Source organism: Ovis canadensis, chromosome 7, assembly GCF_042477335.2.
Source record: "Ovis canadensis isolate MfBH-ARS-UI-01 breed Bighorn chromosome 7, ARS-UI_OviCan_v2, whole genome shotgun sequence".
Lineage (NCBI taxonomy): Eukaryota > Metazoa > Chordata > Mammalia > Artiodactyla > Bovidae > Ovis > Ovis canadensis.
In genome coordinates, this window is record NC_091251.1 from 4,360,837 (window position 1) to 4,431,740 (window position 70,904).

Below are 70,904 nucleotides of genomic sequence, written 5' to 3' on the forward strand. Positions count from 1 at the left end.
GAGAGGAATCCCGAGAGGACCCGAGGAACTCGCATGGGGACTGGCCTTTCCTGAGGCCACCAGAGCCAGTCTCTGAGGTCCCCGTTGTAAGTCGAGAACACCTGCCGCAACTCGAGAAAATCCAGGAGGTTTTGCTCTCCAGGCGAGATGAGGCCCATTTCCGCTGAGGCTTCTCGAGGCTAATCACTTCTAACCACTGGAACTTCCAAAGGGTCCTTCACACCCTTGCTGCAACTCAAGAAGTTCCCTGACATACCCGTTTCCACTCGAGAGGAAGCACGTGGCGTCCCGCACACATCCAGGGGAGCCCCGTTTCCGCCTCCTACCTCGAGATGAGGGATCTTTTCCCTGTTTCGAAAGGAAAGAATTCCCGGCATTCCCGTCGCATCTCAAGAGGAGGCGCTCTCCACAGGAAAGGCGAGAGGAACTCCAGGGTCGTGCCACCATTCCAAGAGTCCCCCAGATGTGTCAGTCCATTCCAGAGGAACATGTTTTCCCTGCACTGCCTTGACGTTCAAGCCGAGGATCGACTCCCCCCACGTGTGCACGTGAGACAGCCCTGTGGGAAAGCCTCGTGGGAAAGCCTCGTGGGAAAGACTCGAGGGAAAACAATAGATCCTTTGATGCACGCGGCGGACTGCGTGACACTGCTGCTACCGCTCTGAAGGATAGCGCAAGTGCATGCCCGCATTCCAGACGAGGACTGACTCCCCTGGGGAGACTCCAGAAGTACCCCAAGATCCATGTCAGCACAGGAGAGGAATCCTCAGGTTCTGGCCCTACTCCACACAAGGTCTTAGGCCCCGACATCGACGGCAGAGGAATCCCGAGAGGCCCCCGAGGAACTCGCATGGGGAATGGCCTTTCCTGAGGCCACCAGAGCGGGTCCCTGAGGTCCCCATCGTAAGTCGAGAGCACCTGCTGCAACTCGAGAAAATCCAGGAGGTTTTGCCCTCCAGGCGAGATGAGGCCCATTTCCGCTGAGGCTTCTCGAGGCGAAACACTTCTAACCACTGGAACTTCCAAAGGGTCCTTCACACCTTTGCTGCAACTCAAGAAGTTCCCCGACATACCCGTCTCCACTCGAGAGGAAGCACGTGGTGTCCCGCACACATCCAGGGGAGCCCCGTTTCCGCCTCCTAGCTCGAGATGAGGGATCCTTTCCCTGTTTTGTAGGGAAAGAATTCCCGGCGTTCCCGTCGCATCTCAAGAGGAGGCGCTCGCAACAGGAAAGGCGAGAGGAACTCCAGGGTCATGCCACCATTCCAAGAGTCCCCCAGATGTGTCAGTCCATTCCAGAGGAACCTGTTTTCCCGGCACTGCCTTGACGTTCAAGCCGAGGATCGACTCCCACCACGTGTGCACGTGGGACAGCCCTGTGGGAAAGCCTCGTGGGAAAGCCTCGTGGGAAAGACTCGAGGGAAAACCATAGATCCTTTGATGAACGCGGCGGACTGCTTGACACTGCTGCTACCGCTCTGGAGGATAGCGCAAGTGCATGACCGCATTCGAGACGTGGACTGACTCCCCTGGGGAGACTCCAGAAGTACCCCAAGATCCATGTCAGCACTGGAGAGGAATCCTCAGTTTCTGGCCCTACTCCACACAAGGTCTTAGGCCCCGGCATCGACGGGAGAGGAATCCCGAGAGGCCCCCGAGGAACTCGCATGGGGAATGGCTTTTCCTGAGGCCACCAGAGCGGGTCCCTGAGGTCCCCATTGTAAGTCGAGAGCACCTGCTGCAACTCGAGAAAATCCAGGAGGTTTTGCCCTCCAGGCGAGATGAGGCCCATTTCCGCTGAGGCTTCTCGAGGCTAATCACATCTAACCACTGAAACTTCCAAAGGGTCCTTCACACCCTTGCTGCAACTCAAGCAGTTCCGCGACATATCCATCTCGACTCGAGAGGAAGCAAGTGGGTCCCGCACACATCCAGGGGAGCCCCGTTTCCGCCTCCTAGCTCGAGATGAGGGATCCTTTCCCTGTTTCGTAGGGAAAGAATTCCCGGCGTTCCCGTCGCATCTCAAGAGGAGGCGCTCTCCACAGGAAAGGCGAGAGGAACTCCAGGGTCGTGCCACCATTCCAAGAGTCCCCCGATGTGTCAGTCCATTCCAGAGGAACCTCTTTTCCCTGCACTGCCTTGACGTTCAAGCCGAGGATCGACTCCCACCACGTGTGCACGTTGGACAGCCCTGTGGGAAAGCCTCGTGGGAAAGCCTCGTGGGAAAGACTCGAGGCAAAACCATAGATCCTTTGATCCACGCGGCGGACTGCGTGACACTGCTGCTACCGCTCTGGAGGAAAGCGCAAGTGCATGCAAGCATTCGAGACGAGGACTGACTCCCCTGGGGAGACTCCAGAAGTACCCCAAGATCCATGTCAGCACTGGAGAGGAATCCTCAGGTTCCGGCCCCGACTCCACACAAGGTCTTAGGCCCCGGCATCGACGGGAGAGGAATCCCGAGAGGCCCCCGAGGAACTCGCATGGGGACTGGCCTTTCCTGAGGCCACCAGAGCGGGTCCCTGAGGTCCCCGTCATAAGTCGAGAGCACCTGCCGCAACTCGAGAAAATCCAGGAGGTTTTGCCCTCCAGGCGAGATGAGGCCCATTTCCGCTGAGGCTTCTCGAGGCCAATCACATCTAACCACTGGAACTTCCAAAGGGTCCTTCACACCCTTGCTGCAACTCAAGAAGTTCCCCGACATACCCGTCTCCACTCGAGAGGAAGCACGTGGTGTCCCGCACACATCCAGGGGAGCCCCGTTTCCGCCTCCTAGCTCGAGATGAGGGATCCTTTCCCTGTTTCGTAGGGAAAGAATTCCGGCGTTCCCGTCGCATCTCAAGAGGAGGCGCTCTCCACAGGAAAGGCGAGAGGAACTCCAGGGTCGTGACACCATACCAAGAGTCCCCCAGATGTGTCAGTCCATTCCAGAGGAACCTGTTTTCCCTGCACTGCCTTGACGTTCAAGCCGAGGATTGACTCCCACCACGTGTGCACGTGGGACAGCCCTGTGGGAAAGCCTCGTGGGAAAGACTCGAGGGAAAACCATAGATCCTTTGATCCACGCGGCGGACTGCGTGACAATGCTGCTACCGCTCTGGAGGAAAGCACAATGCATGCCCGCATTCGAGACGAGGACTGACTCCCCTGGGGAGACTCCAGAAGTACCCCAAGATCCATGTCAGCACTGGAGAGGAATCCTCAGGTTCCGGCCCCGACTCCACACAAGGTCTTAGGCCCCGGCATCGACGGGAGAGGAATCCCGAGAGGCCCCCGAGGAACTCGCATGGGGACTGGCCTTTCCTGAGGCCACCAGAGCGGGTCCCTGAGGTCCCCGTCGTAAGTCGAGAGCACCTGCCGCAACTCGAGAAAATCCAGGAGGTTTTGCCCTCCAGGCGAGATGAGGCCCATTTCCGCTGAGGCTTCTCGAGGCTAATCACGTTTAACCACTGGAACTTCCAAAGGGTCCTTCACACCCTTGCTGCAACTCAAGAAGTTCCCCGACATACCCGTCTCCACTCGAGAGGAAGCACGTGGGTCCTGCACACATCCAGGGGAGCCCCGTTTCCGCCTCCTAGCTCGAGATGAGGGATCCTTTCCCTGTTTCGTAGGGAAAGAATTCCCGGCGTTCCCGTCGCATCTCAAGAGGAGGCGCTCTCCACAGGAAAGGCGAGAGGAACTCCAGGGTCGTGCCACCATTCCAAGAGTCCCCCAGATGTGTCAGTCCATTCCAGAGGAACCTGTTTTCCCTGCACTGCCTTGACGTTCAAGCCGAGGATCGACTCCCACCACGTGTGCACGTGGGACAGCCCTTTGGGAAAGCCTCGTGGGAAAGCCTCGTGCGAAAGACTCGAGGGAAAACCATAGATCCTTTGATCCACGCGGCGGACTGCGTGACACTGCTGCTACCGCTCTGGAGGAAAGCGCAAGTGCATGCCCGCATTCGAGACGAGGACTGACTCCCCTGGGGAGACTCCAGAAGTACCCCCAAGATCCATGTCAGCACTGGAGAGGAATCCTCAGGTTCCGGCCCTGACTCCACACACGGTCTTAGGCCCCGGCATCGACGGGAGAGGAATGCCGAGAGGCCCCCGTGGACCTCGCATGGGGACTGGCCTTTCCTGAGGCCACCAGAGCGGGTCCCTGAGGTCCCCGTCGTAAGTCGAGAGCACCTGCCGCAACTCCAGAAAATCCAGGAGGTTTTGCCCTCCAGGCGAGATGAGGCCCATTTCCGCTGAGGCTTCTCGAGGCGAATCACGTCTAACCACTGGAACTTCCAAAGGGTCCTTCACACCCTTGCTGCAAATCAAGAAGTTCCCCGACATACCCGTCTCCACTCGAGAGGAAGCACGTGGTGTCCCGCACACATCCAGGGGAGCACCGTTTCCGCCTCCTAGCTCGAGATGAGGGATCCTTTCCCTGTTTCGTAGGGAAAGAATTCCCGGCGTTCCCGTCGCATCTCAAGAGGAGGCGCTCTCCACAGGAAAGGCGAGAGGAACTCCAGGGTCGTGCCACCATTCCAATAGTCCCCCAGATGTGTCAGTCCATTCCAGAGGAACCTGTTTTCCCTGCACTGCCTTGACGTTCAAGCCGAGGATCCATTCCCACCACGTGTGCACGTGGGACAGACCTGTGGGAAAGCCTCGTGGGAAAGCCTCGTGGGAAAGACTCGAGGGAAAACCATAGATCCTTTGATCCACGCGGCGGACTGCGTGACAATGCTGCTACCGCTCTGGAGGAAAGCGCAAGTGCATGCCCGCATTCGAGACGAGGACTGACTCCCCTGGGGAGACTCCAGAAGTACCCCAAGATCCATGTCAGCACTGGAGAGGAATCCTCAGGTTCCGGCCCCGACTCCACACAAGGTCTTAGGCCCCGGCATCGACGGGAGAGGAATCCCGAGAGGCCCCCGAGGAACTCGCATGGGGACTGGCCTTTCCTGAGGCCACCAGAGCGGGTCCCTGAGGTCCCCGTCGTAAGTCGAGAGCACCTGCCGCAACTCGAGAAAATCCAGGAGGTTTTGCCCTCCAGGCGAGATGAGGCCCATTTCCGCTGAGGCTTCTCGAGGCTAATCACGTCTAACCACTGGAACTTCCAAAGGGTCCTTCACACCCTTGCTGCAACTCAAGAAGTTCCCCAACATACCCGTCTCCACTCGAGAGGAAGCACGTGGGTCCTGCACACATCCAGGGGAGCCCCGTTTCCGCCTCCTAGCTCGAGATGAGGGATCCTTTCCCTGTTTCGTAGGGAAAGAATTCCCGGCGTTCCCGTCGCATCTCAAGAGGAGGCGCTCTCCACAGGAAAGGCGAGAGGAACTCCAGGGTCGTGCCACCATTCCAAGAGTCCCCCAGATGTGTCAGTCCATTCCAGAGGAACCTGTTTTCCCTGCACTGCCTTGACGTTCAAGCCGAGGATCGACTCCCACCACGTGTGCACGTGGGACAGCCCTTTGGGAAAGCCTCGTGGGAAAGCCTCGTGCGAAAGACTCGAGGGAAAACCATAGATCCTTTGATCCACGCGGCGGACTGCGTGACACTGCTGCTACCGCTCTGGAGGAAAGCGCAAGTGCATGCCCGCATTCGAGACGAGGACTGACTCCCCTGGGGAGACTCCAGAAGTACCCCCAAGATCCATGTCAGCACTGGAGAGGAATCCTCAGGTTCCGGCCCTGACTCCACACACGGTCTTAGGCCCCGGCATCGACGGGAGAGGAATGCCGAGAGGCCCCCGTGGACCTCGCATGGGGACTGGCCTTTCCTGAGGCCACCAGAGCGGGTCCCTGAGGTCCCCGTCGTAAGTCGAGAGCACCTGCCGCAACTCGAGAAAATCCAGGAGGTTTTGCCCTCCAGGCGAGATGAGGCCCATTTCCGCTGAGGCTTCTCGAGGCGAATCACGTCTAACCACTGGAACTTCCAAAGTGTCCTTCACACCCTTGCTGCAACTCAAGAAGTTCCCCGACATACCCGTCTCCACTCGAGAGGAAGCACGTGGTGTCCCGCACACATTCAGGGGAGCCCCGTTTCCGCCTCCTAGCTCGAGATGAGGGATCCTTTCCCTGTTTCGTAGGGAAAGAATTCCCGGCGTTCCCGTCGCATCTCAAGAGGAGGCGCTCTCCACAGGAAAGGCGAGAGGAACTCCAGGGTCGTGCCACCATTCCAATAGTCCCCCAGATGTGTCAGTCCATTCCAGAGGAACCTGTTTTCCCTGCACTGCCTTGACGTTCAAGCCGAGGATCCACTCCCACCACGTGTGCACGTGGGACAGACCTGTGGGAAAGCCTCGTGGGAAAGCCTCGTGGGAAAGACTCGAGGGAAAACCATAGATCCTTTGATCCACGCGGCGGACTGCGTGACAATGCTGCTACCGCTCTGGAGGAAAGCGCAAGTGCATGCCCGCATTCGAGACGAGGACTGACTCCCCTGGGGAGACTCCAGAAGTACCCCAAGATCCATGTCAGCACTGGAGAGGAATCCTCAGGTTCCGGCCCCGACTCCACACAAGGTCTTAGGCCCCGGCATCGACGGGAGAGGAATCCCGAGAGGCCCCCGAGGAACTCGCATGGGGACTGGCCTTTCCTGAGGCCACCAGAGCGGGTCCCTGAGGTCCCCGTCATAAGTCGAGAGCACCTGCCGCAACTCGAGAAAATCCAGGAGGTTTTGCCCTCCAGGCGAGATGAGGCCCATTTCCGCTGAGGCTTCTCGAGGCTAATCACGTCTAACCACAGGAACTACCAAAGGGTCCTTCACACCCTTGCTGCAACTCAAGAAGTTCCCCGACATACCCGTCTCCACTCGAGAGGAAGCACGTGGGTCCCGCACACATCCAGGGGAGCCCCGTTTCCGCCTCCTAGCTCGAGATGAGGGATCCTTTCCCTGTTTCATAGGGAAAGAATTCCCGGCGTTCCCGTCGCATCTCAAGAGGAGGCGCTCTCCACAGGAAAGGCGAGAGGAACTCCAGGGTCGTGCCACCATTCCAAGAGTCCCCCAGATGTGTCAGTTCATTCCAGAGGAACCTGTTTTCCCTGCACTGCCTTGACGTTCAAGCCGAGGATCGACTCCCACCACGTGTGCACGTAGGACAGCCCTGTGGGAAAGCCTCGTGGGAAAGCCTCGTGGGAAAGACTCGAGGGAAAACCATAGATCCTTTGATCCACGCGGCGGACTGCGTGACACTGCTGCTACCGCTCTGGAGGAAAGCGCAAGTGCATGCCCGCATTCGAGACGAGGACTGACTCCCCTGGGGAGACTCCAGAAGTACCCCAAGATCCATGTCAGCACTGGAGAGGAATCCTCAGGTTCCGGCCCCGACTCCACACAAGGTCTTAGGCCCCGTCATCGACGGGAGAGGAATCCCGAGAGGCCCCCGAGGAACTCGCATGGGGACTGGCCTTTCCTGAGGCCACCAGAGCGGTTCCCTGAGGTCCCCGTCGTAAGTCGAGAGCACCTGCCGCAACTCGAGAAAATCCAGGAGGTTTTGCCCTCCAGGCGAGATGAGGCCCATTTCCGCTGAGGCTTCTCGAGGCCAATCACATCTAACCACTGGAACTTCCAAACGGTCATTCACACCCTTGCTGCAACTCAAGAAGTTCCCCGACATACCCGTCTCCACTCGAGAGGAAGCACGTGGTATCCCGCACACATCCTGGGGAGCCCCGTTTCCGCCTCCTAGCTCGAGATGAGGGATCCTTTCCCTGTTTCGTAGGGAAAGAATTCCCGGCGTTCCCGTCGCATCTCAAGAGGAGGCGCTCTCCACAGGAAAGGCGAGAGGAACTCCAGGGTCGTGCCACCATTCCAAGAGTCCCCCAGATGTGTCAGTCCATTCCAGAAGAACCTGTTTTCCCTGCACTGCCTTGACGTTCAAGCCGAGGATCCACTCCCACCACGTGTGCACGTGGGACAGCCCTGTGGGAAAGCCTCTTGGGAAAGCCTCGTGGGAAAGACTCGAGGGAAAAACATAGATCCTTTGATCCACGCGGCGGACTGCGTGACACTGCTGCTACCGCTCTGGAGGAAAGCGCAAGTGCATGCCCGCATTCGAGACGAGGACTGACTCCCCTGGGGAGACTCCAGAAGTACCCCAAGATCCATGTCAGCACTGGAGAGGAATCCTCAGGTTCCAGCCCCGACTCCACACAAGGTCTTAGGCCGCGGCATCGCCGGGAGAGGAATCCCGAGAGGCCCCCGAGGAACTCGCATGGGGACTGGCCTTTCCTGAGGCCACCAGAGCGGGTCCCTGAGGTCCCCGTCGTAAGTCGAGAGCACCTGCCGCAACTCGAGAAAATCCAGGAGGTTTTGCCCTCCAGGCGAGATGAGGCCCATTTTCGCTGAGGCTTCTGGAGGCTAATCACGTTTAACCACTGGAACTTCCAAAGGGTCCTTCACACCCTTGCTGCAACTCAAGAAGTTCCCCGACATACCCGTCTCCACTCGAGAGGAAGCACGTGGGTCCTGCACACATCCAGGGGAGACCCGTTTCCGCCTCCTAGCTCGAGATGAGGGATCCATTCCCTGTTTCGTAGGGAAAGAATTCCCGGCGTTCCCGTCGCATCTCAAGAGGAGGCGCTCTCCACAGGAAAGGCGAGAGGAACTCCAGGGTCGTGCCACCATTCGAAGAGTCCCCCAGATGTGTCAGTCCATTCCAGAGGAACCTGTTTTCCCTGCACTGCCTTGACGTTCAAGCCGAGGATCGACTCCCACCACGTGTGCACGTGGGACAGCCCTGTGGGAAAGCCTCGTGGGAAAGCCTCGTGGGAAAGACTCGAGGGAAAACCATAGATCCTTTGATCCACGCGGCGGACTGCGTGACACTGCTGCTACCGCTCTGGAGGAAAGCGCAAGTGCATGCCCGCATTCGAGACGAGGACTGACTCCCCTGGGGAGACTCCAGAAGTACCCCCAAGATCCATGTCAGCACTGGAGAGGAATCCTCAGGTTCCGGCCCCGACTCCACACACGGTCTTAGGCCCCGGCATCGACGGGAGAGGAATTCCGAGAGGCCCCCGTGGACCTCGCATGGGGACTGGCCTTTCCTGTGGCCACCAGAGCGGGTCCCTGAGGTCCCCGTCGTAAGTCGAGAGCACCTGCCGCAACTCGAGAAAATCCAGGAGGTTTTGCCCTCCAGGCTAGATGAGGCCCATTTCCGCTGAGGCTTCTCGAGGCCAATCACATCTAACCACTGGAACTTCCAAAGGGTCCTTCACACCCTTGCTGCAACTCAAGAAGTTCCCCGACATACCCGTCTCCACTCGAGAGGAAGCATGTGGTGTCCCGCCCACATCCAGGGGAGCCCCGTTTCCGCCTCCTAGGTCGAGATGAGGGATCCTTTCCCTGTTTCGTAGGGAAAGAATTCCCGGCGTTCCCGTCGCATCTCAAGAGGAGGCGCTCTCCACAGGAAAGGCGAGAGGAACTCGAGGGTCGTGACACCATTCCAAGAGTCCCCCAGATGTGTCAGTCCATTCCAGAGGAACCTGTTTTCCCTGCACTGCCTTGACGTTCAAGCCGAGGATCGACTCCCACCACGTGTGCACGTGGGACAGCCCTGTGGGAAAGCCTCGTGGGAAAGCCTCGTGGGAAAGACTCGAGGGAAAACCATAGATCCTTTGATCCACGCGGCGGACTGCGTGACACTGCTGCTACCGCTCTGGAGGAAAGTGCAAGTGCATGTACGCATTCGAGACGAGAACTGACTCCCCTGGGGAGACTCCAGAAGTACCCCAAGATCCATGTCAGCACTGGAGAGGAATCCTCAGGTTCCTGCCCCGACTCCACACAAGGTCTTAGGCCCCGGCATCGACGGGAGAGGAATCCCGAGAGGCCCCCGAGGAACTCGCATGGGGACTGGCCTTTCCTGAGGCCACCAGAGCGGGTCCCTGAGGTCCCCGTCGTAAGTCGAGAGCACCTGCCGCAACTCGAGAAAATCCAGGAGGTTTTGCCCTCCAGGCGAGATGAGGCCCATTTCCGCTGAGGCTTCTCGAGGCCAATCACATCTAACCACTGGAACTTCCAAAGGGTCCTTCACACCCTTGCTGCAACTCAAGAAGTTCCCCGACATACCCGTCTCCACTCGAGAGGAAGCACGTGGGGTCCCGCACACATCCAGGGGAGCCCCGTTTCCGCCTCCTAGCTCGAGATGAGGGATCCTTTCCCTGTTTCGTAGGGAAAGAATTCCCGGCGTTCCCGTCGAATCTCAAGAGGAGGCGCTCTCCACAGGAAAGGCGAGAGGAACTCCAGGGTCGTGACACCATTCCAAGAGTCCCCCAGATGTGTCAGACCATTCCAGAGGAACCTGTTTTCCCTGCACTACCTTGACGTTCAAGCCGAGGATCGACTCCCACCACGTGTGCACGTGGGACAGCCCTGTGGGAAAGCCTCGTTGGAAAGCCTCGTGGGAAAGACTCGAGGGAAAAGCATAGATCCTTTGATCCACGCGGCGGACTGCGTGACACTGCTGCTACCGCTCTGGAGGAAAGTGCAAGTGCATGCCCGCATTCGAGACGAGGACTGACTCCCCTGGGGAGACTCCAGAAGTACCCCAAGATCCATGTCAGCACTGAAGAGGAATCCTCAGGTTCCGGCCCCGACTCCACACAACGTCTTAGGCCCCGGCATCGACGGGAGAGGAATCCCGAGAGGCCCCCAAGGAACTCGCATGGGGACTGGCCTTTCCTGAGACCACCAGAGCGGGTCCCTGAGGTCCCCGTCGTAAGTCGAGAGCACGTGCCGCAACTCGAGAAAATCCAGGAGGTTTTGCCCTCCAGGCGAGATGAGGCCCATTTCCGCTGAGGCTTCTCGAGGCTAATCACGTCTAACCACTGGAACTTCCAAAGGGTCCTTCACACCATTGCTGCAACTCAAGAAGTTCCCCGACATACCCGTCTCCACTCGAGAGGAAGCACGTGGTGTCCCGCTCACATCCAGGGGAGCCCCGTTTCCCCCTCCTAGCTCAAGATGAGGGATCCTTTCCCTGTTTCGTAGGGAAAGAATTCCCGGCGTTCCCGTCGCATCTCAAGAGGAGGCGCTCTCCACAGGAAAGGCGAGAGGAACTCCAGGGTCGTGCCACCATTACAAGAGTCCCCCAGATGTGTCAGTCCATTCCAGAGGAACCTGTTTTCCCTGCACTGCCTTGACGTTCAAGCCGAGGATCGACTCCCACCACGTGTGCACGTGGGACAGCCCTGTGGGAAAGCCTCGTGGGAAAGCCTCGTGGGAAAGACTCGAGGGAAAACCATAGATCCTTAGATCCACGCGGCGGACTGCGTGACACTGCTGCTACCGCTCTGGAGGAAAGCGCAAGCGCATGCCCGCATTCGAGACGAGGACTGACTCCCCTGGGGAGACTCCAGAAGTACCCCAAGATCCATGTCAGCACTGGAGAGGAATCCTCAGGTTCCGGCCCCGACTCCACACAAGGTCTTAGGCCCCGGCATCGACGGGAGAGGAATCCCGAGAGGCCCCCGAGGAACTCGCATGGGGACTGGCCTTTCCTGAAGCCACCAGAGCGGGTCCCCGAGGTCCCCGTCGTAAGTCGAGAGCACTAGCCGCAACTCGAGAAAATCCAGGAGGTTTTGCCCTCCAGGCGAGATGAGGCCCATTTCCGCTGAGGCTTCTCGAGGCCAATCACATCTAACCACTGGAACTTCCAAAGGGTCCTTCACACCCTTGCTGCAACTCAAGAAGTTCCCCGTCATACCCGTCTCCACTCGAGAGGAAGCACGTGGGGTCCCGCACACATCCAGGGGAGCCCCGTTTCCGCCTCCTAGCTCGAGATGAGGGATCCTTTCCCTGTTTCGTAGGGAAAGAATTCCCGGCTTTCCCGTCGCATCTCAAGAGGAGGCGCTCTCCACAGGAAAGGCGAGAGGAACTCCAGGGTCGTGCCACCATTCCAAGAGTCCCCGAGATGTGTCAGTCCATTCCAGAGGAACCTGTTTTCCCTGCACTGCCTTGACGTTCAAGCCGAGGATCGACTCCCACCACGTGTGCACGTGGGACAGCCCTGTGGAAAAGCCTCGTGGGAAAGCCTCGTGGGAAAGACTCGAGGGAAAACCATAGATCCTTTGATCCACGCGGCGTACTGCGTGACACTGCTGCTACCGCTCCGGAGGAAAGCGCAAGTGCATGCCAGCATTCGAGACGAGGACTGACTCCCCTGGGGAGACTCCAGAAGTACCCCAAGATCCATGTCAGCACTGGAGAGGAATCCTCAGGTTCCGGCCCCGACTCCACACAAGGTCTTAGGCCCCGGCATCAACGGGAGAGGAATCCCGAGAGGCCCCCGAGGAACTCGCATGGGGACTGCCCTTTCTTGAGGCCACCAGAGCGGGTCCCCGAGGTCCCCGTCGTAAGTCGAGAGCACCTGCCGCAACTCGAGAAAATCCAGGAGGTTTTGCCTTCCAGGCGAGATGAGGCCCATTTCCGCTGAGGCTTCTCGAGGCCAATCACATCTAACCACTGGAACTTCCAAAGGGTCCTTCACACCCTTGCTGCAACTCAAGAAGTTCACCGATATAACCGTCTCCATTCGAGAGGAAGCACGTGGGGTCCCGCACACATCCAGGGGAGCCCCGTTTCCGCCTCCTAGCTCGAGATGAGGGATCCTTTCCCTGTTTCGTAGGGAAAGAATTCCCGGCGTTCCCGTCGCATCTCAAGAGGAGGTGCTCTCCACAGGAAAGGCGAGAGGAACTCCAGGGTCATGCCACCATTCCAAGAGTCCCCCAGATGTGTCAGTCCATTCCAGAGGAACCTGTTTTCCCTGCACTGCCTTGACGTTCAAGCCGAGGATCGACTCCCACCACGTGTGCACGTGGGACAGCCCTGTGGGAAAGCCTCGTGGGAAAGCCTCGTGGGAAAGACTCGAGGGAAAACCATAGATCCTTTGATCCACGCGGCGGACTGCGTGACACTGCTGCTACCACTGTGGAGGAAGCGCAAGTGCATGCCCGCATTCGAGACGAGGACTGACTCCCCTGGGGAGACTCCAGAAGTACCCCAAGATCCATGTCAGCACTGGAGAGGAATCCTCAGGTTCCGGCCCCGACTCCACACAAGGTCTTAGGCCCCGGCATCGACGGGAGAGGATCCCGAGAGGCCCCCGAGGAACTCGCATGGGGACTGGCCTTTCCTGAGGCCACCAGAGCGGGTCCCTGAGGTCCCCGTCGTAAGTCGAGAGCACCTGCCGCAACTCGAGAAAATCCAGGAGGTTTTGCCCTCCAGGCGAGATGAGGCCCATTTCCGCTGAGGCTTCTCGAGGCCAATCACATCTAACCACTGGAACTTCCAAATGGTCCTTCACACCCTTGCTGCAACTCAAGAAGTTCCCCGACATACCCGTCTCCACTCGAGAGGAAGCACGTGGGGTCCCGCACACATCCAGGGGAGCCACGTTTCCGCCTCCTAGCTCGAGATGAGGGATCCTTTCCCTGTTTCGTAGGGAAAGAATTCCCGGCGTTCCCGTCGCATCTCAAGAGGAGGCGCTCTCCACAGGAAAGGCGAGAGGAACTCCAGGGTCATGCCACCATTCCAAGAGTCCCCCAGATGTGTCAGTCCATTCCAGAGGAACCTGTTTTCCCTGCACTGCCTTGACGTTCCAGCCGAGGATCGACTCCCACCACGTGTGCACGTGGGACAGCCCTGTGGGAAAGCCTCGTGGGAAAGCCTCGTGGGAAAGACTCGAGGGAAAACCATAGATCCTTTGATCCACGCGACGGACTGCGTGACACTGCTGCTACCGCTCTGGAGGAAAGCGCAAGTGCATGCCCGCATTCGAGACGAGGACTGACTCCCCTGGGGAGGCTCCAGAAGTACCCCAAGATCCATGTCAGCACTGGAGAGGAATCCTCAGGTTCCGGCCCCGACTCCACACAAGGTCTTAGGCCCCGGCATCGACGGGAGAAGAATCCCGAGAGGCCCCCGAGGAACTCGCATGGGGACTGGCCTTTCCTGAGGCCACCAGAGCGGGTCCCTGAGGTCCCCGTCGTAAGTCGAGAGCACCTGCCGCAACTCGAGAAAATCCAGGAGGTTTTGCCCTCCAGGCGAGATGAGGCCCATTTCCGCTGAGGCTTCTCGAGGCCAATCACATCTAACCACTGGAACTTCCAAAGGGTCCTTCACACCCTTGCTGCAACTCAAGAAGTTCCCCGACATACCCGTCTCCACTCGAGAGGAAGCACGTGGGGTCCCGCACACATCCAGGGGAGCCCCGTTTCCGCCTCCTAGCTCGAGATGAGGGATCCTTTCGCTGTTTCGTAGGGAAAGAATTCCCGGCGTTCCCGTCGCATCTCAAGAGGAAGCGCTCTCCACAGGAAAGGCGAGAGGAACTCCAGGGTCGTGCCACCATTCCAAGAGTCCCCCAGATGTGTCAGTCCATTCCAGAGGAACCTGTTTTCCCTGCACTGCCTTGACGTTCAAGCCGAGGATCGACTCCCACCACGTGTGCACGTGGGACAGCCCTGTGGGAAAGCCTCGTCGGAAAGACTCGAGGGAAAACCATAGATCCTTTGATCCACGCGGCGGACTGCGTGACACTGCTGCTACCGCTCTGGAGGAAAGCGCAAGTGCATGCCCGCATTCGAGACGAGGACTGACTCCCCTGGGGAGACTCCAGAAGTACCCCAAGATCCATGTCAGCACTGGAGAGGAATCCTCAGGTTCCGGCCCCGACTCCACACAAGGTCTTAGGCCCCGGCATCACCGGGAGAGGAATCCCGAGAGGCCCCCGAGGAACTCGAATGGGGACTGGCCTTTCCTGAGGCCACCAGAGCGGGTCCCTGAGGTCCCCGTCGTAAGTCGAGAGCACCTGCCGCAACTCGAGAAAATCCAGGAGGTTTTGCCCTCCAGCCGAGATGAGGCCCATTTCCGCTGAGGCTTCTCGAGGCCAATCACATCTAACCACTGGAACTTCCAAAGGGTCCTTCACACCGTTGCTGCAACTGAAGAAGTTCCCCGGCATACCCGTCTCCACTCGAGAGGAAGCACGTGGGGTCCCGCACACATCCAGGGGTGCTCCGTTTCCGCCTCCTAGCTCGAGATGAGGGATCCTTTCCCTGTTTCGTAGGGAAAGAATTCCCGGCGTTCCCGTCGCATCTCAAGAGGAGGCGCTCTCCACAGGAAAGGCGAGAGGAACTCCAGGGTCGTGACACCATTCCAAGAGTCCCCCAGATGTGTCAGTCCATTCCAGAGGAACCTGTTTTCCCTGCTCTGCCTTGACGTTCAAGCCGAGGATCGACTCCCACCACGTGTGCACGTGGGACAGCCCTGTGGGAAAGCCTCGTGGGAAAGCCTCGTGGGAAAGACTCGAGGGAAAACCATAGATCCTTTGATCCACGCGGCGGACTGCGTGACACTGCTGCTACCGCTCTGGAGGAAAGCGCAAGTGCATGCCCGCATTCGAGACGAGGACTGACTCCCCTGGGGAGACTCCAGAAGTACCCCAAGATCCATGTCAGCACTGGAGAGGAATCCTCAGGTTCCGGCCCCGACTCCACACAAGGTCTTAGGCCCCGGCATCGACGGGAGAGGAATCCCGAGAGGCCCCCGAGGAACTCGCATGGGGACTGGCCTTTCCTGAGGCCACCAGAGCGGGTCCCCGAGGTCCCCGTCGTAAGTCGAGAGCACCTGCCGCAACTCGAGACAATCCAGGAGGTTTTCACCTCCAGGCGAGATGAGGCCCATTTCCGCTGAGGCTTCTCGAGGCCAATCACATCTAACCACTGGAACTTCCAAAGGGTCCTTCACACCCTTGCTGCAACTCAAGAAGTTCCCCGACATACCCGTCTCCACTCGAGAGGAAGCACGTGGGGTCGCGCACACATCCAGGGGAGCCCCGTTTCCGCCTCCTAGCTCGAGATGAGGGATCCTTTCCCTGTTTCGTAGGGAAAGAATTCCCGGCGTTCCCGTCGCATCTCAAGAGGAGGCGCTCTCCACAGGAAAGGCGAGAGGAACTCCAGGGTCGTGCCACCATTCCAAGAGTCCCCCAGATGTGTCAGTCCATTCCAGAGGAACCTGTTTTCCCTGCACTGCCTTGACGTTCAAGCCGAGGATCGACTCCCACCACGTGTGCACGTGGGACAGCCCTGTGGGAAAGCCTCGTGGGAAAGCCTCGTGGGAAAGACTCGAGGGAAAACCATAGATCCTTTGATCCACGCGGCGGACTGCGTGACACTGCTGCTACCGCTCTGGAGGAAAGCGCAAGTGCATGCCCGCATTCGAGACGAGGACTGACTCCCCTGGGGAGACTCCAGAAGTACCCCAAGATCCATGTCAGCACTGGAGAGGAATCCTCAGGTTCCGGCCCCGACTCCACACAAGGTCTTAGGCCCCGGCATCACCGGGAGAGGAATCCCGAGAGGCCCCCGAGGAACTCGCATGGGGACTGGCCTTTCCTGAGGCCACCAGAGCGGTTCCCCGAGGTCCCCGTCGTAAGTCGAGAGCACCTGCCGCAACTCGAGAAAATCCAGGAGGTTTTGCCCTCCAGGCGAGATGAGGCCCATTTCCGCTGAGGCTTCTCGAGGCCAATCACATCTAACCACTGGAACTTCCAAAGGGTCCTTTACATCCTTGCTGCAACTCAAGAAGTTCCCCGACATACCGTCTCCATTCGAGAGGAAGCACGTGGGGTCCCGCACACATCCAGGGGAGCCCCGTTTCCGCCTCCTAGCTCGAGATGAGGGATCCTTTCCCTGTTTCGTAGGGAAAGAATTCCCGGCGTTCCCGTCGCATCTCAAGAGGAGGCGCTCTCCACAGGAAAGGCGAGAGGAACTCCAGGGTCGTGCCACCATTCCAAGAGTCCCCCAGATGTGTCAGTCCATTCCAGAGGAACCTGTTTTCCCTGCTCTGCCTTGACGTTCAAGCCGAGGATCGACTCCCACCACGTGTGCACGTGGGACAGCCCTGTGGGAAAGCCTCGTGGGAAAGCCTCGTGGGAAAGACTCGAGGGAAAACCATAGATCCTTTGATCCACGCGGCGGACTGCGTGACACTGCTGCTACCGCTCTGGAGGAAAGCGCAAGTGCATGCCCGCATTCGAGACGAGGACTGACTCCCCTGGGGAGACTCCAGAAGTACCCCAAGATCCATGTCAGGACTGGAGAGGAATCCTCAGGTTCCGGCCCCGACTCCACACAAGGTCTTAGGCCCCGGCATCGACGGGAGAGGAATCCCGAGAGGCCCCCGAGGAACTCGCATGGGGACTGGCCTTTCCTGAGGCCACCAGAGCGGGTCCCCGAGGTCCCCGTCGTAAGTCGAGAGCACCTGCCGCAACTCGAGACAATCCAGGAGGTTTTCACCTCCAGGCGAGTTGAGGCCCATTTCCGCTGAGGCTTCTCGAGGCCAATCACATCTAACCACTGGAACTTCCAAAGGGTCCTTCACATCCTTGCTGCAACTCAAGAAGTTCCCCGACATACCGTCTCCATTCGAGAGGAAGCACGTGGGGTCCCGCACACATCCAGGGGAGCCCCGTTTCCGCCTCCTAGCTCGAGATGAGGGATCCTTTCCCTGTTTCGTAGGGAAAGAATTCCCGGCGTTCCCGTCGCATCTCAAGAGGAGGCGCTCTCCACAGGAAAGGCGAGAGGAACTCCAGGGTCGTGCCACCATTCCAAGAGTCCCCCAGATGTGTCAGTCCATTCCAGAGGAACCTGTTTTCCCTGCACTGCCTTGACGTTCAAGCCGAGGATCGACTCCCACCACGTGTGCACGTGGGACAGCCCTGTGGGAAAGCCTCGTGGGAAAGCCTCGTGGGAAAGACTCGAGGGAAAACCATAGATCCTTTGATCCACGCGGCGGACTGCGTGACACTGCTGCTACCGCTCTGGAGGAAAGCGCAAGTGCATGCCCGCATTCGAGACGAGGACTGACTCCCCTGGGGAGACTCCAGAAGTACCCCAAGATCCATGTCAGCACTGGAGAGGAATCCTCAGGTTCCGGCCCCGACTCCACACAAGGTCTTAGGCCCCGGCATCACCGGGAGAGGAATCCCGAGAGGCCCCCGAGGAACTCGCATGGGGACTGGCCTTTCCTGAGGCCACCAGAGCGGTTCCCCGAGGTCCCCGTCGTAAGTCGAGAGCACCTGCCGCAACTCGAGAAAATCCAGGAGGTTTTGCCCTCCAGGCGAGATGAGGCCCATTTCCGCTGAGGCTTCTCGAGGCCAATCACATCTAACCACTGGAACTTCCAAAGGGTCATTCACACCCTTGCTGCAACTCAAGAAGTTCCCCGACATACCCGTCTCCACTCGAGAGGAAGCACGTGGGGTCCCGCACACATCCAGGGGAGCCCCGTTTCCGCCTCCTAGCTCGAGATGAGGGATCCTTTCCCTGTTTCGTAGGGAAAGAATTCCCGGCGTTCCCGTCGCATCTCAAGAGGAGGCGCTCTCCACAGGAAAGGCGAGAGGAACTCCAGGGTCGTGACACCATTCCAAGAGTCCCCCAGATGTGTCAGTCCATTCCAGAAGAACCTGTTTTCCCTGCACTGCCTTGACGTTCAAGCCGAGGATCAACTCCCAACACGTGTGCACGTGGGACAGCCCTGTGGGAAAGCCTCGTGGGAAAGCCTCGTGGGAAAGACTCGAGGGAAAACCATAGATCCTTTGATCCACGCGGCGGACTGCGTGACACTGCTGCTACCGCTCTGGAGGAAGCGCAAGTGCATGCCCGCATTCGAGACGAGGACTGACTCCCCTGGGGAGACTCCAGAAGTAACCCAAGATCCATGTCAGCACTGGAGAGGAATCCTCAGGTTCCGGCCCCGACTCCACACAAGGTCTTAGGCCCCGGCATCGACGGGAGAGGAATCCCGAGAGGCCCCCGAGGAACTCGCATGGGGACTGGCCTTTCCTGAGGCCACCAGAGCGGGTCCCTGAGGTCCCCGTCGTAAGTCGAGAGCACCTGCCGCAACTCGAGAAAATCCAGGAGGTTTTCCCTCCAGGCGAGATGAGGCCCATTTCCGCTGAGGCTTCTCGAGGCCAATCACATCTAACCACTGGAACTTCCAAAGGGTCCTTCACACCGTTGCTGCAACTCAAGAAGTTCCCCGACATACCCGTCTCCACTCGAGAGGAAGCACGTGGGGTCCCGCACACTCCAGGGGACCCCGTTTCCGCCTCCCAGCTCGAGATGAGGGATCCTTTCCCTGTTTCGTAGGGAAAGAATTCCCGGCGTTCCCGTCGCATCTCAAGAGGAGGCGCTCTCCACAGGAAAGGCGAGAGGAACTCCAGGGTCGAGACACCATTCCAAGAGTCCCCCAGATGTGTCAGTCCATTCCAGAGGAACCTGTTTTCCCTGCACTGCCTTGACGTTCAAGCCGAGGATCGACTCCCACCACGTGTGCACGTGGGACAGCCCTGTGGGAAAGCCTCGTGGGAAAGACTCGAGGGAAAAACATAGATCCTTTGATCCACTCGGCGGACTGCGTGACACTGCTGCTACCGCTCTGGAGGAAAGCGCAAGTGCATGCCCGCATTCGAGACGAGGACTGACTCCCCTGGGGAGACTCCAGAAGTACCCCAAGATCCATGTCAGCACTGGAGAGGAATCCTCAGGTTCCGGCCCCGACTCCACACAAGGACTTAGGCCCCGAAATCGACGGGAGAGGAATCCCGAGAGGCCCCCGAGGAACTCGCATGGGGACTGGCCTTTCCTGAGGCCACCAGAGCGGGTCCCTGATGTCCCCGTCGTAAGTCGAGAGCACCTGCCGCAACTCGAGAAAATCCAGGAGGTTTTGCCCTCCAGGCGAGATGAGGCCCATTTCCGCTGAGGCTTCTGGAGGCCAATCACATCTAACCACTGGAACTTCCAAAGGGTCCTTCACACCGTTGCTGCAACTCAAGAAGTTCCCCGACATACCGTCTCCACTCGAGAGGAAGCACTTGGGGTCCCGCACACATCCAGGGGAGCCCCGTTTCCGCCTCCTAGCTCGAGATGAGGGATCCTTTCCCTGTTTCGTAGGGAAGGAATTCCCGGCGTTCCCGTCGCATCTCAAGAGGAGGCGCTCTCCGCAGGAAAGGCGAGAGGAACTCCAGGGTCGTGACACCATTCTAAGAGTCCCCCAGATGTGTCAGTCCATTCCAGAAGAACCTGTTTTCCCTGCACTGCCTTGACGTTCAAGCCGAGGATCAACTCCCACCACCTGTGCACGTGGGACAGCCCTGTGGGAAAGCCTCGTGGGAAAGCCTCGTGGGAAAGCCTCGTGGGAAAGACTCGAGGGAAAACCATAGATCCTTTGATCCACGCGGCGGACTGCGTGACACTGCTGCTACCGCTCTGGAGGAAGCGCAAGTGCATGCCCGCATTCGAGACGAGGACTGACTCCCCTCGGGAGACTCCAGAACTACCCCAAGATCCATGTCAGCACTGGAGAGGAATCCTCAGGTTCCGGCCTCGACTCCACACAAGGTCTTAGGCCCTGATATCGACGGGAGAGGAATCCCGAGAGGCCCCCGTGGAACTCGCATGGGGACTGGCCTTTCCTGAGGCCACCAGAGCGCGTCCCTGAGGTCCCCGTCGTAAGTCGAGAGCACCTGCCGCAACTCGAGAAAATCCAGGAGGTTTTCACCTCCAGGCGAAATGAGGCCCATTTCCGCTGAGGCTGCTCGAGGCCAATCACATCTAACCACTGGAACTTCCAAAGGGTCCTTCACACCCTTGCTGCAACTCAAGAAGTTCCCCGACATACCCGTCTGCACTCGAGAGGAAGCACGTGGTGTCCCGCACACATCCAGGGGAGCCCCGTTTCCGCCTCCTAGCTCGAGATGAGGGATCCTTTCCTTGTTTCGTAGGGAAAGAATTCCCGGCGTTCCCGTCGCATCTCAAGAGGAGGCGCTCTCCACAGGAAAGGCGAGAGGAACTCCAGGGTCATGCCACCATTCCCAGTGTCCCCCAGATGTGTCAGTCCATTCCAGAGGAACCTGTTTTCCCTGCACTGCCTTGACGTTCAAGCCGAGGATCGACTCCCACCACGTGTGCACGTGGGACAGCCCTGTGGGAAAGCCTCGTGGGAAAGCCTCGTGGGAAAGACTCGAGGGAAAACCATACATCCTTTGATCCACGCGGCGGACTGCATGACACTGCTGCTACCGCTCTGGAGGAAAGCGCAAGTGCATGCCCGCATTCGAGACGAGGACTGACTCCCCTGGGGAGACTCCAGAAGTACCCCAAGATCCATGTCAGCACTGGAGAGGAATCCTCAGGTTCCGGCCCCGACTCCACACAAGGTCTTAGGCCCCGGCATCGACGGGAGAGGAATCCCGAGAGGCCCCCGAGGAACTCGCATGGGGACTGGACTTTCCTGAAGCCACCAGAGCGCGTCCCTGAGGTCCCCGTCGTAAGTCGAGAGCACCTACCGCAACTCGAGATAATCCAGGAGGTTTTGCCCTCCAGGCGAGATGAGGCCCATTTCCGCTGAGGCTTCTCGAGGCCAATCACTCTAACCACTGAAACTTCCAAAGGGTCCTTCACACCATTGCTGCAACTCAAGAAGTTCCCCGACATACCCGTCTCCACTCGAGAGGAAGCACGTGGGGTCCCGCACACATCCAGGGGAGCCCCGTTTCCGCCTCCTAGCTCGAGATGAGGGATCCTTTCCCTGTTTCGTAGGGAAGGAATTCCCGGCGTTCCCGTCGCATCTCAAGAGGAGGCGCTCTCCGCAGGAAAGGCGAGAGGAACTCCAGGGTCGTGACACCATTCCAAGAGTCCCCCAGATGTGTCAGTCCATTCCAGAAGAACCTGTTTTCCCTGCACTGCCTTGACGTTCAAGCCGAGGATCAACTCCCACCACCTGTGCACGTGGGACAGCCCTGTGGGAAAGCCTCGTGGGAAAGCCTCGTGGGAAAGACTCGAGGGAAAACCATAGATCCTTTGATCCACGCGGCGGACTGCGTGACACTGCTGCTACCGCTCTGGAGGAAGCGCAAGTGCATGCCCGCATTCGAGACGAGGACTGACTCCCCTCGGGAGACTCCAGAAGTACCCCAAGATCCATGTCAGCACTGGAGAGGAATCCTCAGGTTCCGGCCTCGACTCCACACAAGGTCTTAGGCCCTGATATCGACGGGAGAGGAATCCCGAGAGGCCCCCGTGGAACTCGCATGGGGACTGGCCTTTCCTGAGGCCACCAGAGCGCGTCCCTGAGGTCCCCGTCGTAAGTCGAGAGCACCTGCCGCAACTCGAGAAAATCCAGGAGGTTTTCACCTCCAGGCGAAATGAGGCCCATTTCCGCTGAGGCTGCTCGAGGCCAATCACATCTAACCACTGGAACTTCCAAAGGGTCCTTCACACCCTTGCTGCAACTCAAGAAGTTCCCCGACATACCCGTCTGCACTCGAGAGAAAGCACGTGGTGTCCCGCACACATCCAGGGGAGCCCCGTTTCCGCCTCCTAGCTCGAGATGAGGGATCCTTTCCTTGTTTCGTAGGGAAAGAATTCCCGGCGTTCTCGTCGCATCTCAAGAGGAGGCGCTCTCAACAGGAAAGGCGAGAGGAACTCCAGGGTCATGCCACCATTCCCAGTGTCCCCCAGATGTGTCAGTCCATTCCAGAGGAACCTGTTTTCCCTGCACTGCCTTGACGTTCAAGCCGAGGATCGACTCCCACCACGTGTGCACGTGGGACAGCCCTGTGGGAAAGCCTCGTGGGAAAGCCTCGTGGGAAAGACTCGAGGGAAAACCATACATCCTTTGATCCACGTGGCGGACTGCATGACACTGCTGCTACCGCTCTGGAGGAAAGCGCAAGTGCATGCCCGCATTCGAGACGAGGACTGACTCCCCTGGGGAGACTCCAGAAGTACCCCAAGATCCATGTCAGCACTGGAGAGGAATCCTCAGGTTCCGGCCCCGACTCCACACAAGGTCTTAGGCCCCGGCATCGACGGGAGAGGAATCCCGAGAGGCCCCCGAGGAACTCGCATGGGGACTGGACTTTCCTGAAGCCACCAGAGCGCGTCCCTGAGGTCCCCGTCGTAAGTCGAGAGCACCTACCGCAACTCGAGATAATCCAGGAGGTTTTGCCCTCCAGGCGAGATGAGGCCCATTTCCGCTGAGGCTTCTCGAGGCCAATCACATCTAAGCACTGGAACTTCCAAAGGGTCCTTCACACCATTGCTGCAACTCAAGAAGTTCCCCGACATACCCGTCTCCACTCGAGAGGAAGCACGTGGGGTCCCGCACACATCCAGGGGAGCCCCGTTTCCGCCTCCTAGCTCGAGATGAGGGATCCTTTCCCTGTTTCGTAGGGAAAGAATTCCCGGCGTTCCCGTCGCATCTCAAGAGGAGGCGCTCTCCACAGGAAAGGCGAGAGGAACTCCAGGGTCGTGACACCATTCCAATAGTCCCCCAGATGTGTCAGTCCATTCCAGAGGAACCTGTTTTCCCTGCACTGCCTTGACGTTCCAGCCGAGGATCGACTCCCACCACGTGTGCACGTGGGACAGCCCTGTGGGAAAGCCTCGTGGGAAAGCCTCGTGGGAAAGACTCGAGGGAAAACCATAGATCCTTTGATCCACGCGGCGGACTGCGTGACACTGCTGCTACCGCTCTGGAGGAAAGCGCAAGTGCATGCCCGCATTCGAGACGAGGACTGACTCTCCTGGGGAGACTCCAGAAGTACCCCAAGATCCATGTCAGCACTGGAGAGGAATCCTCAGGTTCCGGCCCCGACTCCACACAAGGTCTTAGGCCCCGGCATCGACGGGAGAGGAATCCCGAGAGGCCCCCGAGGAACTCGCATGGGGACTGGCCTTTCCTGAGGCCACCAGAGCGGGTCCCTGACGTCCCCGTCGTAAGTCGAGAGCACCTGCCGCAACTCGAGAAAATCCAGGAGGTTTTGCCCTTCAGGCGAGATGAGGCCCATTTCCACTGAGGCTGCTCGAGGCCAATCACATCTAACCACTGGAACTTCCAAAGGGTCCTTCACACCATTGCTGCAACTCAAGAAGTTCCCGACATACCCGTCTCCACTCGAGAGGAAGCACGTGGGGTCCCGCACACATCCAGGGGAGCCCCGATTCCGCCTCCTAGCTCGAGATGAGGGATCCTTTCCCTGTTTCGTAGGGAAAGAATTCCCGGCGTTCCCGTCGCATCTCAAGAGGAGGCGCTCTCCACTGGAAAGGCGAGAGGAACTCCAGGGTCATGCCACCATTCCAAGAGTCCCCCCGATGTGTCAGTCCATTCCAGAGGAACCTGTTTTCCCTGCACTGCCTTGATGTTCAAGCCGAGGATCGACTCCCACCACGTGTGCACGTGGGACAGCCCTGTGGGAAAGCATCGTGGGAAAGCCTCGTGGGAAAGACTCGAGGGAAAACCATAGATCCTTTGATCCACGCGGCGGACTGCGTGACACTGCTGCTACCGCTCTGGAGGAAAGCGCAAGTGCATGCCCGCATTCGAGACGAGGACTGACTCCCCTGGGGAGACTCCAGAAGTACACCAAGATCCATGTCAGCACTGGAGAGGAATCCTCAGGTTCCGGCCCCGACTCCACACAAGGTCTTAGGCCCCGGCATCGACGGGAGAGGAATTCCTAGAGGCCCCCGAGGAACTCGCATGGGGACTGGCCATTCCTGAGGCCACCAGAGCGGGTCCCTGAGGTCCCCGTCGTAAGTCGAGAGCACCTGCCGCAACTCGAGAAAATCCAGGAGGTTTTGCCCTCCAGGCGAGATGAGGCCCATTTCCGCTGAGGCTTCTCGAGGCAAATCACGTCTAACCACTGGAACTTCCAAAGGGTCCTTCACACCCTTGCTGCAACTCAAGAAGTTCCCCGACATACCCGTCTCCACTCGAGAGGAAGCACGTGGGGTCCCTCACACATCCAGTGGAGCCCCGTTTCCGCCTCCTAGCTCGAGATGAGGGATCCTTTCCCTGTTTCGTAGGGAAAGAATTCCCGGCGTTCCCGTCGCATCTCAAGAGGAGGCGCTCTCCACAGGAAAGGCGAGAGGAACTCTAGGGTCGTGTCACCATTCCAAGAGCCCCCCAGATGTGTCAGTCCATTCCAGAGGAACCTGTTTTCCCTGCACTGCCTTGACGTTCAAGCCGAGGATCGACTCCCACCACGTGTGCACATGGGACAGCCCTGTGGGAAAGCCTCGTGGGAAAGCCTCGTGGGAAAGACTCGAGGGAAAACCATAGATCCTTTGATCCACGCGGCGGACTGCGTGACACTGCTGCTACCGCTCTGGAGGAAAGCGCAAGTGCATGCCCGCATTCGAGACGAGGACTGACTCCCCTGGGGAGACTCCAGAAGTACCCCAAGATCCATGTCAGCACAGGAGAGGAAACCTCAGGTTCCGGCCCCGACTCCACACAAGGTCTTAGGCCTCGGCATCGACGGGAGAGGAATCCCGAGAGGCCCCCAAGGAACTCGCATGGGGACTGGCCTTTCCTGAGGCCACCAGAGCGGTTCCCTGAGGTCCCCGTCGTAAGTCGAGAGCACCTGCCGCAACTCGAGAAAATCCAGGAGGTTTTGCCCTCCAGGCGATTTGAGGCCCATTTCCGCTGAGGCTTCTCGAGGCCAATCACATCTAACCCCTGGAACTTCCAAAGGGTCCTTCACACCCTTGCTGCAACTCAAGAAGTTCCCCGACATACCCGTCTCCACTCGAGAGGAAGCACGTGGGGTCCCGCACACATCCAGGGGAGCCCCGTTTCCGCCTCCTAGCTCGAGATGAGGGATCCTTTCCCTGTTTCGTAGGGAAAGAATTCCCGGCGTTCCCGTCGCATCTCAAGAGGAGGCGCTCTCCACAGGAAAGGCGAGAGGAACTCCAGGGTCGTGCCAACATTCCAAGAGTCCCCCAGATGTGTCAGTCCATTCCAGAGGAACCTGTTTTCCCTGCACTGCCTTGACGTTCAAGCCGAGGATCGACTCCCACCACGTGTGCACGTGGGACAGCCCTGTGGGAAAGCCTCGTGGGAAAGCCTCGTGGGAAAGACTCGAGGGAAAACCATAGATCCTTTGATCCACACGGCGGACTGCGTGACACTGCTGCTACCGCTCTGGAGGAAAGCGCAAGTGCATGCCCGCATTCGAGACGAGGACTGACTCCCCTGGGGAGACTCCAGAAGTACCCCAAGATCCATGTCAGCACTGGAGAGGAATCCTCAGGTTCCGGCCCCGACTCCACACAAGGTCTTAGGCCCCGGCATCGACGGGAGAGGAATCCCGAGAGGCCCCCGAGGAACTCGCATGGGGACTGGCCTTTCCTGAGGCCACCAGAGCGGGTCCCTGAGGTCCCCGTCGTAAGTCGAGAGCACCTGCCGCAACTCGAGAAAATCCAGGAGGTTTTGCCCTAAAGGCGAGATGAGGCCCATTTCCGCTGAGGCTTCTCGAGGCCAATCACGTCTAACCACTGGAACTTGCAAAGGGTCCTTCACAAAATTGCTGCAACTCAAGAAGTTCCCCGACATACCCGTCTCCACTCGAGAGGAAGCACGTGGGGTCCCGCACACATCCAGGGGAGCCCCTTTTCCGCCTCCTAGCTCGAGATGAGGGATCCTTTCCCTGTTTCGTAGGGAAAGAATTCCCGGCGTTCCCGTCGCATCTCAAGAGGAGGCGCTCTCCACAGGAAAGGCGAGAGGAACTCCAGGGTCGTGCCACCATTCCAAGAGTCCCCCAGATGTGTCAGTCCATTCCAGAGGAACCTGTTTTCCCTGCACTGCCTTGACGTTCAAGCCGAGGATCGACTCCCACCACGTGTGCACGTGGGACAGCCCTGTGGGAAAGCCTCGTGTGAAAGCCTCGTGGGAAAGACTCGAGGGAAAACCGTACATCCTTTGATCCACGCGGCGGACTGCGTGACACTGCTGCTACCGCTCTGGAGGAAAGCGCAAGTGCATGCCCGCATTCGAGACGAGGACTGACTCCCCTGGGGAGACTCCAGAAGTACCCCAAGATCCATGTCAGCACTGGAGAGGAATCCTCAGGTTCCGGCCCCGACTCCATACAAGGTCTTAGGCCCCGGCATCGACGGGAGAAGAATCCCGAGAGGCCCCCGAAGAACTCGCATGGGGACTGGCCTTTCCTGAGGCCACCAGAGCGGGTCCCTGAGGTCCCCGTCGTAAGTCGAGAGCACCTGCCGCAACTCGAGAAAATCCAGGAGGTTTTGCCCTCCAGGCGAGATGAGGCCCATTTCCGCTGAGGCTTCTCGAGGCCAATCACATCTAACCACTGGAACTTCCAAAGGGTCCTTCACACCCTTGCTGCAACTCAAGAAGTTCCCCGACATACCCGTCTGCACTCGAGAGGAAGCACGTGGTGTCCCGCACACATCCAGGGGAGCCCCGTTTCCGCCTCCTAGCTCGAGATGAGGGATCCTTTCCCTGTTTCGTAGGGAAAGAATTCCCGGCGTTCCCGTCGCATCTCAAGAGGAGGCGCTCTCCACAGGAAAGGCGAGAGGAACTCCAGGGTCGTGACACCATTCCAAGAGTCCCCCAGATGTGTCAGTCCATTCCAGAGGAACCTGTTTTCCCTGCACTGCCTTGACGTTCAAGCCGAGGATCGACTCCCACCACGTGTGCACGTGGGACAGCCCTGTGGGAAAGCCTCGTGGGAAAGCCTCGTGGGAAAGACTCGAGGGAAAACCATAGATCCTTTGATCCACGCGGCAGACTGCGTGACACTGCTGCTACCGCTCTGGAGGAAAGCGCAATTGCATGCCCGCATTCGAGACGAGGACTGACTCCCCTGGGGAGACTCCAGAAGTACCCCAAGATCCATGTCAGCACTGGAGAGGAATCCTCAGGTTCCGGCCCCGACTCCACACAAGGTCTTAGGCCCCGGCATCGACGGGAGAGGAATCCCGAGACACCCCCGAGGAACTCGCATGGGGACTGGCCTTTCCTGAGGCCACAAGAGCGGGTCCCTGAGGTCCCCGTCGTAAGTCGAGAGCACCTGCCGCAACTCGAGAAAATCCAGGAGGTTTTGCCCTCCAGGCGAGATGAGGCCCATTTCCGCTGAGGCTTCTCGAGGCCAATCACATCTAACCACTGGAACTTCCAAAGGGTCCTTCACACCCTTGCTGCAACTCAAGAAGTTCCCCGACATACCCGTCTACACTCGAGAGGAAGCACGTGGTGTCCCGCACACATCCAGGGGAGCCCCGTTTCCGCCTCCTAGCTCGAGATGAGGGATCCTTTCCTTGTTTCGTAGGGAAAGAATTCCCGGGGTTCCCGTCGCATCTCAAGAGGAGGCGCTCTCCACAGGAAAGGCGAGAGGAACTCCAGGGTCGTGCCACCATTACAAGAGTCCTCCAGATGTGTCAGTCCATTCCAGAGGAACCTGTTTTCCCTGCACTGCCTTGAGGTTCAAGCCGAGGATCGACTCCCACCACGTGTGCTCGTGGGATAGCCCTGTGGGACAGCCCTGTGAGAAAGCCTCGTGGGAAAGCCTCGTGGGAAAGACTCGAGGGAAAACCATAGATCCCTTGATCCACGCGGCGGAATGCGTGACACTGCTGCTACCGCTCTGGAGGAAAGCGCAAGTGCATGCCCGCATTCGAGACGAGGACTGACTCTCCTGGGGAGACTCCAGAAGTACCCCAAGATCCATGTCAGCACTGGAGAGGAATCCTCAGGTTCCGGCCCCGATTCCACACAAGGTCTTAGGCCCCGGCATCGCCGGGAGAGGAATCCCGAGAGGCCCCCGAGGAACTCGCATGGGGACTGGCCTTTCCTGAGGCCACCTGAGCGGGTCCCCGAAGTCCCCGTCGTACGTCGAGAGCACCTGCCGCAACTCGAGAAAATCCAGGAGGTTTTGCCCTCCAGGCGAGATGAGGCCCATTTCCGCTGAGGCTTATCTAGGCTAATCACATCTAACCAATGGAAGTTCCAAAGGGTCCTTCACACCCCTACTGCAAGTCAAGAAGTTCCCCGACACAGCCGCCTCCACTCGAGAGGAAGCACGAGGGTCCCGCACACATCCAGGGGAGCCCCGTTTCCGCCTCCTAGCTCGAGATGAGGGATCCTTTCCCTGTTTCGTAGGGAAAGAATTCCCGGCGTTCCCGTCGCATCTCAAGAGGAGGCGCTCTCCACAGGAAAGGCGAGAGGAACTCCAGGGTCGTGCCACCATTCCAAGAGTCCCCCAGATGTCTCAGTCCATTCTAGAGGAATGTATTTTCCCTGCACTGCCTCGACATTCATGCCGAGGATCGACTCCCACCACGGTGGCAATTGGGACAGCCCTGTTGGAAAGCCTCGTGGGAAAGCCTCGAGGGAAAGCCATAGATCCCTTGATCCACGCAGTGGAATGCGTGACACTGCTGCTACCACTCTGGAGGAAAGCGCAAGTGCATGCCCGCATTCGAGACGAGGACTGAATCCCCTGGGGAGACTCCAGAAGTACCCCAAGATCCATATCAGCACTGGAGAGGAATCCACAGGTTCCGACCCAGACTCCACACAAGGTCTTAGGCCCCGGTATCGACGGGAGAGGAATCCCGAGAGGCCCCCGAGGAACTAGCATGGGGACGGGCCTTTCCTGAGGCCACCAGAGCGGATCCCTGTGGTCCCCGTGGTAAGTCGAGAGCACCTGCCCCAACTCGAGAAAATCCAGGAGGTTTTGCCCTCCAGGCGAGATGAGGCCCATTTCCGCTGAGGCATATCTAGGCTAATCACATCTAACCAATGGAACTTCAAAAGGGTCCTTCACACCCTTACTGCAAGTCAAGAAGTTCCCCGACATAGCTGTCTCCACTCGAGAGGAAGCACGAGGGTCCCACACACATCCAGGGGAGCCCCGTTTCCGCCTCCTAGCTCGAGATGAGGGATCCTTTCCCTGTTTCGTAGGGAAAGATTTCCCGGGGTTCCCGTCGCATCTCAAGAGGAGGCGCTCTCCACAGGAAAGGCGAGAGGAACTCCAGGGTCGTGCCACGATTCCAAGAGACCCCCAGATGTGTCAGTCCATTCCACAGGAACCTGTTTTCCCTGCACTGCCTTGACGTTCAAGCCTAGGATCGACTCCCACCACGTGTGCACGTGGAAGAGCCCTGTGGGACAGCCCTGTGGGAAAGCCTCGTGGGAAAGCCTCGTGGGAAAGACTCGAGGGAAAACCATAGATCCCTTGATCCACGCGGCGGAATGCGTGACACTGCTGCTACCGCTCTGGAGGAAAGCGCAAGTGCATGCCCGCATTCGAGACGAGGACTGACTCCCCTGGGGAGACTCCAGAACTACCCAAAGATCCATGTCAGCACTGGAGAGGAATACTCAGGTTCCGGCCCCGTCTCCGCACAAGGTCTTAGGCCCCGGCATCGACGGGAGAGGAATCCCGAGAGGCCCGCGAGGAACTCGCATGGGGACTGGCCTTTCCTGAGGCCACCAGAGCGGGTCCCCGAGGTCCCCGTCGTAAGTCGAGAGCACCTGCCGCAACTCGAGAAAATCCAGGAGGTTTTGCCCTCCAGGCGAGATGAGGCCCATTTCCGCTGAGAATTCTCGAGGCTAATCACATCTAACCACTGGAACTTCCAAATGGTCCTTCACACCCTTGCTGCAACTCAAGAAGTTCCCCGACATACCCGTCCCCACTCGAGAGGAAGAACGAGGGTCCCGCACACCTCCAGGGGAGCCCCGTTTCCGCCTCCTAGCTCGAGATGAGGGATCCTTTCCCTGTTTCGTAGGGAAAGAATTCCCGGCGTTCCCGTCACATCTCAAGAGGCGGCGCTCTCCACAGGAAATGCGATAGGAACTCCAGGGTCGTGCCACCATTCCAAGAGTCTCCCAGATGTGTCAGTCCATTCCAGAGGAACCTGTTTTCCCTGCAATGCCTCGACGTTCATGCCGGGTATCGACTTCCACCAAGGTGGCACGTGGGACAGCCCTGAGGGAAAGCCTCGTGAGAAAGCCTCGAGGGAAAGCCATAGATCCGGTGATCCACGCGGAGGAATGCATGACACTGCAGCTACCGCTCTGGAGGAAAGCGGAATTGCATGCCCGCATTCGAGACGAGGACTGACTCTCCTTGGGAGACTCCAGAAGTACCCCAAGATCCATGTCATCACTGTAGAGGAATCCTCAGGTTCCGGCCCCGACTCCACACAAGGTCTGAGGCCCCGGCATCGACGGGAGAGGAATCCCGAGAAGCCCCCGAGGAACTCGCATTGGTTCTGGCCTTTCCTGAGGCCACCAGAGCGGGTCTCTGAGGTCCCCGTCGTAAGTCGAGAGCACCTGCCGCAACTCGAGAAAATCCAGGAGGTTTTGCCCTCCAGGCGAGATGAGGCCCATTTCCGCTGAGGCGTCTCGAGGCTAATCACATCTAACCACTGGAACTTCCAAAGGGTTCTTCACACCTTTGCTGCAACTAAAGAAGTTCCCCGACATACCCGTCTACACTCGAGAGGAATCACGAGGGTCCCGCACAGATCCAGGGGAGCCCCGTTTCCAACTCCTAGCTCGAGATGAGGGATCCTTTCCCTGTTTCGTAGGGAAAGAATTCCCGGCGTTTCCGTCGCATCTCAAGAGGAGGCGCTCTCGACAGGAAAGCCGAGAGGAACTCCAGGGTCGTGCCACCATTCCAAGAGTCCCCCAGATGTGTCAGTCCATTCCAGAGGAACCTGTTTTCCCTGCACTGCCTTGACGTTCAAGCCGAGGATCGACTCCCACCACGTGTGCACGTGGGACAGCCCTGTGGGGAAGAATCGTGGGAAAGCCTCGTGGGAAAGACTCGAGGGAAAACCATAGATCCTTTGATCCACGCGGCGGACTGCGTGACACTGCTGCTACCGCTCTGGAGGAAAGCGCAAGTGCATGCCCGCATTGGAGACGAGGACTGACTCCCTTGGGGATACTCCAGAAGTTTGGCAAGATCCATGTCAGCACTGGAGCGGAATCCTCAGGTTCCGGCCCCGACTCCACACAAGGTCTTAGGCCCCAGCATCGACGGGAGAGGAATCCCGAGAGGACCCGAGGAACTCGCATGGGGACTGGCCTTTCCTGAGGCCACCAGAGCGGGTCTCTGAGGTCCCCGTTGTAAGTCGAGAGCACCTGCCGCAACTCGAGAAAATCCAGGAGGTTTTGCTCTCCAGGCGAGATGAGGCCCATTTCCGCTGAGGCTTCTCGAGGCTAATCAATTCTAACCACTGGAACTTCCAAAGGGTCCTTCACACCCTTGCTGCAACTCAAGAAGTTCCCCGACATACCCGTTTCCACTCGAGAGGAAGCACGTGGCGTCCCGCACACATCCAGGGGAGCCCCGTTTCCGCCTCCTACCTCGAGATGAGGGATCTTTTTCCTGTTTCGAAGGGAAAGAATTCCCGGCATTCCCGTCGCATCTCAAGAGGAGGCGCTCTCCACAGGAAAGGCGAGAGGAACTCCAGGGTCGTGCCACCATTCCAAGAGTCCCCCAGATGTGTCAGTCCATTCCAGAGGAACATGTTTTCCCTGCACTGCCTTGACGTTCAAGCCGAGTATCGACTCCCCCCACGTGTGCACGTGAGACAGCCCTGTGGGAAAGCCTCGTGGGAAAGCCTCGTGGGAAAGACTCGAGGGAAAACCATAGATCCTTTGATCCACGCGGCGGACTGCGTGACACTGCTGCTACCGCTCTGGAGGAAAGCGCAAGTGCATGCCCGCATTCGACACGAAGACTGACTCCCCTGGGGAGACTCCAGAAGTACCCCAAGGTCCATGTCAGCACTGGAGAGGAATCCTCAGGTTCCTGCCCCGACTCCACACAAGGTCTTAGGCCCCGGCATCGACGGGAGAGGAATCCCGAGAGGCCCCCGAGGAACTCGCATGGGGACTGGCCTTTCCTGAGGCCGCCAGAGCGTGTCCCTGAGGTCCCGGTCGTAAATCGAGAGCACCTGCCGCAACTCGAGAAAATCCAGGAGGTTTTGCCCTCCAGGCGAGATGAGGCCCATTTCCGCTGAGGCTTCTCGAGGCTAATCACATCTAACCACTGGAACTTCCAAAGGGTCCTTCACACCCTTGCTGCAACTGAAGCAGTTCCGCGACATATCCATCTCCACTCGAGAGGAAGCACGAGGTTCCCGCACACATCCAGGGGAGCCCCGTTTCCGCCTCCTAGCTCGAGATGAGGGATCCTTTCCCTGTTTCGTAGGGAAAGAATTCCCGGCGTTCCCGTCGCATCTCAAGAGGAGGCGCTCTCCACAGGAAAGGCGAGAGGACTCCAGCGTCATGCCACAATCCAAAGTGTCCCCCAGATATTTCAGTCCATTCCAGAGGAACCTGTTTTCCCTGCACTGCCTTGACGTTCAAGCCGAGGATCGACTCCCACCACGTGTGCACGTGGGACAGCCCTGTGGGAAGGCCTCGTGGGAAAGCCTCGAGGGAAAGACTCGAGGGAAAACCATAGATCCTTTGATGAACGCGGCGGACTGCTTGACACTTCTGCTACCGCTCTGGAGGATAGCGCAAGTGCATGACCGCATTCGAGACGTGGACTGACTCCCCTGGGGAGACTCCAGAAGTACCCCAAGATCCATGTCAGCACTGGAGAGGAATCCTCAGGTTCTGGCCCTACTCCACACAAGGTCTTAGGCCCCGACATCGACGGGAGAGGAATCCCGAGAGGCCCCCGAGGAACTCGCATGGGGAATGGCTTTTCCTGAGGCCACCAGAGCGGGTCCCTGAGGTCCCCATTGTAAGTCGAGAGCACCTGCTGCAACTCGAGAAAATCCAGGAGGTTTTGCCCTCCAGGCGAGATGAGGCCCATTTCCGCTGAGGCTTCTCGAGGCTAATCACATCTAACCACTGAAACTTCCAAAGGGTCCTTCACACCCTTGCTGCAACTCAAGCAGTTCCGCGACATATCCATCTCCACTCGAGAGGAAGCAAGTGGGGTCCCGCACACATCCAGGGGAGCCCCGTTTCCGCCTCCTAGCTCGAGATGAGGGATCCTTTCCCTGTTTCGTAGGGAAAGAATTCCCGGCGTTCCCGTCGCATCTCAAGAGGAGGCGCTCTCCACAGGAAAGGCGAGAGGAACTCCAGGGTCGTGCCACCATTCCAAGAGTCCCCCAGATGTGTCAGTCCATTCCAGAGGAACCTGTTTTCCCTGCTCTGCCTTGACGTTCAAGCCGAGGATCGACTCCCACCACGTGTGCACGTGGGACAGCCCTGTGGAAAGCCTCGTGGGAAAGCCTCGTGGGAAAGACTCGAGGGAAAACCATAGATCCTTTGATCCACGGGGCGGACTGCGTGACACTGCTGCTACCGCTCTGGAGGAAAGCGCAAGTGCATGCCCGCATTCGACACGACGACTGACTCCCCTGGGGAGACTCCAGAAGTACCCCAAGATCCATGTCAGCACTGGAGAGGAATCCTCAGGTTCCGGCCCCGACTCCACACAAGGTCTTAGGCCCCGGCATCGACGGGAGAGGAATCCCGAGAGGCCCCCGAGGAACTCGCATGGGGACTGGCCTTTCCTGAGGCCACCAGAGCGTGTCCCTGAGGTCCCGGTCGTAAGTCGAGAGCACCTGCCGCAACTCGAGAAAATCCAGGAGGTTTTGCCCTCCAGGCGAGATGAGGCCCATTTCCGCTGAGGCTTCTCGAGGCTAATCACATCTAAACACTGGAACTTCCAAAGGGTCCTTCACACCCTTGCTGCAACTCAAGAAGTTCCCCGACATCCCCGTCTCCACTCGAGAGGAAGCACGAGGTTCCCGCACACATCCAGGGGAGACCCGTTTCCGCCTCCTAGCTCGAGATGAGGGATCCTTTCCCTGTTTCGTAGGGAAAGAATTCCCGGAGTTCCCGTCGGATCTCAAGAGGAGGCGCACTCCGCAGGAAAGGCGAGAGGACTCCAGTGTCGTGCCACCATCCAAAGTGTCCCCCAGATATGTCAGTCCATTCCAGAGGAACCTGTTTTCCCTGCACTGCCTTGACGTTCAAGCCGAGGATCGACTCCCACCACGTGTGCACGTGGGACAGCCCTGTGGGAAGGACTCGTGGGAAAGCCTCGTGGGAAAGACTCGAGGGAAAACCATAGATCCTTTGATGCACGCGGCGGACTGCGTGACACTGCTGCTACCGCTCTGAAGGATAGCGCAAGTGCATGCCCGCATTCCAGACGAGGACTGACTCCCCTGGGGAGACTCCAGAAGTACCCCAAGATCCATGTCAGCACAGGAGAGGAATCCTCAGGTTCTGGCCCTACTCCACACAAGGTCTTAGGCCCCGACATCGACGGCAGAGGAATCCCGAGAGGCCCCCGAGGAACTCGCATGGGGAATGGCCTTTCCTGAGGCCACCAGAGCGGGTCCCTGAGGTCCCCATCGTAAGTCGAGAGCACCTGCTGCAACTCGAGAAAATCCAGGAGGTTTTGCCCTCCAGGCGAGATGAGGCCCATTTCCGCTGAGGCTTCTCGAGGCGAAACACTTCTAACCACTGGAACTTCCAAAGGGTCCTTCACACCTTTGCTGCAACTCAAGAAGTTCCCCGACATACCCGTCTCCACTCGAGAGGAAGCAAGTGGGGTCCCGCACACATCCAGGGGAGCCCCGTTTCCGCCTCCTAGCTCGAGATGAGGGATCCTTTCCCTGTTTCGTAGGGAAAGAATTCCCGGCGTTCCCGTCGCATCTCAAGAGGAGGCGCTCTCCACAGGAAAGGCGAGAGGAACTCCAGGGTCGTGCCACCATTCCAAGAGTCCCCCAGATGTGTCAGTCCATTCCAGAGGAACCTGTTTTCCCTGCTCTGCCTTGACGTTCAAGCCGAGGATCGACTCCCACCACGTGTGCACGTGGGACAGCCCTGTGGAAAGCCTCGTGGGAAAGCCTCGTGGGAAAGACTCGAGGGAAAACCATAGATCCTTTGATCCACGGGGCGGACTGCGTGACACTGCTGCTACCGCTCTGGAGGAAAGCGCAAGTGCATGCCCGCATTCGACACGACGACTGACTCCCCTGGGGAGACTCCAGAAGTACCCCAAGATCCATGTCAGCACTGGAGAGGAATCCTCAGGTTCCGGCCCCGACTCCACACAAGGTCTTAGGCCCCGGCATCGACGGGAGAGGAATCCCGAGAGGCCCCCGAGGAACTCGCATGGGGACTGGCCTTTCCTGAGGCCACCAGAGCGTGTCCCTGAGGTCCCGGTCGTAAGTCGAGAGCACCTGCCGCAACTCGAGAAAATCCAGGAGGTTTTGCCCTCCAGGCGAGATGAGGCCCATTTCCGCTGAGGCTTCTCGAGGCTAATCACATCTAAACACTGGAACTTCCAAAGGGTCCTTCACACCCTTGCTGCAACTCAAGAAGTTCCCCGACATCCCCGTCTCCACTCGAGAGGACGCACGAGGTTCCCGCACACATCCAGGGGAGACACGTTTCCGCCTCCTAGCTCGAGATGAGGGATCCTTTCCCTGTTTCGTAGGGAAAGAATTCCCGGAGTTCCCGTCGGATCTCAAGAGGAGGCGCACTCCGCAGGAAAGGCGAGAGGACTCCAGTGTCGTGCCACCATCCAAAGTGTCCCCCAGATATGTCAGTCCATTCCAGAGGAACCTGTTTTCCCTGCACTGCCTTGACGTTCAAGCCGAGGATCGACTCCCACCACGTGTGCACGTGGGACAGCCCTGTGGGAAGGACTCGTGGGAAAGCCTCGTGGGAAAGACTCGAGGGAAAACCATAGATCCTTTGATGCACGCGGCGGACTGCGTGACACTGCTGCTACCGCTCTGAAGGATAGCGCAAGTGCATGCCCGCATTCCAGACGAGGACTGACTCCCCTGGGGAGACTCCAGAAGTACCCCAAGATCCATGTCAGCACAGGAGAGGAATCCTCAGGTTCTGGCCCTACTCCACACAAGGTCTTAGGCCCCGACATCGACGGCAGAGGAATCCCGAGAGGCCCCCGAGGAACTCGCATGGGGAATGGCCTTTCCTGAGGCCACCAGAGCGGGTCCCTGAGGTCCCCATCGTAAGTCGAGAGCACCTGCTGCAACTCGAGAAAATCCAGGAGGTTTTGCCCTCCAGGCGAGATGAGGCCCATTTCCGCTGAGGCTTCTCGAGGCGAAACACTTCTAACCACTGGAACTTCCAAAGGGTCCTTCACACCTTTGCTGCAACTCAAGAAGTTCCCCGACATACCCGTCTCCACTCGAGAGGAAGCACGTGGTGTCCCGCACACATCCAGGGGAGCCCCGTTTCCGCCTCCTAGCTCGAGATGAGGGATCCTTTCCCTGTTTTGTAGGGAAAGAATTCCCGGCGTTCCCGTCGCATCTCAAGAGGAGGCGCTCTCCACAGGAAAGGCGAGAGGAACTCCAGGGTCATGCCACCATTCCAAGAGTCCCCCAGATGTGTCAGTCCATTCCAGAGGAACCTGTTTTCCCGGCACTGCCTTGACGTTCAAGCCGAGGATCGACTCCCACCACGTGTGCACGTGGGACAGCCCTGTGGGAAAGCCTCGTGGGAAAGCCTCGAGGGAAAGACTCGAGGGAAAACCATAGATCCTTTGATGAACGCGGCGGACTGCTTGACACTGCTGCTACCGCTCTGGAGGATAGCGCAAGTGCATGACCGCATTCGAGACGTGGACTGACTCCCCTGGGGAGACTCCAGAAGTACCCCAAGATCCATGTCAGCACTGGAGAGGAATCCTCAGGTTCTGGCCCTACTCCACACAAGGTCTTAGGCCCCGACATCGACGGCAGAGGAATCCCGAGAGGCCCCCGAGGAACTCGCATGGGGAATGGCTTTTCCTGAGGCCACCAGAGCGGGTCCCTGAGGTCCCCATTGTAAGTCGAGAGCACCTGCTGCAACTCGAGAAAATCCAGGAGGTTTTGCCCTCCAGGCGAGATGAGGCCCATTTCCGCTGAGGCTTCTCGAAGCTAATCACATCTAACCACTGAAACTTCCAAAGGGTCCTTCACACCCTTGCTGCCACTCAAGCAGTTCCGCGACATACCCATCTCCACTCGAGAGGAAGCAAGTGGGGTCCCGCACACATCCAGGGGAGCCCCGTTTCCGCCTCCTAGCTCGAGATGAGGGATCCTTTCCCTGTTTCGTAGGGAAAGAATTCCCGGCGTTCCCGTCGCATCTCAAGAGGAGGCGCTCTCCACAGGAAAGGCGAGAGGAACTCCAGGGTCGTGCCACCATTCCAAGAGTCCCCCAGATGTGTCAGTCCATTCCAGAGGAACCTGTTTTCCCTGCTCTGCCTTGACGTTCAAGCCGAGGATCGACTCCCACCACGTGTGCGCGGGGGACAGCCCTGTGGAAAGCCTCGTGGGAAAGCCTCGTGGGAAAGACTCGAGGGAAAACCATAGATCCTTTGATCCACGCGGCGGACTGCGTGACACTGCTGCTACCGCTCTGGAGGAAAGCGCAAGTGCATGCCCGCATTCGACACGACGACTGACTCCCCTGGGGAGACTCCAGAAGTACCCCAAGATCCATGTCAGCACTGGAGAGGAATCCTCAGGTTCCGGCCCCGACTCCACACAAGGTCTTAGGTCCCGGCATCGACGGGAGAGGAATCCCGAGAGGCCCCCGAGGAACTCGCATGGGGACTGGCCTTTCCTGAGTCCACCAGAGCGTGTCCCTGAGGTCCCGGTCGTAAGTCGAGAGCACCTGCCGCAACTCGAGAAAATCCAGGAGGTTTTGCCCTCCAGGCGAGATGAGGCCCATTTCCGCTGAGGCTTCTCGAGGCTAATCACATCTAAACACTGGAACTTCCAAAGGGTCCTTCACACCCTTGCTGCAACTCAAGAAGTTCCCCGACATACCCGTCTCCACTCGAGAGGAAGCACGAGGTTCCCGCACACATCCAGCGGAGCCCCGTTTCCGCCTCCTAGCTCGAGATGAGGGATCCTTTCCCTGTTTCGTAGGGAAAGAATTCCCGGCGTTCCCATTGGATCTCAAGAGGAGGCGCTCTCCGCAGGAAAGGCGAGAGGACTCCAGCGTCGTGCCACCATCCAAAGTGTCCCCCAGATATGTCAGTCCATTCCAGAGGAACCTGTTTTCCCTGCACTGCCTTGACGTTCAAGCCGAGGATCGACTCCCACCACGTGTGCACGTGGGACAGCCCTGTGGGAAGGACTCGTGGGAAAGCCTCGTGGGAAAGACTCGAGGGAAAACCATAGATCCTTTGATGCACGCGGCGGACTGCGTGACACTGCTGCTACCGCTCTGAAGGATAGCGCAAGTGCATGCCCGCATTCCAGACGAGGACTGACTCCCCTGGGGAGACTCCAGAAGTACCCCAAGATCCATGTCAGCACAGGAGAGGAATCCTCAGGTTCTGGCCCTACTCCACACAAGGTCTTAGGCCCCGACATCGACGGCAGAGGAATCCCGAGAGGCCCCCGAGGAACTCGCATGGGGAATGGCCTTTCCTGAGGCCACCAGAGCGGGTCCCTGAGGTCCCCATCGTAAGTCGAGAGCACCTGCTGCAACTCGAGAAAATCCAGGAGGTTTTGCCCTCCAGGCGAGATGAGGCCCATTTCCGCTGAGGCTTCTCGAGGCGAAACACTTCTAACCACTGGAACTTCCAAAGGGTCCTTCACACCTTTGCTGCAACTCAAGAAGTTCCCCGACATACCCGTCTCCACTCGAGAGGAAGCACGTGGTGTCCCGCACACATCCAGGGGAGCCCCGTTTCCGCCTCCTAGCTCGAGATGAGGGATCCTTTCCCTGTTTTGTAGGGAAAGAATTCCCGGCGTTCCCGTCGCATCTCAAGAGGAGGCGCTCTCCACAGGAAAGGCGAGAGGAACTCCAGGGTCATGTCACTATTCCAAGAGTCCCCCAGATGTGTCAGTCCATTCCAGAGGAACCTGTTTTCCCGGCACTGCCTTGACGTTCAAGCCGAGGATCGACTCCCACCACGTGTGCACGTGGGACAGCCCTGTGGGAAAGCCTCGTGGGAAAGCCTCGTGGGAAAGACTCGAGGGAAAACCATAGATCCTTTGATCCACGCGGCGAACTGCGTGACACTGCTGCTACCGCTCTGGAGGAAAGCGCAATGCATGACCGCATTCGAGACGAGTACTGACTCCCCTGGGGAGTCTCCAGAAGTACCCCAAGATCCATGTCAGCACTGGAGAGGAATCCTCAGGTTCCGGCCCCGACTCCATACAAGGTCTTAGGCCCCGGCATCGACGGGAGAGGAATCCCGAGACACCCCCGAGGAACTCGCATAGGGACTGGCCTTTCCTGAGGCCACCAGAGCGGGTCTCTGAGGTCCCCGTCGTAAGTCGAGAGCACCTGCCGCAACTCGAGAAATTCCAGGAGGTTTTGCTCTCCAGGCGAGATGAGGCCCATTTCCGCTGAGGCTTCTCGAGGCTAATCACTTCTAACCACTGGAACTTCCAAAGGGTCCTTCACACCCTTGCTGTAACTCAAGAAGTTCCCCAACATACCCGTCTCCACTCGAGAGGAAGCACGTGGCGTCCCGCACACTTCAAGGGGAGCCCCGTTTCCGCCTCCTACCTCGAGAAGAGGGATCCTTTCCCTGTTTCGTAGGGAAAGAATTCCCGGCATTCCCGTCACATCTCAAGGGGAGGCGCTCTCCACAGGAAAGGCGAGAGGAACTCCAGGGTCGTGCCACCATTCCAAGAGTCCCCCAGATGTGTCAGTCCATTCCAGAGGAACATGTTTTCCCTGCACTGCCTTGACGTTCAAGCCGAGGATCGACTCCCACCACGTGTGCACGTGGGACAGCCCTGTGGGAAAGCCTCGTGGGAAAGCCTCGTGGGAAAGACTCGAGGGAAAACAATAGATCCTTTGATCCACGCGGTCGACTGCGTGACACTGCTGCTACCGCTCTGGAGGAAAGCGCAAGTGCATGCCCGCATTCGAGACGAGGACTGACTCCCCTAGGGAGACTCCAGAAGTACCCCAAGGTCCATGTCAGCACTGGAGAGGAATCCTCAGGTTCCGGCCCCGACTCCACACAAGGTCTTAGGCCCCGGCATCGACGGGACAGGAATCCCGAGAGGCCCCCGAGGAACTCGCATGGGGACTGGCCTTTCCTGAGGCCACCAGAGCGGGTCCCTGAGGTCCCCGTCGTAAGTCGAGAGCACCTGCCGCAACTCGAGAAAATCCAGGAGGTTTTGCCCTCCAGGCGAGATGAGGCCCATTTCCGCTGAGGCTTCTCGAGGCGAATCACATCTAACCACTGGAACTTCCAAAGGGTCCTTCACACCCTTGCTGCAACTCAAGAAGTTCCCCGACATACCCGTCTCCACTCGAAAGGAAGCACGTGGGGTCCCGCACACATCCAGGGGAGCCCCGTTTCTGCCTCCTAGCTCGAGATGAGGGATCCTTTCCCTGTTTCGTAGGGAAAGAATTCCCGGCGTTCCCGTCGCATCTCAAGAGGAGGCGCTCTCCACAGGAAAGGCGAGAGGAACTCCAGGGTCGTGCCACCATTCAAAGAGTCCCCCAGATGTGTAAGTCCATTCCAGAGGAACCTGTTTTCCCTGCACTGCCTTGACGTTCAAGCCGAGGATCGACTCCCACCACGTGTGCACGTGGGACAGCCCTGTGGGAAAGCCTCGTGGGAAAGCCTCGTGGGAAAGACTCGAGGGAAAACCATAGATCCTTTGATCCACGCGGCGGACTGCGTGACACTGCTGCTACCGCTCTGGAGGAAAGCGCAAGTGCATGCCCGCATTGGAGACGAGGACTGACTCCCCTGGGGAGACTCCAGAAGTACGGCAAGATCCATGTCAGCACTGGAGAGGAATCCTCAGGTTCCGGCCCCGACTCCACACAAGATCTTAGGCCCCAGCATCGACTGGAGAGGAATCCCGAGAGGACCCGAGGAACTCGCATGGGGACTGGCCTTTCCTGAGGCCACCAGAGCCAGTCTCTGAGGTCCCCGTTGTAAGTCGAGAACACCTGCCGCAACTCGAGAAAATCCAGGAGGTTTTGCTCTCCAGGCGAGATGAGGCCCATTTCCGCTGAGGCTTCTCGAGGCTAATCACTTCTAACCACTGGAACTTCCAAAGGGTCCTTCACACCCTTGCTGCAACTCAAGAAGTTCCCTGACATACCCGTTTCCACTCGAGAGGAAGCACGTGGCGTCCCGCACACATCCAGGGGAGCCCCGTTTCCGCCTCCTACCTCGAGATGAGGGATCTTTTCCCTGTTTCGAAAGGAAAGAATTCCCGGCATTCCCGTCGCATCTCAAGAGGAGGCGCTCTCCACAGGAAAGGCGAGAGGAACTCCAGGGTCGTGCCACCATTCCAAGAGTCCCCCAGATGTGTCAGTCCATTCCAGAGGAACATGTTTTCCCTGCACTGCCTTGACGTTCAAGCCGAGGATCGACTCCCCCCACGTGTGCACGTGAGACAGCCCTGTGGGAAAGCCTCGTGGGAAAGCCTCGTGGGAAAGACTCGAGGGAAAACAATAGATCCTTTGATGCACGCGGCGGACTGCGTGACACTGCTGCTACCGCTCTGAAGGATAGCGCAAGTGCATGCCCGCATTCGAGACGAGGACTGACTCCCCTGGGGAGACTCCAGAAGTACCCCAAGATCCATGTCAGCACTGGAGAGGAATCCTCAGTTTCTGGCCCTACTCCACACAAGGTCTTAGGCCCCGGCATCGACGGGAGAGGAATCCCGAGAGGCCCCCGAGGAACTCGCATGGGGAATGGCTTTTCCTGAGGCCACCAGAGCGGGTCCCTGAGGTCCCCATTGTAAGTCGAGAGCACCTGCTGCAACTCGAGAAAATCCAGGAGGTTTTGCCCTCCAGGCGAGATGAGGCCCATTTCCGCTGAGGCTTCTCGAGGCTAATCACATCTAACCACTGAAACTTCCAAAGGGTCCTTCACACCCTTGCTGCAACTCAAGCAGTTCCGCGACATATCCATCTCGACTCGAGAGGAAGCAAGTGGGTCCCGCACACATCCAGGGGAGCCCCGTTTCCGCCTCCTAGCTCGAGATGAGGGATCCTTTCCCTGTTTCGTAGGGAAAGAATTCCCGGCGTTCCCGTCGCATCTCAAGAGGAGGCGCTCTCCACAGGAAAGGCGAGAGGAACTCCAGGGTCGTGCCACCATTCCAAGAGTCCCCCGGATGTGTCAGTCCATTCCAGAGGAACCTGTTTTCCCTGCACTGCCTTGACGTTCAAGCCGAGGATCGACTCCCACCACGTGTGCACGTTGGACAGCCCTGTGGGAAAGCCTCGTGGGAAAGCCTCGTGGGAAAGACTCGAGGCAAAACCATAGATCCTTTGATCCACGCGGCGGACTGCGTGACACTGCTGCTACCGCTCTGGAGGAAAGCGCAAGTGCATGCAAGCATTCGAGACGAGGACTGACTCCCCTGGGGAGACTCCAGAAGTACCCCAAGATCCATGTCAGCACTGGAGAGGAATCCTCAGGTTCTGGCCCCGACTCCACACAAGGTCTTAGGCCCCGGCATCGACGGGAGAGGAATCCCGAGAGGCCCCCGAGGAACTCGCATGGGGACTGGCCTTTCCTGAGGCCACCAGAGCGGGTCCCTGAATTCCCCGTCATAAGTCGAGAGCACCTGCCGCAACTCGAGAAAATCCAGGAGGTTTTGCCCTCCAGGCGAGATGAGGCCCATTTCCGCTGAGGCTTCTCGAGGTCAATCACATCTAACCACTGGAACTTCCAAAGGGTCCTTCACACCCTTGCTGCAACTCAAGAAGTTCCCCGACATACCCGTCTCCACTCGAGAGGAAGCACGTGATGTCCCGCACACATCCAGGGGAGCCCCGTTTCGCCTCCTAGCTCGAGATGAGGGAACCTTTCCCTGTTTCGCAGGGAAAGAATTCCCGGCGTTCCCGTCGCATCTCAAGAGGAGGCGCTCTCCACAGGAAAGGCGAGAGGAACTCCAGGGTCGTGCCACCATTCCAAGAGTCCCCCAGATGTGTCAGTCCATTCCAGAGGAACCTGTTTTCCCTGCACTGCCTTGACGTTCAAGCCGAGGATCGACTCCCACCACGTGTGCACGTGGGACAGCCCTGTGGGAAAGCCTCGTGAGAAAGCCTCGTGGAAAAGACTCGAGGGAAAACCATAGATCCTTTGATCCACGCGGCGGACTGCGTGACACTGCTGCTACCGCTCTGGAGGAAAGCGCAAGTGCATGCCCGCATTCGAGACGAGGACTGACTCCCCTGGGGAGACTCCAGAAGTACCCCAAGATCCATGTCAGCACTGGAGAGGAATCCTCAGGTTCCGGCCCCGACTCCACACAAGGTCTTAGGACCCGGCATCGACGGGAGAGGAATCCTGAGAGGCCCCCGAGGAACTCGCATGGGGACTGGCCTTTCCTGAGGCCACCAGAGCGGGTCCCTGAGGTCCCCGTCGTAAGTCGAGAGCACCTGCCGCAACTCGAGAAAATCCAGGAGGTTTTGCCCTCCAGGCGAGATGAGGCCCATTTCCGCTGAGGCTTCTCGAGGCCAATCACATCTAACCACTGGAACTTCCAAAGGGTCCTTCACACCCTTGCTGCAACTCAAGAAGATCCCCGACATACCCGTCTCCACTCGAGAGGAAGCACGTGAGGTCCCGCACACATCCAGGGGAGCCCCGTTTCCGCCTCCAAGCTTGAGATGAGGGATCCTTTCCCTGTTTCGTAGGGAAAGAATTCCCGGCGTTCCTGTCGCATCTCAAGTGGAGGCGCTCTCCACAGGAAAGGCGAGAGGAACTCCAGGGTCGTGCCACCATTCCAAGAGTCCCCCAGATGTGTCAGTCCATTCCAGAGGAACCTGTTTTCCCTGCACTGCCTTTACGTTCAAGCCGAGGATCGACTCCCACCACGTGTGCACGTGGGACAGCCCTGTGGGAAAGCCTCGTGAGAAAGCCTCGTGGAAAAGACTCGAGGGAAAACCATAGATCCTTTGATCCACGCGGCGGACTGCGTGACACTGCTGCTACCGCTCTGGAGGAAAGCGCAAGTGCATGCCCGCATTCGAGACGAGGACTGACTCCCCTGGGGAGACTCCATAAGTACCCCAAGATCCATGTCAGCACTGGAGAGGAATCCTCAGGTTCCGGCCCCGACTCCACACAAGGTCTTAGGCCCCGGCATCGACGGGAGAGGAATCCCGAGACGCCCCCGAGGAACTCGCATGGGGACTGGCCTTTCCTGAGGCCACCAGAGCGGGTCCCTGAGGTCCCCGTCGTAAGTCGAGAGCACCTGCCGCAACTCGAGAAAATCCAGGAGGTTTTGCCCTCCAGGCGAGATGAGGCCCATTTCCGCTGAGGCTTCTCGAGGCCAATCACATCTAACCACTGGAACTTCCAAAGGGTCCTTCACACCATTGCTGCAACTCAAGAAGTTCACCGACATACCCGTCTCCACTCGAGAGGAAGCACGTGGGGTCCCGCACACATCCAGGGGAGCCCCGTTTCCGCCTCCTAGCTCGAGATGAGGGATCCTTTCCCTGTTTCGTAGGGAAAGAATTCCCGGCGTTCCCGTCGCATCTCAAGAGGAGGCGCTCTCCACAGGAAAGGCGAGAGGAACTCCAGGGTCGTGACACCATTCCAAGAGTCCCCAGATGTGTCAGTCCATTCCAGAGGAACCTGTTTTCCCTGCACTGCCTTGACGTTCAAGCCGAGGATCGACTCCCACCACGTGTGCACGTGGGACAGCCCTGTGGGAAAGCCTCGTGGGAAAGGCTCGTGGAAAAGACTCGAGGGAAAACCATAGATCCTTTGATGCACGCGGCGGACTGCGTGACACTGCTGCTACCGCTCTGGAGGAAAGCGCAAGTGCATGCCCGCATTCGAGACGAGGACTGACTCCCCTGCGGAGACTCCAGAAGTACCCCAAATCCATGTCAGCACTGGAGAGGAATCCTCAGGTTCCGGCCCCGACTCCACACAAGGTCTTAGGCCCCGGCATCTACGGGAGCGGAATCCCGAGAGGCCCCCGAGGAACTCGCATGGGGACTGGCCTTTCCTGAGGCCACCAGAGCGGGTCCCTGAGGTCCCCGTCGTAAGTCGAGAGCACCTGCCGCAACTCGAGAAAATCCAGGAGGTTTTGCCCTCCAGGCGAGATGAGGCCCATTTCCGCTGAGGCTTCTCGAGGCCAATCACATCTAACCACTGGAACTTCCAAAGGGTCCTTCACACCCTTGCTGCAACTCAAGAAGTTCCCCGACATACCCGTCTCCACTCGAGAGGAAGCACGTGGTGTCCCGCACACATCCAGGGGAGCCCCGTTTCGCCTCCTAGCTCGAGATGAGGGATCCTTTCCCTGTTTCGTAGGGAAAGAATTCCCTGCGTTCCCGTCGCATCTCAAGAGGAGGCGCTCTCCACAGGAAAGGCCAGAGGAACTGAAGGGTCGTGCCACCATTCCAAGAGTCCCCCAGATGTGTCAGTCCATTCCAGAGGAACCTGTTTTCCCTGCACTGCCTTGACGTTCAAGCCGAGGATCGACTCCCACCACGTGTGTTCGTGGGACAGCCCTGTGGGAAAGCCTCGTGGGAAAGCCTCGTGGGAAAGACTCGAGGGAAAACCATAGATCCTTTGATCCACGCGGCGGACTGCGTGACACTGCTGCTACCGCTCTGGAGGAAAGCGCAAGTGCATGCCCGCATTCGAGACGAGGACTGACTCCCCTGGGGAGACTCCAGAAGTACCCCAAGATCCATGTCAGCACTGGAGAGGAATCCTCAGGTTCCGGCCCCGACTCCACACAAGGTCTTAGGCCCCGGCATCGACGGGAGAGGAATCCCGAGAGGCCCCCGAGGAACTCGCATGGGGACTGGCCTTTCCGAGGCCACCAGAGCGGGTCCCTGAGGTCCCCGTCGTAAGTCGAGAGCACCTGCCGCAACTCGAGAAAATCCAGGAGGTTTTGCCCTCCAGGCGAGATGAGGCCCATTTCCGCTGAGGCTTCTCGAGGTCAATCACATCTAACCACTTGAACTTCCAAAGGGTCCTTCACACCCTTGCTGCAACTCAAGAAGTTCCCCGACATACCCGTCTCCATTCGAGAGGAAGCACGTGGTGTCCCGCACACATCCAGGGGAGCCCCGTTTCGCCTCCTAGCTCGAGATGAGGGAACCTTTCCCTGTTTCGTAGGGAAAGAATTCCCGGCGTTCCCGTCGCATCTCAAGAGGAGGCGCTCTCCACAGGAAAGGCGAGAGGAACTCCAGGGTCGTGCCACCATTCCAAGAGTCCCCAAGATGTGTCAGTCCATTCCAGAGGAACCTGTTTTCCCTGCACTGCCTTGACGTTCAAGCCGAGGATCGACTCCCACCACGTGTGCACGTGGGACAGCCCTGTGGGAAAGCCTCGTGGGAAAGCCTCGTGCGAAAGACTCGAGGGAAAACCATAGATCCTTTGATCCACGCGGTGGACTGCGTGACACTGCTGCTACCGCTCTGGAGGAAAGCGCAAGTGCATGCCCGCATTCGAGACGAGGACTGACTCCCCTGGGGAGACTCCAGAAGTACCCCAAGATCCATGTCAGCACTGGAGAGGAATCCTCAGGTTCCGGCCCCGATTCCACACAAGGTCTTAGGCCCCGGCATCGACGGGAGTGGAATCCCCAGAGGCCCCCGAGGAACTCGCATGGGGACTGGCCTTTCCTGAGGCCACCAGAGCGGGTCCCTGAGGTCCCCGTCGTAAGTCGAGAGCACCTGCCGCAACTCGAGAAAATCCAGGAGGTTTTGCCCTCCAGGCGAGATGAGGCCCATTTCCGCTGAGGCTTCTCGAGGTCAATCACGTCTAACCACTGGAACTTCCAAAGGGTCCTTCACACCCTTGCTGCAACTCAAGAAGTTCCCCGACATACCCGTCTCCACTCGAGAGGAAGCACGTGGTGTCCCGCACACATCCAGGGGAGCCCCGTTTCGCCTCCTAGCTCGAGATGAGGGAACCTTTCCCTGTTTCGTATGGAAAGAATTCCCGGCGTTCCCGTCGCATCTCAAGAGGAGGCGCTCTCCACAGGAAAGGCGAGAGGAACTCCAGGGTCGTGCCACCATTCCAAGAGTCCCCCAGATGTGTCAGTCCATTCCAGAGGAACCTGTTTTCCCTGCATTGCCTTTACGTTCAAGCCGAGGATCGACTCCCACCACGTGTGCACGTGGGACAGCCCTGTGGGAAAGCCTCGTGAGAAAGCCTCGTGGAAAAGACTCGAGGGAAAACCATAGATCCTTTGATCCACGCGGCGGACTGCGTGACACTGCTGCTACCGCTCTGGAGGAAAGCGCAAGTGCATGCCCGCATTCGAGACGAGGACTGACTCCCCTGGGGAGACTCCAGAAGTACCCCAAGATCCATGTCAGCACTGGAGAGGAATCCTCAGGTTCCGGCCCCGACTCCACACAAGGTCTTAGGCCCCGGCATCGACGGGAGAGGAATCCCGAGAGGCCCCCGAGGAACTCGCATGGGGACTGGCCTTTCCTGAGGCCACCAGAGCGGGTCCCTGAGGTCCCCGTCGTAAGTCGAGAGCACCTGCCGCAACTCGAGAAAATCCAGGAGGTTTTGCCCTCCAGGCGAGATGAGGCCCATTTCCGCTGAGGCTTCTCGAGGCCAATCACATCTAACCACTGGAACTTCCAAAGGGTCCTTCACACCCTTGCTGCAACTCAAGAAGTTCCCCGACATACCCGTCTCCACTCGAGAGGAAGCACGTGGTGTCCCGCACACATCCAGGGGAGCCCCGTTTCGCCTCCTAGCTCGAGATGAGGGATCCTTTCCCTGTTTCGTAGGGAAAGAATTCCCTGCGTTCCCGTCGCATCTCAAGAGGAGGCGCTCTCCACAGGAAAGGCCAGAGGAACTGAAGGGTCGTGCCACCATTCCAAGAGTCCCCCAGATGTGTCAGTCCATTCCAGAGGAACCTGTTTTCCCTGCACTGCCTTGACGTTCAAGCCGAGGATCGACTCCCACCACGTGTGTTCGTGGGACAGCAGTGTGGGAAAGCCTCGTGGGAAAGCCTCGTGGGAAAGACTCGAGGGAAAACCATAGATCCTTTGATCCACGCGGCGGACTGCGTGACACTGCTGCTACCGCTCTGGAGGAAAGCGCAAGTGCATGCCCGCATTCGAGACGAGGACTGACTCCCCTGGGGAGACTCCAGAAGTACCCCAAGATCCATGTCAGCACTGGAGAGGAATCCTCAGGTTCCGGCCCCGACTCCACACAAGGTCTTAGGCCCCGGCATCGACGGGAGAGGAATCCCGAGAGGCCCCCGAGGAACTCGCATGGGGACTGGCCTTTCCGAGGCCACCAGAGCGGGTCCCTGAGGTCCCCGTCGTAAGTCGAGAGCACCTGCCGCAACTCGAGAAAATCCAGGAGGTTTTGCCCTCCAGGCGAGATGAGGCCCATTTCCGCTGAGGCTTCTCGAGGTCAATCACATCTAACCACTTGAACTTCCAAAGGGTCCTTCACACCCTTGCTGCAACTCAAGAAGTTCCCCGACATACCCGTCTCCATTCGAGAGGAAGCACGTGGTGTCCCGCACACATCCAGGGGAGCCCCGTTTCGCCTCCTAGCTCGAGATGAGGGAACCTTTCCATGTTTCGTAGAGAAAGAATTCCCGGCGTTCCCGTCGCATCTCAAGAGTAGGCGCTCTCCACAGGAAAGGCGAGAGGAACTCCAGGGTCGTGCCACCATTCCAAGAGTCCCCAAGATGTGTCAGTCCATTCCAGAGGAACCTGTTTTCCCTGCACTGCCTTGACGTTCAAGCCGAGGATCGACTCCCACCACGTGTGCACGTGGGACAGCCCTGTGGGAAAGCCTCGTGGGAAAGCCTCGTGCGAAAGACTCGAGGGAAAACCATAGATCCTTTGATCCACGCGGCGGACTGCGTGACACTGCTGCTACCGCTCTGGAGGAAAGCGCAAGTGCATGCCCGCATTCGAGACGAGGACTGACTCCCCTGGGGAGACTCCAGAAGTACCCCAAGATCCATGTCAGCACTGGAGAGGAATCCTCAGGTTCCGGCCCCGACTCCACACAAGGTCTTAGGCCCCGGCATCGACGGGAGAGGAATCCCGAGAGGCCCCCGAGGAACTCGCATGGGGACTGGCCTTTCCTGAGGCCACCAGAGCGGGTCCCTGAGGTCCCCGTCGTAAGTCGAGAGCACCTGCCGCAACTCGAGAAAATCCAGGAGGTTTTGCCCTCCAGGCGAGATGAGGCCCATTTCCGCTGAGGCTTCTCGAGGTCAATCACATCTAACCACTGGAACTTCCAAAGGGTCCTTCACACCCTTGCTGCAACTCAAGAAGTTCCCCGACATACCCGTCTCCACTCGAGAGGAAGCACGTGGTGTCCCGCACACATCCAGGGGAGCCCCGTTTCGCCTCCTAGCTCGAGATGAGGGAACCTTTCCCTGTTTCGTAGGGAAAGAATTCCCGGCGTTCCCGTCGCATCTCAAGAGGAGGCGCTCTCCACAGGAAAGGCGAGAGGAACTCCAGGGTCGTGCCACCATTCCAAGAGTCCCCCAGATGTGTCAGTCCATTCCAGAGGAACCTGTTTTCCCTGCACTGCCTTTACGTTCAATCCGAGGATCGACTCCCACCACGTGTGCACGTGGGACAGCCCTGTGGGAAAGCCTCGTGAGAAAGCCTCGTGGAAAAGACTCGAGGGAAACCATAGATCCTTTGATCCACGCGGCGGACTGCGTGACACTGCTGATACCGCTCTGGAGGAAAGCGCAAGTGCATGCCCGCATTCGAGATGAGGACTGACTCCCCTGGGGAGACTCCAGAAGTACCCCAAGATCCATGTCAGCACTGGAGAGGAATCCTCAGGTTCCGGCCCCGACTCCACACAAGGTCTTAGGCCCCGGCATCGACGGGAGAGGAATCCCGAGAGGCCCCCGAGGAACTCGCATGGGGACTGGCCTTTCCTGAGGCCACCAGAGCGGGTCCCTGAGGTCCCCGTCGTAAGTCGAGAGCACCTGCCGCAACTCGAGAAAATCCAGGAGGTTTTGCCCTCCAGGCGAGATGAGGCACATTTCCGCTGAGGCTTCTCGAGGTCAATCACATCTAACCACTGGAACTTCCAAAGGGTCCTTCACACCATTGCTGCAACTCAAGAAGATACCCGACATACCCGTCTCCACTCGAGAGGAAGCACGTGGGGTCCCGCACACATCCAGGGGAGCCCCGTTTCCGCCTCCTAGCTTGAGATGAGGGATCCTTTCCCTGTTTCGTAGGGAAAGAATTCCCGGCGTTCCCGTCGCATCTCAAGAGGAGGCGCTCTCCACAGGAAAGGCGAGAGGAACTCCAGGGTCGTGCCACCATTCCAAGAGTCCCCCAGATGTGTCAGTCCATTCCAGAGGAACCTGTTTTCCCTGCACTGCCCTGACGTTCAAGCCGAGGATCGACTCCCACCACGTGTGCACGTGGGACAGCCCTGTGGGAAAGCCTCGTGGAAAGCCTCGTGGGAAAGACTCGAGGGAAAACCATACATCCTTTGATCCACGCGGCGGACTGCGTGACACTGCTGCTACCGCTCTGGAGGAAAGCGCAAGTGCATGCCCGCATTCGAGACGAGGACTGACTCCCCTGGGGAGACTCCATAAGTACCCCAAGATCCATGTCAGCACTGGAGAGGAATCCTCAGGTTCCGGCCCCGACTCCACACAAGGTCTTAGGCCCCGGCATCGACGGGAGAGGAATCCCGAGACGCCCCCGAGGAACTCGCATGGGGACTGGCCTTTCCTGAGGCCACCAGAGCGGGTCCCTGAGGTCCCCGTCGTAAGTCGAGAGCACCTGCCGCAACTCGAGAAAATCCAGGAGGTTTTGCCCTCCAGGCGAGATGAGGCCCATTTCCGCTGAGGCTTCTCGAGGCCAATCACATCTAACCACTGGAACTTCCAAAGGGTTCTTCACACCCTTGCTGCAACTCAAGAAGATACCCGACATACCCGTCTCCACTCGAGAGGAAGCACGTGGGGTCCCACACACATCCAGGGGAGCCCCGTTTCCGCCTCCTAGCTCGAGATGAGGGATCCTTTCCCTGTTTCGTAGGGAAAGAATTCCCGGCGTTCCCGTCGCATCTCAAGAGGAGGCGCTCTCCACAGGAAAGGCGAGAGGAACTCCAGTGTCGTGACACCATTCCAAGAGTCCCCCAGATGTGTCAGTCCATTCCAGAGGAACCTGTTTTCCCTGCACTGCCTTGACGTTCAAGCCGACGATCGACTCCCACCACGTGTGCACGTGGGACAGCCCTGTGGGAAAGCCTCGTGGGAAAGCCTCGTGGGAAAGACTCGAGGGAAAACCATAGATCCTTTCATCCACGCGGCGGACTGCGTGACATTGCTGCTACCGCTCTGGAGGAAAGCGCAAGTGCATGCCCGCATTCAAGACGAGGACTGACTCCCCTGGGGAGACTCCAGAAGTACCCCAAGATCCATGTCAGCACTGGAGAGGAATCCTCAGGTTCCGGCCCAGACTCCACACAAGGTCTTAGGCCCCGGCATCGACGGGAGAGGAATCCCGAGAGGCCCCCGAGGAACTCGCATGGGGACTGGCCTTTCCTGAGGCCACCAGAGCGGGTCCCTGAGGTCCCCGTCGTAAGTCGAGAGCACCTGCCGCAACTCGAGAAAATCCAGGAGGTTTTGCCCTCCAGGCGAGATGAGGCCCATTTCCGCTGAGGCTTCTCGAGGCCAATCACATCTAACCACTGGAACTTCCAAAGGGTCCTTCACACCATTGCTGCAACTCAAGAAGTTCACCGACATACCCGTCTCCACTCGAGAGGAAGCACGTGGGGTCCCGCACACATCCAGGGGAGCCCCGTTTCCGCCTCCTAGCTCGAGATGAGGGATCCTTTCCCTGTTTCGTAGGGAAAGAATTCCCGGCGTTCCCGTCGCATCTCAAGAGGAGGCGCTCTCCACAGGAAAGGCGAGAGGAACTCCAGGGTCGTGACACCATTCCAAGAGTCCCCAGATGTGTCAGTCCATTCCAGAGGAACCTGTTTTCCCTGCACTGCCTTGACGTTCAAGCCGAGGATCGACTCCCACCACGTGTGCACGTGGGACAGCCCTGTGGGAAAGCCTCGTGGGAAAGGCTCGTGGAAAAGACTCGAGGGAAAACCATAGATCCTTTGATGCACGCGGCGGACTGCGTGACACTGCTGCTACCGCTCTGGAGGAAAGCGCAAGTGCATGCCCGCATTCGAGACGAGGACTGACTCCCCTGCGGAGACTCCAGAAGTACCCCAAATCCATGTCAGCACTGGAGAGGAATCCTCAGGTTCCGGCCCCGACTCCACACAAGGTCTTAGGCCCCGGCATCGACGGGAGCGGAATCCCGAGAGGCCCCCGAGGAACTCGCATGGGGACTGGCCATTCCTGAGGCCACCAGAGCGGTTCCCTGAGGTCCCCGTCGTAAGTCGAGAGCACCTGCCGCAACTCGAGAAAATCCAGGAGGTTTTGCCCTCCAGGCGAGATGAGGCCCATTTCCGCTGAGGCTTCTCGAGGCCAATCACATCTAACCACTGGAACTTCCATAGGGTCCTTCACACCATTGCTGCAACTCAAGAAGTTCCCCGACATACCCGTCTCCACTCGAGAGGAAGCACGTGGGGTCCCGCACACATCCAGGGGAGCCCTGTTTCCGCCTCCTAGCTCGAGATGAGGGATCCTTTCCCTGTTTCGTAGGGAAAGAATTCCCGGCGTTCCCGTCGCATCTCAAGCGGAGGCGCTCTCCACAGGAAAGGCGAGAGGAACTCCAGGGTCGTGCCACCATTCCAAGAGTCCCCCAGATGTGTCAGTCCATTCCAGAGGAACCTGTTTTCCCTGCACTGCCTTGACGTTCAAGCCGAGGATCGACTCCCACCACGTGTGCACGTGGGATAGCCCTGTGGGAAAGCCTCGTGGGAAAGCCTCGTGGGAAAGACTCGAGGGAAAACCATAGATCCTTTGATAAATGCGGCGGACTGCGTGACACTGCTGCTACCGCTCTGGAGGAAAGCGCAAGTGTATGCCCGCATTCGAGACGAGGACTGACTCCCCTGGGGAGACTCCAGAAGTACCCCAAGATCCATGTCAGCACTGGAGAGGAATCCTCAGGTTCCGGCCCCGACTCCACACAACGTCTTAGGCCCCGGCATCGACGGGAGAGGAATCCCGAGAGGCCCCCGAGGAACTCGCATGGGGACTGGCCATTCCTGAGGCCACCAGAGCGGTTCCCTGAGGTCCCCGTCGTAAGTCGAGAGCACCTGCCGCAACTCGAGAAAATCCAGGAGGTTTTGCCCTCCAGGCGAGATGAGGCCCATTTCCGCTGAGGCTTCTCGATGCCAATCACATCTAACCACTGGAACTTCCATAGGGTCCTTCACACCATTGCTGCAACTCAAGAAGTTCCCCGACATACCCGTCTGCACTCGAGAGGAAGCACGTGGGGTCCCGCACACATCCAGGGGAGCCCTGTTTCCGCCTCCTAGCTCGAGATGAGGGATCCTTTCCCTGTTTCGTAAGGAAAGAATTCCCGGCATTCCCGTCGCATCTCAAGAGGAGGCGCTCTCCAAAGGAAAGGCGAGAGGAACTCCAGGGTCGTGCCACCATTCCAAGAGTCCCCCAGATGTGTCAGTCCATTCCAGAGGAACCTGTTTTCCCTGCACTGCCTTTACGTTCAAGCCGAGGATCGACTCCCACCACTTGTGCACGTGGGAAAGCCCTGTGGGAAAGCCTCGTGGGAAAGCCTGGTGGGAAAGACTCGAGGGAAAAACATAGATCCTTTGATCCACGCGGCGGACTGCGTGACACTGCTGCTACCGCTCTGGAGGAAAGCGCAAGTGCATGCCCGCATTCGAGACGAGGACTGACTCCCCTGGGGAGACTCCAGAAGTACCCCAAGATCCATGTCAGCACTGGAGAGGAATCCTCAGGTTCCGGCCCAGACTCCACACAAGGTCTTAGGCCCCGGCATCGACGGGAGAGGAATCCCGAGAGGCCCCCGAGGAACTCGCATGGGGACTGGCCTTTCCTGAGGCCACCAGAGCGGGTCCCTGAGGTCCCCGTCGTAAGTCGAGAGCACCTGCCGCAACTCCAGAAAATCCAGGAGGTTTTGCCCTCCAGGCGAGATGAGGCCCATTTCCGCTGAGGCTTCTCGAGGCCAATCACATCTAACCACTGGAACTTCCAAAGGATCCTTCACACCATTGCTACAACTCAAGAAGTTACCCGACATACCCGTCTCCACTCGAGATGAAGCACGTGGTGTCCCGCACACATCCAGGGGAGCCCCGTTTCCGCCTCCTAGCTCGAGATGAGGGATCCTTTCCCTGTTTCGTAGGGAAAGAATTCCCGGCGATCCCGTCGCATCTCAAGAGGAGGCGCTCTCCACAGGAAAGGCGAGAGGAACTCCAGGGTCGTGCCACCATTCCAAGAGTCCCCCAGATGTGTCAGTCCATTCCAGAGGAACCTGTTTTCCCTGCACTGCCTTGACGTTCAAGCCGAGGATCGACTCCCACCACGTGTGCACGTGGGACAGCCCTGTGGGAAAGCCTCGTGGGAAAGCCTCGTGGGAAAGACTCGAGGGAAAACCATAGATCCTTTGATCCACGCGGCGGACTGCGTGACACTGCTGCTACCGCTCTGGAGGAAAGCGCAAGTGCATGCCCGCATTCGAGACGAGGACTGACTCCCCTGGGGAGACTCCAGAAGTACCCCAAGATCCATGTCAGCACTGGAGAGGAATCCTCAGGTTCCGGCCCCGACTCCACACAAGGTCTTAGGCCCCGGCATCGACGGGAGAGGAATCCCGAGAGGCCCCCGAGGAACTCGCATGGGGACTGGCCTTTCCTGAGGCCACCAGAGCGGGTCCCTGAGGTCCCCGTCGTAAGTCGAGAGCACCTGCCGCAACTCGAGAAAATCCAGGAGGTTTTGCCGTCCAGGCGAGATGAGGCCCATTTCCGCTGAGGCTTCTCGAGGCCAATCACATCTAACCACTGGAACTTCCAAAGGGTCCTTCACACCCTTGCTGCAACTCAAGAAGTTCCCCGGCATACCTGTCTCCACTCGAGAGTAAGCACGTGGGGTCCCACACACATCCAGGGGAGCCCCGTTTTCGCCTCCTAGCTCGAGATGAGGGATCCTTTCCCTGTTTCGTAGGAAAGAATTCCCGGCGTTCCCGTCGCATCTCAAGAAGAGGCGCTCTCCACAGGAAAGGCGAGAGGAACTCCAGGGTCGTGACACCATTCCAAGAGTCCCCGAGATGTGTCAGTCCATTCCAGAGGAACCTGTTTTCCCTGCACTGCCTTGACGTTCAAGCCGAGGATCGACTCCCACCACGTGTGCACGTGGGACAGCCCTGTGGGAAAGCCTCGTGGGAAAGCCTCGTGGGAAAGACTCGAGGGAAAACCATAGATCCTTTGATCCACGCGGCGGACTGCGTGACACTGCTGCCACCGCTCTGGAGGAAAGGGCAAGTGCATGCGCGCATTCGAGACGAGGACTGACTCCCCTGGGGAGACTCCAGAAGTACCCCAAGATCCATGTCAGCACTGGAGAGGAATCCTCAGGTTCGGGCCCCGACTCCACACAAGGTCTTAGGCCGCGGCATCGCCGGGAGAGGAATCCCGAGAGGCCCCCGAGGAACTCGCATGGGGACTGGCCTTTCCTGAGGCCACCAGAGCGGGTCCCTGAGGTCCCCGTCGTAAGTCGAGAGCACCTGCCGCAACTCGAGAAAAGCCAGGAGGTTTTTCCCTCCAGGCGAGATGAGGCCCATTTCCGCTGAGGCTTCTCGAGGCCAATCACATCTAACCACTGGAACTTCCAAAGGGTCCTTCACACCATTGCTGCAACTCAAGAAGTTCCCCGACATACCCGTCTCCACTCGAGAGGAAGCACGTGGGGTCCCGCACACATCCAGGGGAGCCCCGTTTCCGCCTCCTAGCTCGAGATGAGGGATCCTTTCCCTGTTTCGTAGGGAAAGAATTCCCGGCGTTCCCGTCGCATCTCAAGAGGAGGCGCTCTCCACAGGAAAGGCGAGAGGAACTCCAGGGTCGTGCCACCATTCCAAGAGTCCCCCAGATGTGTCAGTCCATTCCAGAGGAACCTGTTTTCCCTGCACGGCCTTGACGTTCAAGCCGAGGATCGACTCCCACCACGTGTACACGTGGGACAGCCCTGTGGGAAAGCCTCGTGGGAAAAAATCGAGGGAAAACCATAGATCCTTTGATCCACGCGGCGGACTGCGTGACACTGCTGCTACCGCTCTGGAGGAAAGCGCAAGTGCATGCCCGCATTCGAGACGAGGACTGACTCCCCTGGGGAGACTCCAGAAGTACCCCAAGATCCATGTCAGCACTGGAGAGGAATCCTCAGGTTCCGGCCCAGACTCCACACAAGGTCTTAGGCCCCGGCATCGACGGGAGAGGAATCCCGAGAGGCCCCCGAGGAACTCGCATGGGGACTGGCCTTTCCTGAGGCCACCAGAGCGGGTCCCTGAGGTCCCCGTCGTAAGTCGAGAGCACCTGCCGCAACTCCAGAAAATCCAGGAGGTTTTGCCCTCCAGGCGAGATGAGGCCCATTTCCGCTGAGGCTTCTCGAGGCCAATCACATCTAACCACTGGAACTTCCAAAGGATCCTTCACACCATTGCTACAACTCAAGAAGTTCCCCGACATACCCGTCTCCACTCGAGATGAAGCACGTGGTGTCCCGCACACATCCAGGGGAGCCCCGTTTCCGCCTCCTAGCTCGAGATGAGGGATCCTTTCCCTGTTTCGTAGGGAAAGAATTCCCGGCGATCCCGTCGCATCTCAAGAGGAGGCGCTCTCCACAGGAAAGGCGAGAGGAACTCCAGGGTCGTGCCACCATTCCAAGAGTCCCCCAGATGTGTCAGTCCATTCCAGAGGAACCTGTTTTCCCTGCACTGCCTTGACGTTCAAGCCGAGGATCGACTCCCACCACGTGTGCACGTGGGACAGCCCTGTGGGAAAGCCTCGTGGGAAAAAATCGAGGGAAAACCATAGATCCTTTGATCCACGCGGCGGACTGCGTGACACTGCTGCTACCGCTCTGGAGGAAAGCGCAAGTGCATGCCCGCATTCGAGACGAGGACTGACTCCCCTGGGGAGACTCCAGAAGTACCCCAAGATCCATGTCAGCACTGGAGAGGAATCCTCAGGTTCCGGCCCCGACTCCACACAAGGTCTTAGGCCCCGGCATCGAAGGGAGAGGAATCCCGAGAGGCCCCCGAGGAACTCGCATGGGGACTGGCCTTTCCTGAGGCCACCAGAACGGGTCCCTGAGGTCCCCGTCGTAAGTCGAGAGCACCTGCCGCAACTCGAGAAAATCCAGGAGGTTTTGCACTCCAGGCGAGATGAGGCCCATTTCCGCTGAGGCTTCTCGAGGCCAATCACATCTAACCACTGGAACTTCCAAAGGGTCCTTCACACCATTGCTGCAACTCAAGAAGTTCCCCGACATACCTGTCTCCACTCGAGAGGAAGCACATGGGATCCCGCACACATCCAGGGGAGCCCCGTTTCCGCCTCCTAGCTCGAGATGAGGGATCCTTTCCCTGTTTCGTAGGAAAGAATTCCCGGCATTCCCGTCGCATCTCAAGAGGAGGCGCTCTCCACAGGAAAGGCGAGAGGAACTCCAGGGTCGTGAGACCATTCCAAGAGTCCCCGAGATGTATCAGTCCATTCCAGAGGAACCTGTTTTCCCTGCACTGCCTTGACGTTCAAGCCGAGGATCGACTCCCACCACGTGTGCACGTGGGACAGCCCTGTTGGAAAGCCTCGTGGGAAAGCCTCGTGGGAAAGACTCGAGGGAAAACCATAGATCCTTTGATCCACGCGGCGGACTGCGTGACACTGCTGCCACCGCTCTGGAGGAAAGCGCAAGTGCATGCGCGCATTCGAGACGAGGACTGACTCCCCTGGGGAGACTCCAGAAGTACCCCAAGATCCATGTCAGCACTGGAGAGGAATCCTCAGGTTCGGGCCCCGACTCCACACAAGGTCTTAGGCCGCGGCATCGACGGGAGAGGAATCCCGAGAGGCCCCCGAGGAACTCGCATGGGGACTGGCCTTTCCTGAGGCCACCAGAGCGGGTCCCTGAGGTCCCCGTCGTAAGTCGAGAGCACCTGCCGCAACTCGAGAAAAGCCAGGAGGTTTTTCCCTCCAGGCGAGATGAGGCCCATTTCCGCTGAGGCTTCTCGAGGCCAATCACATCTAACCACTGGAACTTCCAAAGGGTCCTTCACACCATTGCTGCAACTCAAGAAGTTCCCCGACATACCCGTCTCCACTCGAGAGGAAGCACGTGGGGTCCCGCACACATCCAGGGGAGCCCCGTTTCCGCCTCCTAGCTCGAGATGAGGGATCCTTTCCCTGTTTCGTAGGGAAAGAATTCCCGGCGTTCCCGTCGCATCTCAAGAGGAGGCGCTCTCCACAGGAAAGGCGAGAGGAACTCCAGGGTCGTGCCACCATTCCAAGAGTCCCCCAGATGTGTCAGTCCATTCCAGAGGAAACTGTTTTCCCTGCACTGCCTTGACGTTCAAGCCGAGGATCGACTCCCACCACGTGTGCACGTGGGACAGCCCTGTGGGAAAGCCTCGTGGGAAAAAATCGAGGGAAAACCATAGATCCTTTGATCCACGCGGCGGACTGCGTGACACTGCTGCTACCGCTCTGGAGGAAAGCGCAAGTGCATGCCCGCATTCGAGACGAGGACTGACTCCCCTGGGGAGATTCCAGAAGTACCCCAAGATCCATGTCAGCACTGGAGAGGAATCCTCAGGTTCCGGCCCCGACTCCACACAAGGTCTTAGGCCCCGGCATCGACGGGAGAGGAATCCCGAGAGGCCCCCGAGGAACTCGCATGGGGACTGGCCTTTCTTGAGGCCACCAGAGCGGGTCCCTGAGGTCCCCGTCGTAAGTCGAGAGCACCTGCCGCAACTCGAGAAAATCCAGGTTTTGCCCTCCAGGCGAGATGAGGCCCATTTCCGCTGAGGCTTCTCGAGGCCAATCACATCTAACCACTGGAACTTCCAAAGGGTCCTGCACACCAGTGCTGCAACTCAAGAAGTTCCCCGACATACCTGTCTCCACTCGAGAGGAAGCACGTGGGATCCCGCACACATCCAGGGGAGCCCCGTTTCCGCCTCCTAGCTCGAGATGAGGGATCCTTTCCCTGTTTCGTAGGAAAGAATTCCCGGCGTTCCCGTCGCATCTCAAGAGGAGGCGCTCTCCACAGGAAAGGCGAGAGTAACTCCATGGTCGTGACACCATTCCAAGAGTCCCCCAGATGTGTCAGTCCATTCCAGAGGAACCTGTTTTCCCTGCCCTGCCTTGACGTTCAAGCCGAGGATCGACTCCCACCACGTGTGCACGTGGGACAGCCCTGTGGGAAAGCCTCGTGGGAAAGCCTCGTGGGAAAGACTCGAGGGAAAACCATAGATCCTTTGATCCACGGGGCGGACTGCGTGACACTGCTGCTACCGCTCTGGAGGAAAGCGCAAGTGCATGCCCGCATTCGAGACGAGGACTGACTCCCCTGGGGAGACTCCAGAAGTACCCCAAGATCCATGTCAGCACTGGAGAGGAATCCTCTGGTTCGGGCGCCGACTCCACACAAGGTCTTAGGCCCCGGCATCGACGGGAGAGGAATCCCGAGAGGCCCCCGAGGAACTCGCATGGGGACTGGCCTTTCCTGAGGCCACCAGAGCGGGTCCCTGAGGTCCCCGTCGTAAGTCGAGAGCACCTGCCGCAACTCGAGAATATCTAGGAGGTTTTGCCCTCCAGGCGAGATGAGGCCCATTTCCGCTGAGGCTTCTCGAGGCCAATCACGTCTAACCACTGGAACTTCCAAAGGGTCCTTCACACCCTTGCTGCAACTCAAGAAGTTCCCCGACATACCCGTCTCCACGCGAGAGGAAGCACGTGGTGTCCCGCACACATCCAGGGGAGCCCCGTTTCCGCCTCCTAGCTCGAGATGAGGGATCCTTTCCCTGTTTCGTAGGGAAAGAATTCCCGGCGTTCCCGTCGCATCTCAAGAGGAGGCGCTCTCCACAGGAAAGGCGAGAGGAACTCCAGGGTCATGCCACCATTCCAAGAGTCCCCCAGATGTGTCAGTCCATTCCAGAGGAACCTGTTTTCCCTGCACTGCCTTGACGTTCAAGCCGAGGATCGACTCCCACCACGTGTGCACGTGGGACAGCCCTGTGGGAAAGCCTCGTGGGAAAGCCTCGTGGGAAAGACTCGAGGGAAAACCAGAGATCCTTTGATCCACGCGGCGGACTGCGTGACACTGTTGCTACCGCTCTGGAGGAAAGCGCAAGTGCATGCCCGCATTCGAGAGGAGGACTGACTCCCCTGGGGAGACTCCAGAAGTACCCCAAGATCCATGTCAGCACTGGAGAGGAATCCTCTGGTTCGGGCGCCGACTCCACACAAGGTCTTAGGCCCCGGCATCGACGGGAGAGGAATCCCGAGAGGCCCCCGAGGAACTCGCATGGGGACTGGCCTTTCCTGAGGCCACCAGAGCGGGTCCCTGAGGTCCCCGTCGTAAGTCGAGAGCACCTGCCGCAACTCGAGAAAATCCAGGAGGTTTTGCCCTCCAGGCGAGATGAGGCCCATTTCCGCTGATGCTTCTCGAGGCCAATCACGTCTAACCACTGGAACTTCCAAAGGGTCCTTCACACCCTTGCTGCAACTCAAGAAGTTCCCCGACATACCTGTCTCCACTCGAGAGGAAGCACATGGGATCCCGCACACATCCAGGGGAGCCCTGTTTCCGCCTCCTAGCTCGAGATGAGGGATCCTTTCCCTGTTTCGTAGGAAAGAATTCCCGGCGTTCCCGTCGCATCTCAAGAGGAGGCGCTCTCCACAGGAAAGGCGAGAGGAACTCCAGGGTCGTGACACCATTCCAAGAGTCCCCGAGATGTGTCAGTCCATTCCAGAGGAACCTGTTTTCCCTGCACTGCCTTGACGTTCAAGCCGAGGATCGACTCCCACCACGTGTGCACGTGGGACAGCCCTGTGGGAAAGCCTCGTGGGAAAGCCTCGTGGGAAAGACTCGATGGAAAATCATAGATCCTTTGATCCACGCGGCGGACTGCGTGACACTGCTGCTACCGCTCTGGAGGAAAGCGCAAGTGCATGCCCGCATTCGAGACGAAGACTGACTCCCCTGGGGAGACTCCAGAAGTACCCCAAGATCCATGTCAGCACTGGAGAGGAATCCTCAGGTTCGGGCCCCGACTCCACACAAGGTCTTAGGCCGCGGCCTCGACGGGAGAGGAATCCCGAGAGGCCCCCGAGGAACTCGCATGGGGACTGGCCTTTCCTGAGGCCACCAGAGCGGGTCCCTGAGGTCCCCGTCGTATTTCGAGAGCACCTGCCGCAACTCGAGAATATCCAGGAGGTTTTGCCATCCAGGCGCGATGAGGCCCATTTCCGCTGAGGCTTCTCGAGGCCAATCACGTCTAACCACTGGAACTTCCAAAGGGTCCTTCACACCCTTGCTGCAACTCAAGAAGTTCCCCGACATACCCGTCTGCACTCGAGAGGAAGCACGTGGTGTCCCGCACACATCCAGGGGAGCCCCGTTTCCGCCTCCTAGCTCGAGATGAGGGATCCTTTCCCTGTTTCGTAGGGAAAGAATTCCCGGCGTTCCCGTCGCATCTCAAGAGGAGGCGCTCTCCACAGGAAAGGCGAGAGGAACTCCAGGGTCGTGCCACCATTCCAAGAGTCCCCCAGATGTGTCAGTCCATTCCAGAGGAACCTGTTTTCCCTGCACTGCCTTGACGTTCAAGCCGAGGATCGACTCCCACCACGTGTGCACGTGGGACAGCCCTGTGGGAAAGCCTCGTGGGAAAGCCTCGTGGGAAAGACTCGAGGGAAAACCATAGATCCTTTGATCCACGCGGCGGACAGCGTGACACTGCTGCTACCGCTCTAGAGGAAAGCGCAAGTGCATGCCCGCATTCGAGACGAGGACTGACTCCCCTGGGGAGACTCCAGAAGTACCCCAAGATCCATGTCAGCACTGGAGAGGAATACTCAGGTTCCGGCCCCGACTCCACACAAGGTCTTAGGCCCCGGCATCGACGGGAGAGGAATCCCGAGAGGCCCCCGAGGAACTCACATGGGGACTGGCCTTTCCAGAGGCCACCAGAGCGGGTCCCTGAGGTCCCCGTCGTAAGTCGAGAGCACCTGCCGCAACTCGAGAAAATCCAGGAGGTTTTGCCCTCCAGGCGAGATGAGGCCCATTTCCGCTGAGGCTTCTCGAGGCCAATCACATCTAACCACTGGAACTTCCAAAGGGTCCTTCACACCATTGCTGCAACTCAAGAAGTTCCCCGACATACCCGTCTCCACTCGAGAGGAAGCACGTGGGGTCCCGCACACATCCAGGGGAGCCCCGTTTCCGCCTCCTAGCTCGAGATGAGGGATCCTTTCCCTGTTTCGTAGGGAAAGAATTCCCGGCGTTCCCGTCGCATCTCAAGAGGAGGCGCTCTCCACAGGAAAGGCGAGAGGAACTCCAGGGTCATGCCACCATTCCAAGAGTCCCCCAGATGTGTCAGTCCATTCCAGAGGAACCTGTTTTCCCTGCACTGCCTTGACGTTCAAGCCGAGGATCGACTCCCACCACGTGTGCACGTGGGACAGCCCTGTGGGAAAGCCTCTTGGGAAAGCCCCGTGGGAAAGACTCGAGGGAAAACCATAGATCCTTTGATCCACGCGGCGGACTGCGTGACACTGCTGCTACCGCCCTGGAGGAAAGCGCAAGTGCATGCCCGCATTCGAGAGGAGGACTGACTCCCCTGGGGAGACTCCAGAAGTACCCCAAGATCCATGTCAGCACTGGAGAGGAATCCTCAGGTTCCGGCCCCGACTCCACACAAGGTCTTAGGCCCCGGCATCGACGGGAGAGGAATCCCGAGAGGCCCCCGAGGAACTCGCATGGGGAATGGCCTTTCCTGAGGCCACCAGAGCGGGTCCCTGAGGTCCCCGTCGTAAGTCGAGAGCACCTGCCGCAACTCGAGAAAATCCAGGTTTTGCCCTCCAGGCGAGATGAAGCCCATTTCCGCTGAGGCTTCTCGAGGCCAATCACATCTAACCACTGGAACTTCCAAAGGGTCCTTCACACCAGTGCTGCAACTCAAGAAGTTCCCCGACATACCTGTCTCCACTCGAGAGGAAGCACGTAGGATCCCGCACACATCCAGGGGAGCCCCGTTTCCGCCTCCTAGCTCGAGATGAGGGATCCTTTCCCTGTTTCGTAGGAAAGAATTCCCGGCGTTCCCGTCGCATCTCAAGAGGAGGCGCTCTCCACAGGAAAGGCGAGAGGAACTCCAGGGTCGTGACACCATTCCAAGAGTCCCCCAGATGTGTCAGTCCATTCCAGAGGAACCTGTTTTCCCTGCCCTGCCTTGACGTTCAAGCCGAGGATCGACTCCCACCACGTGTGCACGTGGGACAGCCCTGTGGGAAAGCCTCGTGGGAAAGCCTCGTGGGAAAGACTCGAGGGAAAACCATAGATCCTTTGATCCACGCGGCGGACTGCGTGACACTGCTGCTACCGCTCTGGAGGAAAGCGCAAGTGCATGCGCGCATTCGAGACGAGGACTGACTCCCCTGGGGAGACTCCAGAAGTACCCCAAGATCCATGTCAGCACTGGAGAGGAATCCTCAGGTTCCGGCCCCGACTACACACAAGGTCTTAGGCCCCGGCATCGACGGGAGAGGAATCCCGAGAGGCCCCCGAGGAACTCACATGGGGACTGGCCTTTCCAGAGGCCACCAGAGCGGGTCCCTGAGGTCCCCGTCGTAAGTCGAGAGCACCTGCCGCAACTCGAGAAAATCCAGGAGGTTTTGCCCTCCAGGCGAGATGAGGCCCATTTCCGCTGAGGCTTCTCGAGGCCAATCACATCTAACCACTGGAACTTCCAAAGGGTCCTTCACACCATTGCTGCAACTCAAGAAGTTCCCCGACATACCCGTCTCCACTCGAGAGGAAGCACGTGGGGTCCCGCACACATCCAGGGGAGCCCCGTTTCCGCCTCCTAGCTCGAGATGAGGGATCCTTTCCCTGTTTCGTAGGGAAAGAATTCCCGGCGTTCCCGTCGCATCTCAAGAGGAGGCGCTCTCCACAGGAAAGGCGAGAGGAACTCCAGGGTCATGCCACCATTCCAAGAGTCCCCCAGATGTGTCTGTCCATTCCAGAGGAACCTGTTTTCCCTGCACTGCCTTGACGTTCAAGCCGAGGATCGACTCCCACCACGTGTGCACGTGGGACAGCCCTGTGGGAAAGCCTCGTGGGAAAGCCCCGTGGGAAAGACTCGAGGGAAAACCATAGATCCTTTGATCCACGCGGCGGACTGCGTGACACTGCTGCTACCGCCCTGGAGGAAAGCGCAAGTGCATGCCCGCTTTCGAGAGGAGGACTGACTCCCCTGGGGAGACTCCAGAAGTACCCCAAGATCCATGTCAGCACTGGAGAGGAATCCTCAGGTTCCGGCCCCGACTCCACACAAGGTCTTAGGCCCCGGCATCGACGGGAGAGGAATCCCGAGAGGCCCCCGAGGAACTCGCATGGGGAATGGCCTTTCCTGAGGCCACCAGAGCGGGTCCCTGAGGTCCCCGTCGTAAGTCGAGAGCACCTGCCGCAACTCGAGAAAATCCAGGTTTTGCCCTCCAGGCGAGATGAAGCCCATTTCCGCTGAGGCTTCTCGAGGCCAATCACATCTAACCACTGGAACTTCCAAAGGGTCCTTCACACCAGTGCTGCAACTCAAGAAGTTCCCCGACATACCTGTCTCCACTCGAGAGGAAGCACGTAGGATCCCGCACACATCCAGGGGAGCCCCGTTTCCGCCTCCTAGCTCGAGATGAGGGATCCTTTCCCTGTTTCGTAGGAAAGAATTCCCGGCGTTCCCGTCGCATCTCAAGAGGAGGCGCTCTCCACAGGAAAGGCGAGAGGAACTCCAGGGTCGTGACACCATTCCAAGAGTCCCCCAGATGTGTCAGTCCATTCCACAGGAACCTGTTTTCCCTGCCCTGCCTTGACGTTCAAGCCGAGGATCGACTCCCACCACGTGTGCACGTGGGACAGCCCTGTGGGAAAGCCTCGTGGGAAAGCCTCGTGGGAAAGACTCGAGGGAAAACCATAGATCCTTTGATCCACGCGGCGGACTGCGTGACACTGCTGCTACCGCTCTGGAGGAAAGCGCAAGTGCATGCGCGCATTCGAGACGAGGACTGACTCCCCTGGGGAGACTCCAGAAGTACCCCAAGATCCATGTCAGCACTGGAGAGGAATCCTCAGGTTCCGGCCCCGACTACACACAAGGTCTTAGGCCCCGGCATCGACGGGAGAGGAATCCCGAGAGGCCCCCGAGGAACTCGCATGGGGACTGGCCTTTCCTGAGGCCACCAGAGCGGGTCCCTGAGGTCCCCGTCGTAAGTCGAGAGCACCTGCCGCAACTCGAGAAAATCCAGGAGGTTTTGCCCTCCAGGCGAGATGAGGCCCATTTCCGCTGATGCTTCTCGAGGCCAATCACGTCTAACCACTGGAACTTCCAAAGGGTCCTTCACACCCTTGCTGCAACTTAAGAAGTTCCCCGACATACCCGTCTCCACTCGAGAGGAAGCACGTGGGTCCCGCACACATCCAGGGGAGCCCCGTTTCCGCCTCCTAGCTCGAGATGAGGGATCCTTTCCCTGTTTCGTAGGGAAAGAATTCCCGGCGTTCCCGTCGCATCTCAAGAGGAGGCGCTCTCCAAAGGAACGGCGAGAGGAACTCCAGGGTCGTGCCACCATTCCAAGAGTCCCCCAGATGTGTCAGTCCATTCCAGAGGAACCTGTTTTCCCTGCACTGCCTTGACGTTCAAGCCGAGGATCGACTCCCACCACGTGTGCACGTGGGACAGCCCTGTGGGAAAGCCTCGTGGGAAAGCCTCGTGGGAAAGACTCGAGGGAAAACCATAGATCCTTTGATCCACGCGGCGGACTGCGTGACACTGCTGCTACCGCTCTGGAGGAAAGCGCAAGTGCATGCCCGCATTCGAGACGAGGACTGACTCCCCTGGGGAGACTCCAGAAGTACCCCAAGATCCATGTCAGCACTGGAGAGGAATCCTCAGGTTCGGGCCCCGACTCCACACAAGGTCTTAGGCCCCGGCATCGACGGGAGAGGAATCCCGAGAGGCCCCCGAGGAACTCGCATGGGGACTGGCCTTTCCTGAGGCCACCAGAGCGGGTCCCTGAGGTCCCCGTCGTAAGTCGAGAGCACCTGCCGCAACTCGAGAATATCCAGGAGGTTTTGCCCTCCAGGCGAGATGAGGCCCATTTCCGCTGAGGCTTCTCGAGGCCAATCACATCTAACCACTGGAACTTCCAAAGGGTCCTTCACACCCTTGCTGCAACTCAAGAAGTTCCCCGACATACCCGTCTCCACTCGAGAGGAAGCACGTGGTGTCCCGCACACATCCAGGGGAGCCCCGTTTCCTCCTCCTAGCTCGAGATGAGGGATCCTTTCCCTGTTTCGTAGGGAAAGAATTCCCGGCGTTCCCGTCGCATCTCAAGAGGAGGCGCTCTCCACAGGAAAGGCGAGAGGAACTCCAGGGTCGTGCCACCATTCCAAGAGTCCCCCAGATGTGTCAGTCCATTCCAGAGAAACCTGTTTTCCCTGCACTGCCTTGACGTTCAAGCCGAGGATCGACTCCCACCACGTGTGCACGTGGGACAGCCCTGTGGGAAAGCCTCGTGGGAAAGCCTCGTGGGAAAGACTCGAGGGAAAACCATAGATCCTTTGATCCACGCGGCGGACAGCGTGACACTGCTGCTACCACTCTAGAGGAAAGGGCAAGTGCATGCCCGCATTCGAGACGAGGACTGACTCCCCTGGGGAGACTCCAGAAGTACCCCAAGATCCATGTCAGCACTGGAGAGGAATCCTCAGGTTCCGGCCCCGACTCCACACAAGGTCTTAGGCCCCGGCATCGACGGGAGAGGAATCCCGAGAGGCCCCCGAGGAACTCACATGGGGACTGGCCTTTCCTGAGGCCACCAGAGCGGGTCCCTGAGGTCCCCGTCGTAAGTCGAGAGCACCTGCCGCAACTCGAGAAAATCCAGGAGGTTTTTCCCTCCAGGCGAGATGAGGCCCATTTCCAATGAGGCTTCTCGAGGCCAATCACGTCTAACCACTGGAACTTCCAAAGGGTCCTTCACACCCTTGCTGCAACTCAAGAAGTTCCCCGACATAGCCGTCTCCACTCGAGAGGAAGCACGAGGGTCCCGCACACATCCTGGGGAGCCCCGTTTCCGCCTCCTAGCTCGAGATGAGGGATCCTTTCCCTGTTTCGTAGGGAAAGAATTCCCGCCGTTCCCGTCGCATCTCAAGAGGAGGCGCTCTCCAAAGTAACGGCGAGAGGAACTCCAGGGTCGTGCCACCATTCCAAGAGTCCCCCAGATGTGTCAGTCCATTCCAGAGGAACCTGTTTTCCCTGCACTGCCTTGACGTTCAAGCCGAGGATCGACTCCCACCACGTGTGCACGTGGGACAGCCCTGTGGGAAAGCGTCGTGGGAAAGCCTCGTGGGAAAGACTCGAGGGAAAACCATAGATCCTTTGATCCACGCGGCGGACTGCGTGACACTGCTGCTACCGCTCTGGAGGAAAGCGCAAGTGCATGCCCGCATTCGAGACGAGGACTGACTCCCCTGGGGAGACTCCAGAAGTACCCCAAGATCCATGTCAGCACTGGAGAGGAATCCTCAGGTTCGGGCCCCGACTCCACACAAGGTCTTAGGCCCCGGCATCGACGGGAGAGGAATCCCGAGAGGCCCCTGAGGAACTCGCATGGGGACTGGCCTTTCCTGAGGCCACCAGAGCGGGTCCCTGAGGTCCCCGTCGTAAGTCGAGAGCACCTGCCGCAACTCGAGAAAATCCAGGAGGTTTTGCCCTCCAGGCGAGATGAGGCCCATTTCCGCTGAGGCTTCTCGAGGCCAATCACCTCTAACCACTGGAACTTCCAATGGGGCCTTCACACCATTGCTGCAACTCAAGAAGTTTCCCGACATACCCGTCTCCACTCGAGAGGAAGCACGTGGTGTCCGGCACACATCCAGGGGAGCCCCGTTTCCGCCTCCTAGCTCGAGATGAGGGAACCTTTCCCTGTTTCGTAGGGAAAGAATTCCCGGCGTTCCCGTCGCATCTCAGGAGGAGGCGCTCTCCACAGGAAAGGCGAGAGGAACTCCAGGGTCATGCCACCATTCCAAGAGTCCCCCAGATGTGTCAGTCCATTCCAGAGGAACCTGTTTTCCCTGCACTGCCTTGACGTTCAAGCCGAGGATCGACTCCCACCACGTGTGCACGTGGGACAGCCCTGTGGGAAAGCCTCGTGGGAAAGCCTCTTGGGAAAGACTCGAGGGAAAACCATAGATCCTTTGATCCACGCGGCGGACTGCGTGACACTGCTGCTACCGCTCTGGAGGAAAGCGCAAGTGCATGCCCGCATTCGAGACGAGGACTGACTCCCCTGGGGAGACTCCAGAAGTACCCCAAGATCCATGTCAGCACTGGAGAGGAATCCTCAGTTTCCGGCCGCGACTCAACACAAGGTCTTAGGCCCCGGCATCGACGGGAGAAGAATCCCGAGAGGCCCCCGAGGAACTCGCATGGGGACTGGCCTTTCCTGAGGCCACCAGAGCGGGTCCCTGAGGTCCCCGTCGTAATTCGAGAGCACCTGCCGCAACTCGAGAAAATCCAGGAGGTTTTGCCCTCCAGGCGAGATGAGGCCCATTTCCGCTGAGGCTTCTCGAGGCCAATCACGTCTAACCACTGGAACTTCCAAAGGGTCCTTCACACCCTTGCTGCAACTCAAGAAGTTCCCCGACATACACGTCTCCACTCGAGAGGAAGCACGTGGGTCCCGCACACATCCAGGGGAGCCCCGTTTCCGCCTCCTAGCTCGAGATGAGGGATCCTTTCCCTGTTTCGTAGGGAAAGAATTCCCGGCGCTTCCGTCGCATCTCAAGAGGAGGCGCTCTCCACAGGAAAGGCGAGAGGAACTCCAGGGTCGTGCCACCATTCCAAGAGTCCCCCAGATGTGTCAGTCCATTCCAGAGGAACCTGTTTTCCCTGCACTGCCTTGACGTTCAAGCCGAGGATCGACTCCCACCACGTGTGCACGTGGGACAGCCCTGTGGGAAAGCCTCGTGGGAAAGCCTCGTGGGAAAGACTCGAGGGAAAACCATAGATCCTTTGATCCACGCGGCGGACTGCGTGACACTGCTGCTACCGCTCTGGAGGAAAGCGCAAGTGCATGCCCGCATTCGAGACGAGGACTGACTCCCCTGGGGAGACTCCAGAAGTACCCCAAGATCCATGTCACCACTGGAGAGGAATCCTCAGGTTCCGGCCCCGACTCCACACAAGGTCTTAGGCCCCGGCATCGACGGGAGAGGAATCCCGAGAGGCCCCCGAGGAACTCGCATGGGGACTGGCCTTTCCTGAGGCCACCAGAGCGGGTCCCTGAGGTCCCCGTCGTAAGTCGAGAGCACCTGCCGCAACTCGAGAAAATCCAGGAGGTTTTGCCCTCCAGGCGAGATGAGGCCCATTTCCGCTGAGGCTTCTCGAGGCTAATCACGTCTAACCAGTGGTACTTACAAAGGGTCCTTCACACCCTTGCTGCAACTCAAGAAGTTCCCCGACATACCCGTCTCCACTCGAGAGGAAGCACGTGGGTCTCGCACACATCCAGGGGAGCCCCGTTTCCGCCTCCTAGCTCGAGATGAGGGATCCTTTCCCTGTTTCGTAGGGAAAGAATTCCCGGCGTTCCCGTCGCATCTCAAGAGGAGGCGCTCACCACAGGAAAGGGTAGAGGAACTCCAGGGTCGTGCCACCATTCCAAGAGTCCCCCAGATGTGTCAGTCCATTCCAGAGGAACCTGTTTTCCCTGCACTGCCTTGACGTTCAAGCCGAGGATCGACTCCCACCACGTGTGCACGTGGGACAGCCCTGTGGGAAAGCCTCGTGGGAAAGCCTCGTGGGAAAGACTCGAGGGAAAACCATAGATCCTTTGATCCACGCGGCGGACTGCGTGACACTGCTGCTACCGCTCTGGAGGAAAGCGCAAGTGCATGCCCGCATTCGAGACGA